Source organism: Ptychodera flava, chromosome 3 (genome assembly GCF_041260155.1).
Source record: "Ptychodera flava strain L36383 chromosome 3, AS_Pfla_20210202, whole genome shotgun sequence".
Lineage (NCBI taxonomy): Eukaryota > Metazoa > Hemichordata > Enteropneusta > Ptychoderidae > Ptychodera > Ptychodera flava.
Genome location: NC_091930.1, coordinates 40537424 through 40598402, shown reverse-complemented (window position 1 = coordinate 40598402; position 60979 = coordinate 40537424). Strand labels below are relative to the sequence as shown.

General features: G+C 38.0%; 5 protein-coding genes and 1 long non-coding RNA gene across 8 annotated transcripts; 5 read left to right on the top strand and 1 right to left on the bottom strand.

The window, feature by feature from the left end:
• The first annotated feature begins 947 nt into the window (after positions 1 to 947).
• On the top strand, positions 948 to 10248 carry LOC139130019 (uncharacterized). 3 transcript variants are annotated; one of them, XR_011551748.1, is made up of 4 exons: positions 948 to 1039; positions 5292 to 5353; positions 6798 to 6884; positions 9394 to 10248. It is a non-coding gene; the product is annotated as an uncharacterized lncRNA (long non-coding RNA). The 3 variants fall into 3 exon arrangements; XR_011551750.1 differs by lacking the exon at positions 948 to 1039 and adding an exon at positions 1137 to 1161; XR_011551749.1 differs by lacking the exon at positions 948 to 1039 and adding an exon at positions 1649 to 1672.
• A 12217-nt stretch (positions 10249 to 22465) lies between these two features.
• LOC139130018 (uncharacterized) lies at positions 22466 to 27253 on the top strand. The gene is made up of 5 exons (XM_070695734.1): positions 22466 to 22793; positions 24287 to 24417; positions 25495 to 25897; positions 26282 to 26469; positions 27018 to 27253. Exons 1-4 carry the CDS (start codon positions 22592 to 22594, stop codon positions 26413 to 26415), a joined length of 870 nt encoding a protein of 289 aa, XP_070551835.1. The 5' UTR covers positions 22466 to 22591; the 3' UTR covers positions 26416 to 26469; positions 27018 to 27253.
• Positions 27243 to 30014, top strand: LOC139129304 (protein mono-ADP-ribosyltransferase PARP14-like). The gene is made up of 3 exons (XM_070694941.1): positions 27243 to 27270; positions 27861 to 28100; positions 28537 to 30014. Exons 1-3 carry the CDS (start codon positions 27243 to 27245, stop codon positions 30012 to 30014), a joined length of 1746 nt encoding a protein of 581 aa, XP_070551042.1.
• A 134-nt stretch (positions 30015 to 30148) lies between these two features.
• LOC139129303 (macro domain-containing protein LIC_13295-like) lies at positions 30149 to 31262 on the top strand. Its single transcript, XM_070694940.1, has 2 exons — positions 30149 to 30251; positions 30763 to 31262. Exons 1-2 carry the CDS (start codon positions 30149 to 30151, stop codon positions 31260 to 31262), a joined length of 603 nt encoding a protein of 200 aa, XP_070551041.1.
• A 298-nt stretch (positions 31263 to 31560) lies between these two features.
• On the top strand, positions 31561 to 46515 carry LOC139130017 (protein mono-ADP-ribosyltransferase PARP14-like). The gene is made up of 14 exons (XM_070695733.1): positions 31561 to 31700; positions 32350 to 32592; positions 33155 to 33376; positions 35149 to 35260; positions 35782 to 35916; positions 36155 to 36220; positions 36612 to 36782; positions 37183 to 37371; positions 37988 to 38175; positions 38343 to 38420; positions 40872 to 41235; positions 41875 to 42023; positions 44356 to 44533; positions 44813 to 46515. Exons 2-14 carry the CDS (start codon positions 32383 to 32385, stop codon positions 45172 to 45174), a joined length of 2424 nt encoding a protein of 807 aa, XP_070551834.1. The 5' UTR covers positions 31561 to 31700; positions 32350 to 32382; the 3' UTR covers positions 45175 to 46515.
• A 3098-nt stretch (positions 46516 to 49613) lies between these two features.
• LOC139129302 (uncharacterized) lies at positions 49614 to 53173 on the bottom strand. Its single transcript, XM_070694939.1, has 5 exons — positions 53102 to 53173; positions 52331 to 52456; positions 51479 to 51592; positions 50680 to 50869; positions 49614 to 49825 (listed from the first exon to the last, which is right to left on the bottom strand). Exons 1-5 carry the CDS (start codon positions 53171 to 53173, stop codon positions 49707 to 49709), a joined length of 621 nt encoding a protein of 206 aa, XP_070551040.1. The 3' UTR covers positions 49614 to 49706.
• Positions 53174 to 60979: the final 7806 nt, after the last annotated feature.

Genomic DNA, 60979 nt, shown 5'->3' with positions numbered 1-60979 from the left:
TGGCAGGTGTCTACACTCGAGAGGACAACGGCTTTTCCGTCACGATTCTTCGCCAACCCGTCCGTATATCGTTGGACAACGCGTTCTGAGTCACCTATACGGTAGTACTGGCTTCTGATCAGTCCCTTTAATTTTTTTTCAGGATTTTTTTCTAACAGCTCTTTTCTATTTCTATGTCTATTTCAGTCGGGGAAATTCCCGTACGTTGTGATTGCGCGGCAGGCAGTATTATAGTTTGGTCCCCTGACCCATTTCTACCGCTGGCTGCGCTGCTCATGAAAATAGAGTCAGGTATTGGCTAATGTAATGATGGCTGCTATTTGTCAATAGTACGAGGGCAGTGATTGCATTGAATTCATTTCAAACTTGGAACTGTAACCTTCAATTTAAGATTTCGTATGCCCATGGACTAATCTGACCCCCATGGTTTCCCGAACCAAGCATCCTATGTCGACATAAAAACGAAAAATCACTTATTTGAGTCACTGTCGTACATGCGAAAAGAGGGATCACTTCTAAGAAAATACCCTAGACGATAATCGTCATTTGACCACTAAATGCCATCATAGGAAATATAAGTCGGAGACATAAAGTGAAAGTCAAGCCGTGCAAATTACTTGTCAACATCCGATGTTTCGTGGTATACTTTCCATACGGCTTGCCACTATACCGATGTGCTGATCGCATGGTCTTGTCAGGGGACTGTGTCCACTAGTATGCTGTCAAATTCTGACGGCTCACGCGCAGCCCATACCGGACCCTTATTTCCTTGGCAGCGCAGCCAGCGGCAGAAATGGGGCAGGGGATCAGACTATAATAATGCCTGCCGCGCAATCGATAGAGGCAGTTCCCGAGATAGGGAGACAGGGCGTTTTCATTGGTCGCAATGATAACGCCCAGGTCGAAAGCGTTGCAGAGCGCATGCGCAGATTATCGCCATGCTGCCTTGCGTTTTGAGAGGGCGTACATATACATGTAGGCCCACGCGCCACGCTCCCTGCGTTTGATTGATTCTTCAGGAATCCTGCCGAATATCACGGTATGTTACAATTTTTCAGTGTACGAAGTGTTACCCAAGCAGCTGCACGTCATGAAATGAAAAACTGTATACGATCTTTAACAGTGGACCGCAAGTGTAATGTAAGCTAGCAAAACCCACAGGTATTAAAGTGGAGTTGCCGTGTACGCATAGAGACACGCGTACGGTCCCCACATTTGTGGAGGGACCGTGATAGAGAAACTACTACACGGCAACTCCACGTACCTGAGGTATAACCAGGGTCCCTCCTCAAATGCCATGGGACCTAGCTATAACGTTGTGCTACATCGATTCTCAGAGTGCTGTTCTGCGCGGTAGGGAGAGAGGCGGTAACATTTGATAATTTTTAACATAATGATGGGGTTGAGTGGATGTCGGACAGTGAAAATTGTCCGTAAACGACAAGAAGTCAACACTGCTGAACAGATTGTGTTGATATTTGGTACAGATGTTTAGACCATGTTCAAGGTTCTGATTCCTCAAAATGGTGCCAAACGAATCAGCGGTTAGATAGATATGAGAAATTGTTGACCCTCTTTTTCACTAATTTATTTTAGGGGCCTTGCATATGTGTATTTTGGAAGGTACACCAATACTGCACTTGGACTGTTTTATGAGTTATGGAACAGAAATGTGTGTACTGTTAGATGAATGCTAGAAACATGGAATGGAAGTATCAGAGATTTCCATGCTCTTATGGGCATCAAAAGCGATAAAAAATAACATATTTCATATTTTAGTTTCTCACATTTGAGACGACCCTAGGCATTTGTTATATTATATCATATCTGCTCTCTTCAGTCTTGAGTAAACATCCTTGAGTCAATATACAGACTTTGACATTCACATTCTAGAGATTAGCCTGGTTCCCTGGAAACAGGTCCAAGATCACCATTCTGATAACAATGGGTTTGGGTAAAACCATTGTGGTGAAAAGGTTAATTATCCAGGACATCACATGTTACAGTCTTTACTCCTACACAATGAAGTTTCAAGTTTTAGGTTAGTTATCAAGCTAGCACCAGCATCTCTCCTGAGCATCTGTCCGTGTGTTCTCAAAGGGACATAGTGATGATTTATCCGTTCATATCCATTTAGTTGAACTTGTCTAGGAAATTTCAGCATATGTTGCCTTTGGAATGTGCCATCTGTCAGACCAGAGTGACCAATGCTGAACCCCTGTGTGCTTTCAAATTCTGATTAAGTTTTCTGATTAACATCAATTATGTGCTTCCGAGACTAATTTTACTGTTTTGAGAGAATGGGTCATTATCCCTTTTCCTGCAAAGTCCATATTTCACCACCAGGTCAAGATGGTTAAAATTAATGAAACACAATATATTCCATATGGTGTATTTTAACATAATACTGTACATTTGAAAGCTGTTCAAAACATAAATACTGTATACTTGATTTTTTACTAAAGATGCTTTAACAGGCCAAGCCAAGTGGGTGAAAATACATCATATTTTGGCTCTATACGGCTTTTAACTGACTTGGCTGATGGGGAAGTGATACTGTCTAGCATGAAAAGGGTTAAACTTGCAAGAGCCATGCTCCTGTCTCTTTTCCAATAAGAGTGTGTTTTTTGGATTTTCTTCAATATATTCATACTTGAAACACTCTAGAACTTAACTAGGATAAAAATTAGAGGAATGTTGACATTACTTCGGAGACTGATTGTATTGTGTTTGAGAGAATGGGCCATTATAGTTGCAAGAGCCATACCCCTGTCTCTTTTCAAATTGAAGTTGTCTCTTTGGATTTTCTTCAATATATTCTTACTTCAACCTCTCTATTAAACTTGTCTATACGATACAAATAAGAGGAATGTTGACAAAAGTGGGCTTCGGAGACATATTCTGTTGTTTTTGAGAGACTGGGCCATTATAGTTGCTGGAGCCATACCTCTTTCTCTTTTCAAATTAAAGTGTTGTTTTTGGAATTTTTTCAATATATTCTAACTTCAAACACTCAATTGAACTTATCCAGGATACAAATGACAGGAATGTAAACAATAATGGGCTTGGGAGACAGATTTTATTGTTTTTGAGAGAATGGGCATTATAGTTGCAAAAGCCATGCCCCTGTCTCCTTTGAAAATAGAGTGTTCTGTTTGGAGTTTATTCAATATATTCTTACTTCAAACACTCTATTGAACTTATCTAGAATATATATGACTGGAATGTACACAAAGGTTGGCTTCGGAGACTGATTTTATTGTTTATGAGAGAATGGGCCATTATAGTTGCTGGAGCCATACCTCTTTCTCTTTTCAAATTAGAGTGTTCTTTTTGGAGTTTATTCAATATATTCTTACTTCAAACACTCTATTGAACTTATCTAGAATATATATGACTGGAATGTACACAAAGGTTGGCTTCGGAGACTGATTTTATTGTTTATGAGAGAATGGGCATTATAGTTGCAAAAGCCATGCCCCTGTCTCCTTTCAAAATAGACTATTCTTTTTGGAGTTTATTCAATATATTCTTACTTCAAACACTCTATTGAACTTATCTAGAATATATATGACTGGAATGTACACAAAGGTTGGCTTCGGAGACTGATTTTATTGTTTTTCAGAGAATGGGTCATTATAGTTGCAAAAGCAATGCCCCTGTCTCCTTTCAAATTACAGTGTTGGTTTTGGATTTTCTTATATATATTCTTACTTCAAACACTCTATTGAACTTATCTAGAATATACATGACTGGAATGTACACAAAGGTTGGCTTCGGAGACTGATTTTATTGTTTATGAGAGAATGGGCATTATAGTTGCAAAAGCCATGCCCCTGTTTCCTTTGAAAATAGAGTGTTCTTTTTGGAGTTTATTCAATATATTCTTACTTCAAACACTCTATTGAACTTATCTAGAATAAGGAGACTGATTTTATTGTTTATGAGAGAATGGGCATTATAGTTGCAAAAGCCATGCCCCTGTTTCCTTTCAAAATAGACTATTCTTTTTGGAGTTTATTCAATATATTCTTACTTCAAACACTCTATTGAACTTATCTAGAATATATATGACTGGAATGTACACAAAGGTTGGCTTCGGAGACTGATTTTATTGTTTTTCAGAGAATGGGTCATTATAGTTGCAAAAGCCATGCCCCTGTGTCCTTTCAAAATAGAGTGTTGTTTTTGGAGTTTATTCAATATATTCTTACTTCAAACACTCTATTGAACTTATCTAGAATATACATGACTGGAATGTACACAAAGGTTGGCTTTGGAGACTGATTTTATTGTTTTTGAGAGAATGGGTCATTATAGTTGCAAAAGCCATGCCCCTGTCTCCTTTCAAAATAGAGTGTTCTGTTTGGAGTTTGCTTCAATATATTCTTACTTCAAACACTCTATTGAACTTATCTAGAATATATATGACTGGAATGTACACAAAGGTTGGCTTCGGAGACTGATTTTATTGTTTTTGAGAGAATGGGTCATTATAGTTGCAAAAGCCATGCCCCTGTCTCCTTTCAAATTAGAGTGTTGGTTTTGGATTTTCTTATATATATTCTTACTTCAAACACTCTATTGAACTTATCTAGAATACATATGACTGGATTGTACACAAAGGTTGGCTTCGGAGACTGAATTTATTGTTTTTCAGAGATTAGGTCATTATAGTTGCAAAAGCCATGCCCCTGTCTCCTTTGAAAATAGAGTGTTCTGTTTGGTGTTTGCTTCAATATATTCTTACTTCAAACACTCTATTGAACTTATCTAGAATATATATGACTGGAATGTACACAAAGGTTGGCTTTTGAGACTGATTTTATTTTTTTGGAGAGAATGGGCATTATAGTTGCAAAAGCCAAGCCCCTGTCTCTTTTCAAATTAAAGTGTTCTTTTTGCCATAACTCTTGATTTGTAGGTCAGATTAGGTTGATATATGTTTCATAGGTTCTTTTTCACATTCCTGTGCAAATGTGTTATTGTTGTTGGGATACTTTTGAATTTTGTATTTTATTATGAATGAATTGTTGTTTCTGACGACCTTATATGACCCAGAGCAATATAAAACATGTTATTAGTGTAAGATAGTCATAATTGGTAGTGGTACAACATGCAATGACTTGCATATTCATGTCACATCGTGTATATATGACCATACTGGAGAAGGTTTTGGTTTAATTGTGTCATACCTGTGCATATGTCTGTAATTGAAAACTATAAAAATGACACATCAAATAAACCTGAGTGGTTAAACTGATGATAACAATAAAAACGTTTTGTTACAGGCAACAGATCAACTTGTGACCTACCTGTACAGTACTTTTACAAAGCTAAAGAAACCAGCAAGGCAAGTGAATCAACACTAAAATATGTAATATAATTAATTTTAAGAATGCCATAACAAAAATTATGAGTCTAGCCAATTTGTGATTTCAAAAAGTCAATTCATATTAGAAGTTAGTCACAACTTTTTATAAAGGCATGTATTCCTATCCGTTGTCCGTATCTAATGAGGATGTTCAGTAAGAATTTTTTTCTTTTGAATATGCTAACAATGTACCTGTGACAGTAAAATATTATTCCTCTGAAAGACGGTATGTTAAAGCTGTAAACTTGTTATTATGTAGAGTCACATGCATGCATGGGTTAATGTCTAATTCTATAATCAGATTTATCTTTTGATATAATTCGACACAGCAACTTTTGGCGCAAGATTTTCTCAGAATGTTTTTAAACATTATGTACTTGTGTTCCAAGTGAAGAGTATGACTAGTGTTGTTTTATTTTCATGTAGAGTAAGGATTTTTGTGTTTTCCTCTGGTTTTATGAGTACGTTCTCGAATTGAAGAATAAATAAATTATGGATATTCTGGCTGCAATAACAGAATTGAAATGTGCACAGTTGCCCACCGACAACCTGTGTTGAGTTTTCAGGGCAAGTTTATCATATAAGATATCCATCCATTACCTCAGTGTGTGTAAAAGGTATAAAACGTGTCAAAAAAGTTACAGTAATTGTATATGTCATATTTCTGTTGCAGTCATGTGAAAAACACAAGACCCTTTAACACATACACCTATGTAGACCGCGCAGTATACAGCAATGTCATCACAGCCCTGAGTTAGCTTGATTTGTTTGACCAATGTGCCATATTTGCTGACATATATGCGGGAGACCTAGTACAGATATGAATTGTAATCTGTGTTAGCTGGGTATTTAGTTTTAGCTATGGAATATTATGGTACCTACTGTATGAATTAATAAACAAATAGTCATAAATATTGACAAAGTAAAACATTGCCCTGCAATAGCTATAAAGGTTGAATCACACAGGTTATAAAATTCATAAAACCGGAATTTAAGGTTGGAGATTTGTTTCAATAAAGAAATGATAATAAATTGATAATAAACCAAGACAACTTCACAAAAGGACTGTAGGTGTGTACCCAAAATTAAGCATGCTTTGGTCAAAAATGAAACTGTTCTATCTTGTCATATAATTGTGGTATGCTTTTGTGTACATGATAAAGACTAAATTATAAAATAAATATTGGCATCCACAAATCAGGAAATTGATGAAGAAATGCATTTACCTGTATGTATGTACAGTTACAACAAACATTTCGGGATCCAAATTACATAGTACCAAGCATGGCGTTTTAAAGCAATCTCACCCAGTCCAAAGGTCAAAGGTGAGAGCCTATCATTTGTACCACACTAAAGTATTTGGTAATGTTAATTGAGTATTTAATTTTCAGTCTGTAAAAGTTTTGCACTTTTTCTATCACAGTCTGTTTTCAGGATGGGAAGTATGCATTACTACAAGTGACAAGAAAACTGTACATAGTATGGAGGAGCAATCCATGAACAACATACTGTGAGTGTTTCATACTGTATTTAATATCATAGAAATATGTTCGCTTTCTGATATTTATTGTACAGTATTTTATAATTTTTCACAAGGAATTTATTTTCACATGTATTTGCTGACTACATGCAAAATAACGGAAATTAAATTTTTCACTTTAGCTTCATTGGACTGGAGGGACTGTTATGTTCTTGTGTAAGAGGGCATTATGTATATTTTCTAATAGCATGACCTTATGTTACACCAGAGAACACCACATTAACCTGTCAAGCCATTTAGCAAAATGCCTAGTGAGACAGGGAGTCATTTGGCCAGATAACAAATAAATTGGCGATCAACTTCACTGGTTGGGTACAGCAATTGCAAACACTAAAATCAGCGGGTAATCTCAATCGGTGTCAATTGTGAATTATTCTTCATTCAATTCAGTTTATTTTCTAAGATACACCATGAGAGAAATGGTTTGTACCACTGTGCGATGTTTACGCAGCCTGTAGTATCAGTATCAATTTTATGGCCAGAGTTGGGCTTCCTGCTGACTTTTGTATTACAATCGCTGTACCAGACCACTGAAGGCCAATTTACTTGTTATCTGGCCAAATGACTCTCTGTTTTACAAGGCATTTTGCTAAATGGCTTGACGGGTTAATGTGGCGTTTTCATCCAAAAAACACTGAGAATAGATTGTGAAGTTCAAATGTTGAAAAACTCATAAGTTGTGCCATGGCCATTCAAATGCCTCTGAAATGGCTCTGGTCCAATAATCGCAATCATACCAATCCATAATCCAATGACACTAGGTCTGAATTCGTAAGACAATAGTTGTAAACGTTGACACAAAACAGCACAGAACAGACAGTAAATAGACGGTACACAAACGAAGTCATAAATGGATAAACACGGGCACAAAAAGTTATGAATGGATGCTCAGAATTGCTTCTGAAACGTTTCAAATGTGAGACAGTTCAGCCGGCCAGACCTGAGCCTGTGTAGGTATTAACTCTATCTGCAACTCATTGTGTGGACGGACTGACCCGCTTCAGAGCCGTTTTAAACACCCATACGCAACAGCTAAATGTAACGTATAACAAACAACAACCAACATTCAATTTCTTTCGTCACGGCTGCCGAACAGAGCACTACATTCCATGGCAATAATTGGTTTTACGATCAGTTTGCTTATCTCAGTCTGGGCAGATGAAAGTATACAGAGAATGCTGGGTGGAACCTGTAGAGACAGCCTTGTTTACAAAAAAATTTGCTGAAAGGGCTGTACAAAAAGATATAAACAGGATAGCTGATCAGTCCAGAGCAAGATAAAATCACTGAAAGTGAATTACAAAGAAAGTTGTTGACAGCAACAGGCAGTATGAAAGTACGACAGCACTCACGTTAGCCATCTTGTTACAATGCTGTATGCTTGGCCATATACACCTTTTGAACTCGAGAGAGCGCGTTAAGGTTCCAAGACAAGAAATTGACCTCGTTAATCTAACAATTCTCTGATAGTTAATAAGCTCAGAACCCCCGTAAATTATACATTTTCTGAAGGCCAAGATATAGGGTAAGATTTTGGTAACCACAGTGTCACCATTGTTTACATAACTATCACATGGCAGGTAATTTGCATAACCTTTCAAAAATCGGTTTTACCCATGTTTTGTCTCAATACTTAAAAATATCTGACTCAAACTTGCTGGAATGCAAGCTGTCACAACGCTACTCCAAATTGTGTCTCAGATTTTTTATATCTTACTTAGTTTTTAGTTGAGCACAATTTAAAGATATCAACCAGGGTTAAATTTACCGCTCTGTAAGTTTTCCTGGCGTAAAAATTGTTTAAAAAGGTTTAAAAAAATTTCTGTCATCTCAGGATGGTGAAAGGCAAATGTTTAATCTTTGTGACAATGTTGCATATTTAGATATAGTAAAAGGCGACTGCGATTTTGCTTTCTTGAAAGTTGAATAATTACACTGACTCAGATCAGGGAATAGAACTAAAGTCACATACAATATCAACTGAAGATTGTGGCTCATTCTATGCAGTACATGTCACAAGTTGTAAACAGTCACTTACAACCACTGGTTAATGACAATGAACTCATTGTTAATGTATCTGAGTAAAGTAAGAGTGAATGCTGAGTAGCATCACACAAATATGCTCTGGCAGGCAAGAATGTGTTAATTCAGAGTTAAGCAAAGGCGAAACAAATGTGTACCCTAGTAACATGACCAACACAAGAAAGAGCTGCAGTCCCTGAATATTTTTCTCACATTTCGAAACAGGTTGTGTGTGGTTTCTCATGCATCTTGAACTGTGGTTTTACAACTTATCCGGACACCAAACTTGCTAATTACCCAGCAACTTCGCTGATGATATTGAAACTTGGGTGTCCGGATAAGTCATAAAACCATGTAAAAATGTGTGGCTTAGATGTAATGATTGATTGATATTTTTCACCAATCCTCAAACGAACACATTAATGATACATCCTGTAAATTTTCTGATTTTTTACAGATTTGTTCCACAGTACATGACGGAAATCCTATATAAAGAAGCCGTTACATTTCTTGTATCAAAAAATAAAAGAATCTCATTGAAAGATGCAGACATGCTCTGCCGACAGACAGAACAATTAAGTGCCTTAAAATAAATAACAAAGTATGGTTTCTCTGTCAGGAGTCTGGTGATGCAGATTAAGAACATTACTACTATCCTCATGGTATGCTTTATGGGGTCACTTGTCAGTTTTGGTCAAGAAAACGTGTTCTCAAAATTACTTGTCTGATAGCTTTGTTATTTTTTACAAAAGTCTGATGCAAAAGCTCCCAAACTGCTGACCTATCTCTGGCCTGATATTTTGTATGAAAGCAGTCAATGTCATGAGCGTCAGTCACATGACCCACATTGGGAGTTCTTCAACTCTTAAAAGTCAGAGCTATCTCTGTCACTACCCATAGGCAGTAGAAATCTTAACTTTGAAAATGTGAACAATACCATTGTTAAGTTAATCAAGTGCGTTCCTATTCTACTGCATATAGCATGTTGAACATTCCAGTATTAAGCTTGCAAACACAGCCTGTGAATGTGTATAGATTTGCATCATTTACAAATGACTTTCATTGTTGACTCCAGTTTAATTATCACCTATATTTTAAAATATACAGGCTTTGTTAACAAACTGATTGAATGTTGTGTGTTTGAACATGACAGCAAGAAACAGTATTTGATATATTGTATGCAAATATTTAAAAAATGTCATCAGTTGCAGCTTGGTGTCCTGTGACGAGGTCTACTTGTTGTTTTGCTTGTGAAAATTCAATGGCATCATGAGATTGGAGATTGTTTTAAATAAAAAGTCATGAAATGAGATGCAATGGTTTTATATTGTGCTTACTTTTACTGACATTAGAATGGGAAGAGTATGTAAAAATGTTCTTATTTAATTACCTGCGTACCAAACTATACAAAAAGTATGTAAAAAAGTACTTTAAGTAGCCCCTCCCTTAGACTCAGAGTAAACCCTTCATGTCCCCATTCAAGCTCTTCTGAACTGAAATTTTCAGATTCCCCCTCCCCTGAATGCATGCCTCTAGCCTCGATCCCTGCAGTATTCATGAATATAACCAAAAGCATGTTGAAATGCATAGTATTTAGCTCACCAACAAAACATGTATATGTATAACATGCAATCTTATTTTATAAAATTTAAGTCTGAATAGAGGGTGTAAAGGTGGTAGACATAATACTATCTGAAACTCATGGATACTCTGTAAGCAGTGACATGCATGAAAGTGGGAGTAAAATCAAGCAAACTGAAATCACATCTGGTTCAGTGTTTTTGAGATGGGGATACAAATTGAATGGTGTTTTCAGGTAATTGGCACTTATAACAAAATTGAAGGAAGTTGCATATTTTCATTGCAGCAGCTATACAACTATCAAGGCTATACTTCTCCCTGCCCTTTTTAAAGTAAATTAACAGTAAAAAATTTAGGTATAAATACTGAGTGATAGACCATGACATGCATTTTTCAATACGTTTAGTCGCAATGACTGACTAAATTAAGGTCATAGTCTTACTGATATGTTAAAGGGTTAATTTATGTTTAAGACTACTGGAAAACTTGTGCTATGTAGATAAAACTATAGGAAAGTATCATTATTGAAGTTGCTTTCTGTGGCACTCTTGATATATTCATGACAGTTTATTAACTATGAAAGTCTCTGACTGTTTTAATATTGCTTGACAAAACTAAAACAACATATAAAAGTTCCCATTTTGCATTACTTTTGAAATCCCATCCTCCCTCACGAAACAAGAAATATTGTCCCAAAATTTATTTTATTACATCACAGGACAGAGGAAGGGTAGTCTGTAGAAAGAAATTTGAGTACGTGATGTGCGCTGCCCAAAAAAGCGAAAATGTTTAAGCCCCCGCACCCCTTAAGTCGCCTCCTGTAGAAGAAGTATTCAACTGCAACTTTTTACATCCCCTTTCATCTCATCACACGTACTCGGATAAATATTCACACACTCCCCGTTTTTTACTCTCGCACCATCTTTGACCCACGATCACACAACTTTGACCCATATAATGTATACATGGTTAACGAGCGTAAATTCAAGTGTCATTTTCCCGATCTCAGAATCCTGCTGGTTTTCTAGTGGACACTAAAATTGAAAATATCTTACCTGACTGTATAGTAGGCGAAATTACTTTCGAATGGGTTCCGAAAAAGAACAATTGTAAATTGTTAAGTTTGTTCGCAAGTCACATTTATCTGTAAAATATCTCACTGAATCAAAGATTTGTTTTTATGCAGTGATCGTAAGCTATAAACCATGATCTCATTGCCGTGTTGTTGATATTATTGTAATTCATGACATTAGAATGGAGCAGAAAGTCTCGATGAATGAAATATGCTAAAATCGTCATCATTAAATACAATAAAACTCTCTCTCTCTCTCTCTCTCTCTCTCTCTCTCTCTCTCTCTCTCTCTCTCTCTGTATATATATATATATATATATATATATATATATATATATATATATATATATATATATATAGCGGATGAATAAAATTGCACACGTCTACTGATCTGCTTGTATATTTTCTGTTTATTCTGTTGGTAATTTTGATACAACGTTTCGTCCTAAAAGTAGGACTTCATCAGGTTGAAGATGCAGATCAGTAGATGTGTGCAATTTTATTCATCCGCTATTACCAAACCACGCTACGAACAACACTGGGAGCTATCTGTACATCTCAAGTATACATGTGTATATATATATATATATATATATATATATATATATATATATATATATATATATATATATATATATATATATATATATACTCTGAATTCAGTAAATATCTCGCTATGATTTATCCTCCAGAATTGGAGATTAAAGAAACTACAGAAACGGCCTCTTCTGCTTCATATCTGGACATTTTACTTGAATTTGACTCTAATGGTCACCTTTCTACTAGGCTATATGACAAGAGAGATGATTTCAACTTTAGTATAATTAATTTTCCACACCTCATCAGTAATATTCCACTCTCACTGCTTATGGGGTATACATTTCCCAGCTTATACGATATGCAAGAGCATGCAGTTCATATGGTGATTTTGTAGAGAGACATGGCCATCTCTCTTTCAAACTGTTAAATCAAGGTTACACCAGAGCAAGACTTGTCTCTACATTCAAACGCTTTTTTGGCAGGTATCGCAAGCTGGTAGATAAATACAATATCTCTCTTCGACAAATGATCACTGATGGCATCGGTGACATTGGGCCTTAGTTAGTGACCACTACCTATCTGACTTACAGATTGATATATGGCGGGTGCCACATGTGGGGCAGGATGCGCTTACTATTTTTGAAACACCTGACATCACTTCTTGGTCTTTTGGCCAGAGGTCCATATATCTTTCTTTCATGAATTTGACTTTGTTTGTACCGTCTATTTACTGTCTGTTCTGTGCTGTTTTGTGTCTATGTTTACAACTATTGTCTTACAAATTTTGACCTAGTGTTATTGGATTATGGATTGGTATGATTGCGATTATATATTAATATATTTATATATATATATATATATATATATATATATATAATATAATATATATATATATATATATATATTATATATATTATATATATTATATTATATATATTATATATATATATATATATATATGATGTATAGACATTAAATTTCAGAAGGTAAATAATTAATATAAGTATTATATAGAAATAATAATGCGAATAATAATAGGTTTAATTTCCATGAAAACTTCAGCATAGGGGTATTTTGGGTCGAAAAGACCAAATATGATATCGATTTCACTGCCCCATGTTTCCATGGTAACCATTTTAGGGGTTGAAAATTCCTGTTTTTCTAATATCCCATGAAAAGTTACTTTGATTGTTATGAAAATTATCTAATGGGGGAGTTCGAGTCAGACAACACAAAAAAACAGACTTATTTTAATGTTTCGAGTTGCCATGGTAACCAATTTGGGATTGAAAATGTTACTTTTTCCCTAATTCGTATTAAAGAACTATTGATTGATGTAAAAAATTGATAATAAGGGTTTTTAGTCCCCACGGACACCGTCCGGGGGACTTATAGGTTTGGTCGTGTCCGTGCGTGTGTGCGTGCGTGCGTGCGTGCGTGCGTCCGTCCGTCCGTTCACGCAGATATCTCAGAGATGCCCGAAGCGATTTCATTCAAACTTGGTACAAGGATTACTTCATATGTCATACAGATGCATGTCGATTTGTTTTGTGATACGATCCAATATGGCTGCCAGGCGGCCATTTTATTACGATTTTTTCATGTACAGAGCCATAATTCAGGCATGTTTCAACTGATTTATTCAAAGTTGGTACAAGGACATTGACCAATGTCATAGATATGCACATCAATTCTTTTTGTGATACGATCCAATATGGCCGCTGTGCGGCCATTTTGTTACGATTTTTTCATGTACAGAGCCATAACTCAGGCATATCTCAACCGATTATATTCAAACTTGGTACAAGGACATTGACCTATCTCATACATATGCACATCAATTTGTTTTGTGATATGATCCAATATGGCCGCCAGGCGGCCATTTTATTACGATTTTTCATGTACAGAGCCATAACTCAGGCATGTTTCTACAGATTTTATTCAAAGTTGGTACAAAGACATTGACTAATGTCATAGCTATGCACATCAATTTTTTTTGTGATACGATCCAATATGGCCGCCGTGTGGCCATTTTGTTACGATTTTTTCATATACAGAGCCATAACTCAGGCATATCTCAACCAATTTTATTCAAAGTTGGTACAAGGACATCAACCTATGTCATACAGCATGCACATTGACTTGTTTTGTGATACGATCCAATATGGCCGCCGTGTGGCCATTTTATTACGTTTTTTCATGTCCAGAACCATAACTCAGACATGTATCAAGCAAATTTATTCAAAGTTGGTACAAGGAGATTGATCAATGTCATACATATGCATGTTAATTTGTTTTGTGATACGATCCAATATGGCTGCTGTGCGGCCATTTTGTTATGATTTTTTCATGTACAAAGCCATAACTCAGGCATATTTCAACCAATTTTAATCAAAGTTGGTACAAGGACATTGACCTACCGTATGTCATACATATGCACATGATTTGTTTTGTGATTCGATCCATTATGGCCACCATGTGGCCATTTTATTACGATATTTTCATGTCCTGAACTACAACTCAGACATGTATCAGCGAATTTATTCAAAAGTATTTTTATCAAAGACCTAATGAAGAGGACTCTATCCTCTCTGAGGACCTGTAATCAAAGCACCCATTAACAAGTGGGGACTGTGTCATCAACGATGACTTGTTCTGGTTAGCACACCAAAAAAATCACACTCATTTTAACTCATTTTCCATGGCAACCATTCAGGATTAAAAATTACTGGTGTTTTAAAGATTCCACCTAAAATCCAGTAATCAACGGAATGTGTTATATCAAAGGGATATTTTGGGTTAGAAAGACCAAATATCCAGTGTAAAAATCCATTAAATCAACAGAAATATTATACCAAAGGGTTATTTTAGGTTAGAAAGACAAAATATGATATCCATTTTTACCTCTCCTGTGTTTCCATAGTAACCTATTTGCGTTTTAACATTTCATTTTTTTTTCAAAATTCCATTAAAAGTAATCCTAGTAACTATGCAAATGCTCTCCTAAGTGTATTTATCATAGCATGAACTCAATGTTCATTTTTGTTTTATGTTGCCATGGTAACCTATTTGGGAACCACAACTTTTTTTTATTTAAAACAATAGACCCTTGAGTGGGTCTATGTTAAAACATAATTCACTGTTTTTTATTTATTTTATGGATTTCTAAGTAACAACTTTTAACGTTTGTTCTATAATAATAATAATAATTGTAATTTCTTTGCCTTCATTCTAGGAAGAATATAAAGATAATGTACATTGAGGCTTGTCAAAATTGTTTTCCGTTTATTTTTTGTGTGTTTGAATTAATTTTATATAGTTCAGAAAAAATTTTTCAAGCATTTTTAATTTTGTTTCATACAGTCATCCCAAATAAGTGTTATAGAGTATAGTACCAACTTATTATGCATTCATCGAATTAATTTTATGCCTTCAAATTAATTTTATGTGCTAAAATTAATTCTACTTGTATCTCAAATTAATTTTATGAACCCAATTCCCCTTATCACCCAATGTACCATTATTTATCAGAAGCAATAACAGTTTTTTTTTGTTTTATTTAAAACATAATTCACTGGTACTTATTTATTTTATGGATTTATAATTAACGACGTATAACAATGTTCATTTTATAATAATTTATTTTGATTTCTTTGCCTCTTTCTAGGAAGACTAATGAAGACAAATTATTTCTGATTCTTTAACTAAAGTAAAATTATGGCCATGTAGTGGTGCATTATTTTTTGTGTGACCTGGCGTGACCCCATAAACTCTATGATTCTGATGATTAGCTAGATCTCCCCTTTCCATGGTAGCAATGGCTAAATTTGAACATGGTCCCTGTATACCTTTAAACATTTTTTTTAAACCCAGCAGGAAATATTACAAGTTAAATGTTTCATGTTTAATATTGCCCAGGGCTCGAAATAAACTTTTTTCCCTGGTAGTCCACTTGGGCAATCATGTTCTGAATGTGGTAGGCCGGTGACACTGGCTGGTAGCCCATGCATATTTTAGATCAGGGGTATCTTTTTTCGTTAACCAGACAAGAAAGGGCTATTTTACAAGGTTCTGCCCATGAAGTGAATTTTCTAGTCTTTTGATGTGTATACTTGCATACCTTTAATGCCCAAGGAAACAGGTGTAATGGACGACAGTGGGACTCAAAAGTTTTGTGACCTATAAACAACCCGTTTCACTCTCACAGTTGTATGCAAATTTTAAAAGTCGCCATGACAACATGACAACAATATGGCATTTTCAGCACTGAGATATACTGTAGCAGGGCTAAAAATAGACCTTGGCCCTTCTGTTGGGAGGAGGCATAATTTCCGTGTCATTGTGATTGATACATTATTATCAAAATGCAACGAGAATGCATTTTTATTGGCCATCGTTTCCTGTGCCTGTCATTCAAGTACGTCAGTTCAGATATGGAAACTTTGTTGCAAAGTTCCACCGCACGGCCGGTCGTCTCTAGAACAAAGTCATACTATGGCAAATTTCTACGCCCAGCTGGGTTTGACTGCATTTATCTAGCTCGCCCAAAGTGACGGACGCATCTTTCAACCTTTCAGCTTGGTGAAAAACGCATTTATTGATTCGCCAAAGGCCAGTGGACTCGCTTATTTTTGCACAAGTGCTACATGGACATAGGAAAAAGTTGTTGAATACTCACTGTTTCAGTGAATCCGTCATGATCAGAGTTCTCAAATCAAAAATGTTGCCGAGCTCGAATACAAAGGTCTTCTCATTAAATTACGTCATTGTTATACAAGAGTTAGCCAAAGTCTGTCACCCTGATATTTTCAAAGTTTGGAGAAGGCCGGCATTTCCATCTGAATGACTGAACGACGTGAAACGCAAAATTCCATCGCATATTATCTGGCAATATTTACAGTAGAAATACCGTATACCGTCGCTCCAGTCCAGGTTCGTATAAGCTTATACTCCACAAAATGGCCACAGGCGGCGTGAACTTTCTGAAAGGATTTCCTAAATGTCCTACTTGTTACCTTAGGGACTCACTTGTGATCTCCTGAAAAGTATTCTCCGCAGTAATTCCAGTTTCTGTCAACATGCAAAGCTCAACCACAAGATTATAGCACGAGACGTAGTGTACAGACGACACATTCACGCGCAAACGAGTGCGCATGCGTGAAGTTATATTTGCAGCACAGATTTCGCGGAAAAACTCATGCTTTTGCTCTATTTCCATCCCAAAACTTCCTCGATCGCTTACAGTAAATGCACATGAACAAAATAAAACCCAACAACGTCAGCACAGGGAGAGGGTTTATGGTTTTCGCCACAACTACAAATGCCACGCTGAAGATACATTTAACATTCCACTGGCATACTCTCCACAGTCGCTGTGCCTTGTTTGTGGGCGCCCACGATCGCACGACTGCCACGATGGGCCTGCGATCAAAGGCTACATTGTGCAGCTCAGCAGCTGTGAGCACGCGCTGCCAGAGACAACGACTGTTGGTTTTTGCAAGTATATGAATATTCATAAGGGTAGTGATGTCAAAAGAAACACCTATAAACTGGGCGGAGAGAATATACGTACGATATACCCCTATTGACAAAATTAAAATAAACAACACCTTTTTCCTTTTTTTCAGAAGTCCCACAGCTTCAATGAATTGTTTTTTAGATTTCTATATAATACTTATAGCCCCTAAACTTGTAATAATAATAATAATAATAATAATAATAATAATAATAATAATAATGATGATGATATTCTTAAAAACACTCCACAAACGTCTCAGTGCGCTGAATACAACTTTTTAAAGGATTCAGAAACATGACAGCTAAAACTATAATTACGAATAAAATTTAATAAAAACATGTGTCTTCAACAACGTTTAAAAGATGTAAAGATTGCACGTCGAGCCTTCAAAGGGTGTGCATCGTGTTGACTGAATTCCATAACTCGTGAGAAGTACAGGCCTCCCCTTGGTACTTTCTGAACAAAATTGCCTCAAGTTTGTGTCTAAGGAAAAGGAAATTACATAGGATTGGAATAACGCTAACTGCCTGGCGTTACCGTATCGGTTGATTTTCTCAACCAATAAGCTCATCATGGAAACTGGTAACTCTACCGTCTGCGTATAACCCTATGGTCAAGTGATCTGCAACAATGGAATTGGGCTATCGATTTGCCTGTACAACGATAGTTGTCTCGACCCTGCTCGTCATTGGTGCTGCTCTTTCAGACGGTACGGTTCATAATTTTCTCAGTTTGCCTGTTTATGTACCATGTATATTTGTCAGATAATTTTGTTTAACAGTCATGTCCATAGTACAAGATCCGGACCTATTTATTATTATTCCAGGTGGGGCTCGGTGTTTATCAGAATAGTTTTGTATATACAGCTATAGTGTTGAATGGAACAAATTTCCAAAAAATATACTGAGTATTACTTCAAATTCTCTCTTTAAAATAAAGTTAAAGAAGTATTTTTATGAAGCAATGAATCAATGATTTTGTTTTTTATTAATTGTTGTCTTGCCGATTTGCAATTGCTTGTGAATTTGCTTTTCGTGGGACCACAGTGGAAATAAGTTTTTAACTTTTCTGTGTTATCCCAAAACTTTCTTCTTTGTCCTTTTCCTTGTTTGTATTGTGTGGTTATTATTTTTAAATAAATCAAATCAAAATCAAATGTTCTGGCCTAGCAAGAGCGTTACAAGACAAACTGGCGTTTGAAGCTTTGTTGCGGTCAGAATATAGTTGATGATGTGTGACGGCTTGTCTGGTCATTTCAAACGTGAACTGAGCCACTGCCTGACGCCCTCACGTGTGCCTTATATGTGTTGTCTCCGATAATTACTTATTCTAAGTGGCGATATAGAATCTAATCCCGGGCCATAGTCAACTAAGCCAAAACAGCCTAAAATTACAGAGACAATGTCTACCAGGGTGCGAGTACTGTGCGGTCGCTCGATATCGCTTGAAGAATTGAACACTGACAGCGGCAAAACCGGAGAAAATGATGATACAATAAAAGATATTATGGATGAACTTGGTACTATGAAATTGACTATCTCCGGTCAAATAGAATCCCTTTCTCATGAAATAAATAACAAAATAGGACAAATTGAAGCTGAAATGAGAGAGGTCAGGTCAGAGCTACAGCGGGAATGTGAACATGTTAAATTACTCAGGAATGAAACTGAACAACTACGAACACGAATGTTTAAACTCGAATCTGAAGCCGACTGTACTACATCGCAATTAAAACGCAATGATTTCATTATTATGGAGTTCCTGAGCCGGCAAACGGTAAAGAAAGCTGGGATGATAGTGAGGAGAAAGTGAAAGCCCCAGCTATTTTTCTGTATCCATATTTGCCTTTTGCCTATTTTCAGTTTTTGTAATAATGAACTTGTCAAGATTTAAAAAAAGGTAATAAAATGAATTGAATTGAATTGAATTGAATTGAATTGAATTGAATTTGAACGTCCTCATCGGCTTAATACCCCTTCCCTTCCGCGACCAATCATTGCCAAGTGTACAAGTTTTAAGCAGAAGGAACAGGTGTTAACAGCTGCACGGAAATGCGAATACTCTGAAACACAATACCGTGTTGCTGAAGATTTCTCTATCCGTGTTCGTAACATTAGAAAGAACATCGAAATTTGTTAGACAAGCCCGGCAAAACAACCAACGATGTAGGCTTTCTTTATATGATAGAATTATTATAGAAGGTAGAGTGTTTGTGTATGATACAATGTTAACGATGATATCAAACCAAAAGGTATATCAAAATAGGGTCTAGGCCAAGGTCTAAAGTGTAATAAAATAAAAAATGATAAGGATGTCTACTTTAAAACTTGTATCTGTGAAAACCATTCTAATACTGCTGTTGATATTTCTGACACTTAAAATAAGAGGGCTAAGGTTTTCACAGATGAGTTTCAATCAACAATTGCAAATCACAATATCCTTGGATTTGTAGAGACCTGGCTTAGTGGATCTGATGAAATGCCATGTATTCCTGGTTACGTTGGTTTTAATATGCCAAGAGTAAAACGTTGTAAACGAGGGCGCAGGGCGGGGGAGTTGCTCTCTATGTTAGTAATAATATTGTAGACGGTGTCACTCAATTGAAATGCAATTTGCAAGATGTAATTGTACTACTGTTTCACAATGATTTCATTTTAAATCATCTAGAGTTATTGTTTACTTTGTGTTTACACTGCACCAGAATACTCGACTATATACCATAGTTTACTTGACGTAAACGGAATAGTGCTCCTCGAAGAGTGAATGTCAGATTGTCTGATTATCCTGATGTAAATGAAATTTTAACAGGAGATTTAATGCAAGAACCTCTTCTGAGGATTGCAATATTTTAGATGATTCTATTGATTATTTACCGTTGGAATCATATTCCTGTGATACGTTTACCTTTCAACGCAAATCAAAAGACAAATTAAGTCATCAATATCTTTGGTAAGTCTTTTTTATCACTTTGTAAAATATTTGATATTCATATCGTCAACGGAAGTTTCGAACCAGACATTCCTGGAGAGTGTACATGTATCTCAAATAATGGGTGCAGCACTGTTGATTATTTAATCATCTCTACTGATTTATTTAGACCTGTAACATATTTTTCAGTTATTGATATTGATCTGTCTGATCATTTTACCGATTGTATCAAACATTGAAGTGAGTATGTGTATTCCTAGTCTTCAAAAGCCCTCTGTAAATGAATATGAGGGTACACGAAAGGCTGTCAAATTTAAATGAAAATTAACTGGAATATATTTTTATTGAGCGCATGAGTGCCTCAGAAATGTGGGATAATGTACGTTTTGCATTTGATATTTCTGATATTTCTAGCTGTATACGTATATATGTGATATTTTTGAATCTGCTGCTGAAGAAATGAAACGAAATTCACCAATATTCATCAGTACACATGCCCCATGGCCGGTTTGACCTGTGGTGTCAACAGCTGAAGTCTGTGAAAACAAAAAATCTTCGTAACTTCGAAAATTCAAAGCTTTGTGTATGCAAAAGAAACAAGAGTATCACGATAACATTAAATTATCATTACTGAAGGAATGTAGATATAGCAAAACATTGTCGGATACACTATAGGAAAACATTGCGAGACTGAAGAGAGAAAATGACGCTTTCTCGCAATTGGTGAGAATCTCTTGTTATTCTCACCGCAGTCAGTGAGAACTTGAGCTGCGAGAAATACACTCCTTGGTGAGAATAAAGTATGATAACAGATTCTTACCGGTGAGACTGGAAATTCTCACCAAGCATGCGTGGTGAGAATGTATCATACTCATCATACTACCTTATGAGCTGCTAACGAGTTATTTGGTCAGGGCGATAAGCCCTCGCGTCAGTGATCGGCAGAACAAATTAATGAAGGGGATTAGGGAGGGCAATTAACAGATATAGACTGTTTTCTTTGAAATACTATACAGGGATAGCTAGCGTAAAGTAATAGGCACACACTAGACACAGGTAAGGCTTGTATAAGGAAAAATAGTTTAATACAAGACATTTATTGATCATATTCATAACTGCTACACTAATAATTCTCGCCAGGCCCTGTGCTAATACGCGCTTTCACAGGTAACCAGTGTAAATCAATTAAAACAGGAGTGATGTGGTCATATTTACGTGTACCTGTGACTAGACGGGCTGCTGCATTATGAAGAGACTGCAGACGATTTAGTTGGTCATTTGAAATACCATAGAACAGACTGATACAATAGTCCAGTCTGGAGGTAACGAATGCATGGATGAGTTTTTCAGTAGTGGGCTTGTCCACTAATTTTAATACGAATTTTACCTAAAAGATAAACTACAACGTTTGATTAACATTCAAAGTGATATAAACCGTTGAGTATAGGGCCTTCATTTTACATTTAAACAGTGATTTTACTAATTTGTAATGAAGCCATGGCAAAAATAATTTAATTGTCATGACCATTAATTCATTGTCACCATGGTTTCATGTATCGTGTCTAAAACCGGGGTCAAATATATGCATGGTCACCCATTCATTCAGCATCTTTCAACATGTCAAACAATATAAGTAGTATCTTGCATTAAACAAACTTCATGGAGAAATGGCCGACTTTGTCCCTTTAACATTATATGGATACGTTCATATTCAGGCTTATGTAGCAAGAGACTGACAAGAGCAGAAGTAAAAACGGAAGTGAGAGCGCCGCCACTGTTTGAAGTGTGGCAACGATGTCGGCCGGGCCGACATCGTTACAGCGATGAAAACGCCCTGTCTCCTTATCTCGCGAACTGGTGTTCTGGCGCAATCATCATGTGCGGGGATTTCCCCGACTGAAATAGACATTGCATCAGTAGATGGTCTCATTAGTCAACAAGTTTTATACCTTACTTTGAGTACGAAGGACCCAGAAAACGGTGAAAGTACAGTTTTAGATTAGTTAATCTGTTGCCATGGCTTCTTCGAAGACGGCCTACCTCGTCCGAGGCATACCAGGCCATATTGACGACGAGACGGCAAGTACGAAGATCGAGCTCTTCTTTCAAAATCGACTGAAAAACACGGAAGTGGAGGTTGAGTCTGTGAAGCCCCTTGTCTCACCTGACGATACGACTTACCCACGGGTGTTTCTCGCTGAGTTCGATGGTTCAGTAGGTGAGAGAAGTCTGGATACTGAACGCTAATTGTCATGTGGATCTTTTAGACTCATTTAGATCATTGGAGCGGCAGTTATGATAATTACGGATTCATTTGTGCCCACAGTCAGGCCAAACATAAATATTTTGTGGTTTCGGGTACATTGTTTTCAAAAACAGAATAGGAAGTTCTTTTTTTTTCATTTTCGCCGTTTCTAATCCCTAATTCTTAGGTCCTTCAGTTGTCTAAAACAATGTAGCCGTGAATTGTCCCTTCATTACAAATTTTCTCATTTGACAGTGTTGTTATAGAGCAACAGGGACATGTGTTTTTATTTGTTTTGTGTGCGTTTAACTGCACCCAAACCACACTGACTCACTGTGTTTCTCGTACAGGAAACGTAAGTGTTTGTCATCGATCGATGTCAAAATTTTAGCAGATGTCATTATGATTCGCTCATTTTAATTTAATCACATTCCTATAGATAGGAATGAAAGGTGGCATTTGCTGTCATTAAGTTCTCTATTCGTCCGAACATCATTAGCCCCTTCCCAACTTTCAAATGATTTCTTAAAATGCAGTAAATCCATGTATCTACTACTCAAGTTCAGCAATGGCCGCACGGTATTGTGAGGTCATGAGAATATCCAGTGACACGGTCAGTGATCATGAGTGAAATACGCTAACATGGAGCAGATCTTTCGCTATCGTTTCATTGAATGGCAATACAATTTCACTGGCACTTGTAAAAGTCTGTACTTTCACTGCCAACGTATCATTGGTGCAAGTGAGTGCATGGAGATAACACATTCGCCTCGATTTCGTTGTCTCGTGACTTCTTTCACGACGTTTTCAAAAAGAGGGTCGCATTTATTTAATTTACATTATGGCTTTATCACTACCAGTGAAGTTTATGACGTCACCAACCCCATCACTGATAATGTATCCGATTATACGGTTTTGTGGCCCAAGATGTTTACTACATCTACTCATAGCCACAGTGGAATCAAGCAAACTTTTAACACCTATAGTAGGCCTAATTGTCTCGCATATTGTGTCGTGCAAAGTTAGCTTTCATCCGCTATGGGCTGGGAGGAGTATATTATTGCGTAGGTAATACCTTTAAGATTATTCAGCTGATTTATTTAATATTCAGTGTTCTGTGTTTTCGTAATTTAAGCTTTACTAGAGCTATGTTTTGGGGCTGGTATGGTTGCTAATCGTGCAAATTAATCTTAGTCTTTCAAATGTTCCGCTTATCAGAATTCAAATGACATAATCTTGCGACAAACTTTTTGCATCGCTCTTATCCAGGCAAAATAGCAAGTTAAAAACTATTGTTGAACGCTTCTCGTGTGGATTTAGGGATAATTATGATCTTATCGCAAGAAGAAAGTGAATCCACTCATCATTTGGATTAAAAGTTGCAAATGATATAAAGACTTGACAAGTCTGTTTCTTGATATGCAAGTATAATTTGATACATAGATATTTCAATGTCAATTTCACAGATGCCATTCACTCAACATTGTCATCGGACAACAATGACTATGAGATATCAATCAAGGACGAGACGGTGAGGCTACTGCTAGAGATTTGCCCCCAAGACGCTGAACACGGAACCACGCAGCATGGCGAGCTGGTGAGTGACACCATTTATCCTAAACTAAGAACACGACGTGTTTGAGATCGGTTTGTTACCGAGGGAAAGTCAATGAAACTGGAGCGCCTTTGTGCCTGAAATTTGAATTTTTCGGAAAGGTAGATAGTGATAGTAAGAACGAGGTCAACTGCTTGGCATATATACTGTCTTAGGAACGACATGACACAGGAATTTACGGGATGAACAACATTCTAATAATATGCGTTTGGTGATAAAGTTTCGATGAGCGGAAATACCTAAGGTTAAAGTTCAACCCAGCGACAGGAACTGTGTAGAATGTTACAGGGCATTAAAGTGGTCGTTTATTTTAAGCAATGATACAGTCGCGTTATTGCTCTCGCGAGACAAGGTGCGTTCCCTGTACGTCGCTCGGTTATAAAACTGTTTGCAAGGGGTAGAAGAATCCTAGGTATTCTATCGTCAACCCAATGGCAGCTTTATAGCAAGGGGGTCAACGCTTTAAGTACAATTTATTTTTCGCATGTTTATATGTGAAGAGCTATTATGGAGAACTTTGTACCTCCTGTTGCAAACGTCACCATGTTTATAAATACAAAGACAGCCTAGTCATTTTGACAAACATGAGATCACCGGTCAGTTTTTGAACATATGTCAGCAGCTATGGTTGATTTGTATATGATGTCAGCAGAAATGTAAACTTTAACCCAATGACATCACCGAAAACTAGCCGGCATTGTTTTTATTTTGAAAGCGTTTTAATGACTTATCTTATGAGATACAGTTTGCGCTGTTTTCACCATTGCATGCAACTATTGTAATAATAAAGGTATACAGCCACCTGTAATCTAATTTATGCCAACATATAGTAAAAGGGGCGTTCCTTGGTATTCAACATGCCCATGTGAGGGTGCTGTTTTTCTGTGATTGGTTAGATAAAATTTTCTCTTTCCCGGTAACTGTGGCATAATTGGAACAGGTGACAATATACCTTTAAAGTTCGATATTTGATGAGCGGAGAAAGTTCACTATAATCTTCAGTTATCTGTAGCAATATAATATGATTCTCAACATTTCCGTATTTCAAACTTTACTTAGGATGATTTAATGTCTAGTGCAACGAAGACTGAAGATGGTGGGCTATCTCAACAGCGACGTGTCCGTGGAAACTCCACAAGCAGGCAAGAAGACGAAGCCACAGGTGACCAGACGGATATCTCGCTTGACACGTCGTATGGGTCCTTTTCGACACTTAACGGAATTGAGAGCTACACGACTGACACAATGTCGACGACTTCCGAGTACAGCCATCTGTCGCGGAGTTTAAATGAAGACAGGCGGGACGGACGATGTCACGACTCGCAGCATGCTCTCTCCGTCGGAAAGAAATCTACGAACCGAAGACCCCAGTGCAAGCGAACCCTGTCTTGCCCGCAGTCGCGTTCATCTTCAAACCAGGGAGATAAAGGATTGTTTCGTTCAGACCTGAACGACAGCGAAGGTATGTTGGGGTTCGGTTGTAAACGTCTTCCCAACACAAAATTCCTAAACATTAATATTATCGATATTTGAATTTCAAAATTGCCGCCATCCATGTGTTGACTCTGTGGGCAAAAATCAAATTTTCGATTTTTGAACAAATAAGAGGTTGAACAATTTAATTAGTCCACGGGATTCAAAATTATCACTCATCAGCGGGAGATCGGAACAGTATTTTTAAATTCAAGAGTCCGAGTGCTTTTCGCCGAGGCGTATTCAAGCTTAAACAGTTTTCCGCACACATCTTATCTAATCCAAGCCTCGTCCATGTTTACCGTCACTGTCATTTTTTTTTTACAATTCCTTCCATGGTCATTTCCCATAATTCATTTCCATGTAAACGCAGGGACCGAAACAACCTTTGGCAGGGATATTCCCGATGAAACCACCATAGAGGTCACCGGATTCGACGCACAGACAAGCATGGAGCACTTAAAACTCTACTTCTCCAACAAAGAAATCTCTGGTGGCGGTAAATAGTGGATGGTCAAATGATGGACGGCCGCGCGCACATAACTTTTAAACATCAGCGTCGTGAGTATGCCTGACTTTGTTGCGCGATTGATGTAGTTCAATCGTCAACGAGGTCTCTGTATTATGACTTTACCTGGTAAATTTTCACTATTCAGTACCTAAGAGCATCGTTACGTCTAGCAGAAAATTCCTATGAATGCCTTCTTACTCACTGACAAATATATCAAAAAAAATCATATATCAGATTGTCATAGCAACTCATAAAAAGATATTATAAGTTAATCTTCTTCTTCGGAATGCCAAGGACAACAAATATTGAAAGCTGTTTTCATTGGTAAATTCATCGGTATATTCATGAGCTTGCCGCTGGTGTTGAACTTTGACCCGTCACCAAAATGTAAATACCCGACAAGGAAAAGGTGTCTAGCTTCTTGTATTATGCAAAGACAGGTTACATGGGGTTCATCATGCGATCCTTGTTTACGTCGTCAAAGTAACAGCACTTATCATCGATCTATGGACCCTGCCGGTGATGTCCTTTCTAGTAACTAATTTTAAAGGTATGAAGTTGCTAAGATTTCTGTCTATTCCCTCTTCTATGAATGCAGATGCCGATAGGGTCCTGATGGGCGAGTCCACAAGATAGAGGGCGCTACATTATCTGTGAGAAAGGTAACGCCATCCCACAGAGCGCCAATCGACAAGACCAGTTTACTCCTAACTGGCTTGCCACCCGGAACTGATAAGGCAAAGTTTGAACTGAATTTGTACCTGGAGATTGCACTGGCAAACAAGACCCAATTTTACGATACGCGGAAGGATTCGATAAAGTAATGGTGACTTACCCAACAGAGATCGACGGTAGGTTTTAGAATTCTTCAGTCGTATAAAGTAGTTCCCTGGGACAGTTTGCTAGACAGATGACTAGTTCTACAGAAATAAATATTACAATGAAAGCACGGCATTGAAAAATCGGAGCCATAGTTCCGGAGACCTGTTTAGTCGATGACATGACATGATGGGGTCTAGAAGAAGTTGTTAGCTTTTGATACGACATGGTCGAAAATATTACTGAGAAAAAAAGCACTTTTTTTTAATTAAGACAAATAGCTGAATTCTTGAATCTCGCTGACATAACACAAGTTTGCGATCTCAAAATATCGACGCAATGGGTCGTCGCAAGTACCGGTAAAAGGTAGCAGACAGAAATACAACAATATGCATTTTCAGACTAAGTATGGAACACCCGCGCCATCTTCTCGCCCTTTTTATTTGTTTGTTCTATAGTTCTAGTTGACTTCGTGTAGGTATGTTTCGATTGTTGACATTATTGGCAACTTGATATGATTAGTTGTGTTTTTCCTATTTCTGCTAAATTATTTCTTTGACAACATTCTGATTATACTGCTACAGTGATTTTTATTACAACATCCATCATCTTTCGTTCCTAGAATTCGACAAACTAAAGCAGACCATCGATCAAAAGCCGTTTCTGAAAGCGAGGCTGACATGCGAGACTGTCCGTCAACCGAACTGTGTGATTGTGAGCAAGCTGCAGGAAGATACGACGGAGACACTGCTGACTTTGTACTTTGAGAATAAACGGAGCGGCGCATCCGAAGGTGATGTAGAACGTGTAGTATTTGACAAGCAGAACGCCTACGCCTTGGTGTACTTCAGAAACTATATAGGTGAGTGACTGACTATCATTGCAATTACAAACGCTGATACACTAAAGACACACGTCGGATTCAGGGAAACACGAATTTCGATTGGCCTTTGTTAGAGATAGGAAGTCAATTATTCTTTGCAGAGTGCCATTACGAACAAAGTTGCAACTGTTGTGTACTCGGCTCATATAGATTATCGATCAACTTTCGTTTTTGCTGGTTGTTTGTTTGTTTGTATTTTTTGAAGTTGAGAAACCTTTTATTGAACTTAATTGCTCAAATGTTCACTTTAGTGAAACTTGTACTACTGGAATATTTTTTGTCTGATTTAGAACGTTTTGTTATAAAATGTACGTTCATGATCACGATGCAAAGATGTTTTGCAACATATATTCTCTAACCTTGCCATAGAAAGATAACGTCATATTCATTTCTGAACATTTTTTGTCTGCTTCAGATGTAAGCAAAGTTTTGAACAAAAACATACCTGATGATGAAACAGTCACTGTGCAACCTTTCTACGACGTTCTTGGACGGGTTGCAACAGACTCACACACCACTGATGTCGGGCAAGCTGAAACTGCGACTGTTCTCGACGTAAATCCATCGATCATGGAATACATCATGGAGAATGAGCCGCTGAAGAAAGCGTTGGTGCAGAAACTACGTGACGTCAATGCAGAGATCCGATGGCCGTTCGACCGAAAGGAGAAAGCTCAACTCCATCCCATTAATAACTTGGCTACCAACAACGCAAAGACATGGGAGAGGGCAGCGGTCACTGCCTTTCACGCTTACCGCAATGAGTTCAGAAGTGTCGAGGTCAAAGCGTCACAGGCAGTGTTCGATAAGGTACTCCAGCAAACTACTGCGGCTGCAGTTGGCCGTGGCGTCAAGGTTACACCGAGGGCAGCCACTTCTGAGATGGTTCTCTGCGGAAAGGCCAAGCAAGTGAGTGAAGTAAAGAAAGATACGGAGACTTTCATTCGGGAAGTCGAACTGTGGCTGGAAAAGGAGAGGAGACAGACGAGTGAAGAAATAACATTGTCATCGTTGCAGGTCAAGCAGCTCAACATCTTAGAGTTTCCCAACTTAGCGCAGAGGGACTTTCCCAATGTCAAAGTCATCATTGATCACGAAAAGAAGCAAGTGAGAATCGATGGCGAACTGGAAGACACGAAGAATGTTACAACAATGATGTATAAGTTCCTTGCTGAGTTGAAAGTCAAAACGCTCTCATCGTCTCCACTTGCCAAGTTTTTGGGTTCGGAGAATGCGCGGGGTCTCATAACGTGTATTCTCAATGACAGAGGCGTTCTCGCTGTATATGACGTCCAGGGCGAGGATATCATAATCTCTGCATCAAACCAAACTGATCTAGATAAAGCTGCAGAAGTTTTAAACAGCAGTGTCAAGCAGAGTGTCTTAAACATAGCTCCCGAGTCGCGTTCTTGTCTGCATGGAGATGGTTGGCAGGGTCATGTAAACGAAGTAGAAGTGAAGTTCGCGGCTGTCGTCGGATATTTTGCTAACCAGCCTGGCAGAGTCAGTGTCACTGGACTTGTCGACAACGTCGATAGTGCTGTGTCAGAGCTGCAGGGATACATAGACGACAACACCGCCATCGATAGGTTCATCAGTGTGGCCAGTGGAAAGGTTAAATTCATGTTTAAACATTCAAAATCCGCTCTTGATGATCTAGCTGAAACTGGTGTTGCCGTTGAGGAGAAGAAAAACAAGGACACTGGTACTAATGGAGTGATTATACACGGACGAAGAAAAATATTGGAAACGGTGAAGAAAGACTCAAGGTGTACCTGGACGCCATTTGCCACGACAGGCGCAGCATGGAACAGCCGGGACTGGCCAAACTTTTCCAGCAGGAAAGAGGTCAAGCATATGTCAAGCTCGTTGAAGAAGAGCACAGATGCGTGATAGATTTTTCAATCGCTCAGTCAAGAGATGACCAGACTGGTCCTGAGGAGGAAATAGAGCCATCTCAAAGATCGCACTCCAGGCTTACCACTGTCTGCCAGGTGCAACTGCGCGCTGGACCAAGGGTACTCGTCATGAAAGGAGACATCACTCAGCTGTGGGTCGATGCTATCGTAAACCCGGCCAATGACAAGCTGGATCATGGCGGCGGACTCGCCAAAGCGATAGTGGATGCAGGTATGCGACCAGACAAAACATCATAGGAATTAGAAACAGCTTATCAAAAACCACCACATTTCAATCGCCGCGCTCTTGAATCGAGTACATTTGATGATGTCAGATAAATGCAGTATTCTGAAGTTATCAAACATGATAAAAAAATCATAGACAAACAGACAGACAGCGAGCATCGAAAGGACGGTCAGATAAAGGGCAGAGGTAAAGACAGAGCAAAGAATAAACAGTGAGAGGTAGAGAGAGGTACAGAGAGAGAGAGAGAGAGAGAGAGAGAGAGAGAGAGAGAGAGAGAGAGAGAGGTGGCTCACTGAGGAAGACAGGCGTGCATTCACAGACGAAGGGACAGATTCAAAGTGAACCATATGCCAGTGACGGAAATAGTAAGCCAGAATTACAAAAGTGGAGATTTGAGCGGAAACGCAAAATCGGATCGATGGAAATCATGTTTCTTGCTCCATGTGATGTTACTAAATTTCGACACTTATTCATCGATATCAACATTTCCTTTCAGGAGGAAAAGTCATCCAGGAAGAAAGCAACAAGATCGTCAGAAAACGGGGAAAATTATTGGATGGCCAGGCAGTGTCAACGGCTCCAGGCCGCCTGCACTGTAAACGAGTCATCCACGCCGTAGGCCCAAGATGGGACATTGGCAAGGATAAAGACATAGAAAAGCAGTGCATGGGAAAGAAATTACTTCTCGCCGATGCTGTCTCACAGAGCCTCAGGGAGGCAGAGAAATGGGCCTGTAAGTCGATTGCCATTCCCGCAATCAGCTCCGGAATTTTCGGCTTCCCGGTTGACGTGTGCACGGATGTTATCGTTGAAGCAGTGCAGGTGTACAACTTCCAGAATCGAACCGAGCTGCTTGATGTGTACCTGGTTGATGTCAGTGATGGCGTTTGTAGCATGTTCAGAAAAGCACTGGAGAGGTATTGCGGACACAGCAATGTCTTCACCCAGGGTAAGTTTTCGCATTTAACAGAATTCCAGCAAAGAGTAGCCTTGTGAAATGATTAGTCTCTCACATGCAACAGAAATGTTTTCTTCCACTCAAAGCTGTGGCAATCGCGTTATGCGTCAGTAACTCATGTCATATCCCTTATGACTCCATACAAATATCTCAGCTAGGTTCGAACATTTTCCTCTGATGACAAATCTCTGCGAAAGACGTTCGCGCAAATTAAAACCAATCGGCCCCATCCCTGACTCAAATTCGAGCCAGAGTGCTGTAACTTTGATCGCAATCGCTTAGCACAGTCCAGGACGACTTTCTTATCGCCCTCTTTACTTCGCAGGTCAGCAACAAAACAGGAAAGAACGTGCAGACTGGCCTACAAATAATTGCAGTCCACCACAAATGGTAAAGTGGACCTAGGTAGATGTGAAATAGCCACACCAGAAGGAAAGATCATTCGCTTGGTTAAGGGCAGTATTACCAAGCAGGTGGTAAGTCAAGCTACATTTACCTACCTTGGTGGACTAGGTCGTGTCGTGTTGGTGGACGTCGGGGTTTTTTGTTGTCATTTCTTGGTATTTTAGGCATTTTCAGAATATTTGAGTCATTATCAGGGTAGCTCTTATATACTATTAACCTGGGACGTCGGCTAAAAATGGCCAAATGGTTACCTCCAAGCTATTCCACTCCTTCATGTATGCGTCGGCAACTAAATTCTTCAGTGCGAAGCATACTGTTTAGATAACTGAAGACTGTACTCACTTTAGCATCTTCGAGATTTTTCACGAAAATGTTACTGGTTTCTCAGCCCTAATTATCAGAACAAGACTGCTTCCCAAGCCATCGACACAGCTACACCAAACCAACGTCTGATTTGATTCCGTCGAATCTCTTTCAGTCAGGTGGAATAAAACATCATTCAAAGTTAAAGATAACAAGGAATAAATTGTCCACACGATTAAATGTCAAGTGTTTCAAACGTTAAGAGGTAGATTAGAATCGAATAGGGATCGCACAGACGTCTTTCTGGTCACCTTCTATCATGTTACTCGTCGTTTGATTTGCTTTACATGAAAAAGGTTATTAAAGATATCTTAGGTGGTGAAAATCTCTCGTCTTAAATTTCTGTTATGTATCTAGACTGACGTCATCGTTAACACCACTGGAAGGGACATGGATTTGCGAATTGGCGGCGGAGTGTCACAAGCTATCTTACGAGACGGTGGCGTAGTGATACAGCGAGAAATAGACGAAATGAAAAGGCGAAGAGGGAATCCTGACGTCGGGCAAATTCTTGTCACTGGAGGGGGTGCTTTGAAGTGCAAGTCAATTTATCACGTATTCTGCGGCCCATGGACTACAGGAAGGAATGGCTCTGAAAAGGTAAGATGGGGAAGGGATTGCCTTCCACTCATATTTTCAGGAGAGAGAGAGAGAGAGAGAGAGAGAGAGAGAGAGAGAGAGAGAGTAGTTTTGCATGGTAGAACATGCAATGTGCGCATCGCCTGAATTTTCGATGAAATTTCAAAAATGTTGCTTTCCCTCTAGTGTTACAAACATCCGAGACTGACATTGACCGTTTCTACTTTGAATTTAATATACTTTCCAGCATTCAACATGCCACTTTTTATACTTACTACAAGTGTTTTTGTCTTTTACTACGATTCTTTGCTCTTTCAGTTCAGACTAGCAGTCGTTAATCAACGATAACAGTGTCTACTTTACACAATACTTTGTTTTTCAGTTTAATATCAGCTTACAGCTAGGATAAGTACAAGGGAAAATTGACTTGTTTTCTTTCAATAAATTTGTCCAATTCTCTTAAAAGTTGAAATTGTGCTCCTTTTACCACACGAGGTTTTTATTTCTACCTATTTCGCAGGAGTTACATTACGAAACTGTAGATGTAGATATAACATTTTGCACTTATTCCGCTTTATTATAGGTTGTGAGTGATATATTGAGGGAGGCGTTCAAAGTTGCTTGCAAGACTGGTATGAAATCTATCGTATTCCCAGCCATCGGCACCGGTGGACACGCGTACCCCAGGGACCGAGTAGCCGATATTATGATAGAGGAAAGTCTTCACTTCAGCAAGAGGAATCCAAACAGTTCTCTGACCGACATACGCATAGTTGTATATGACAAGGACCACCCTACCATTCAGGTAAGGACTCAGTTTTCAGTTGACTATCATTTTGTTTCGCGAGGTTTTGTGTCGTTGGTCGATTTCTCCGACTTTGTTCCTGTTACCGATTACATAAGGCCATGGTTATTAAATTCTTTGTTTTGCGTCCCCACACGCTTAGGTTTTTAAGGTTTTCATGAAAAACACACACAGTGTATTTGAATAGGAAATTTTAGGACATAACCGCTTAGCTTTTCTGAACTAAAAATTTTGTTACAAATTTTTATTTGCTGCAATCAAATTACATTGTTTAATTTTCTTGTGTGTGTTTTTCAGCCGCTTAGACGCGTACCTTTTCCCATTTTGAGTGGACGCAAAACAAAGAATTTAATTACTTTAGCCTAAACCTATTGAACAAGGAAGTCACAACCTTCTAACGCGGCGGGGAAGGCCCTTTGTATCCCAGTGGTGGTAAATAAAGTTAACATGAATTCTGTCTTGATTTGAGAAAGATTTTACCCAGAGAGTGAATTCTCTTTTGGTATGAATTTGTTCAACACTATATACAATAAAATATAGTATGTGATACACACATACAAGGGTGCGTATATGCACATGATAAGGTCACGAATGGGTGCTACTAATTGTGATCACTTGTTCTTGTGTCGAATGAGTGTCATTTGTGCTGCATCCGAAACCAGGCGAAGTCGAGTTTCTGACGCAGCACGAATGCTCATACGACGCAAGGAAAGGGCGAGATTGTGTAATAACCGATTTATCATATACCCATGTATAGAATGTTACAATTGTTAGTAAGAACCTTGAGTTTTGAGAATTTTTTTTCGTATTGCCATGCGCATAATTATGAAAATATTTATATGCGAAACATATCATTCATAAACAAAATGGTGTACCCATAGAAGTCAACACCACGAGCAACAATTCCTCTATATCTCTATGAACGTCACAAGAAAAGATAGCGGGACTCAAACCTCTAGTTACACGGGAAGAACTTTTCATGGTGCAATATGTTATTACAATCATTACTGATCAAAAACTCTCCTCTGCTTAAAAACTCTCCTCATTTCGATTGCCGCGATTTTCCTACGGAGCGAAGAGTTGTGGTCAGTTGGTCTGCAACACTGATAGGTGCCATGCCAGCAGGTGTCGTGTGTGCGGAGTCACTTTCACGCCAAGGAGGTACATGTTAACCGATACATGGCTATGATTACCGCTAAGGGTTACGGTTAGCGGCCAAAGCACAAATACCCCTACACGAGTCTTGAACTTTAACCTTAACCCTAATCCTATCCACTAACCTTAACTCTAAGCTCTGACCCTCACCGAAATAAAGAATGGCCCTGGGATATATGACCATGGGGCATTCTTCAGTCGACAAATTAGTCCATGAAGTGCTATTCGTTTTGTCAAAATGTTTGCCACAAGACAACATCAGAACATTCAAATTATTATTCCCTTTTAAACTACCGGAAATATTCTTGTTCTTCAAAACCCTTCAAACTATGATCGGCAACAACCACATTGTAAGGGGAGAGCGGCAGTCATCTTGTTTGTTCAGTGTGTTTACTATCAAATAGCAGGTGTAGTTCAGGAGCACACAAAAACTGATGACGTTTATCGCGCATATATCGACGTTCATAGAAAAATATAACAAACTGATATAACAAGGATGGGTCGATATGGGCATTGGCATATGACAACGAGTAATATGCAGGAATTATAGAAATCCTTCAGACATTGAAAAGCAAATGAAGAGACTATTTTATCATTTTGTCCTTTGTTCTTTACAGGCTTTTCAACAGAAGTTTACAAAACGCCAGTCCGTACCAAAAGTTCAGTCAAAGTCAAGGGTAGACGAAAGTCATGGAACTCCCTCTTATTCGAGAGACACCCCAAGAAATCGTAGGTTTATTCATTCATTCATTTTGTACTGGATTAGGTGTAAACAAATCCATTCATCCTCTCAATAGTTTCCCCGTTCGTTCGTTTATTTGCTTGAGTTCATTACTCACGACAATGCGTTTTATGTCAACCAAGTTCGATTAACGATTATCTTTGTGAAGTGTTGGGGACACTGTCTTCGATTACATATAAAAAGACGATTGGTATCTTTTCAAAGCGAAGTTTCAGAACAAATGATTGTTTTATATGGCTATTTTACTTTCCATCAAATAATCAATATAGACTAAAATATCACACCTAAATATGTCTTTTATCTCGCATTCGTTGGGAGTTTATTTTTGGCGCATTATGGATTGGTACAGTTGCCACCGTTCAATTTTCATTTTCTCACTGTTCGTATCGTAATACAATTCATGCGTTCATTCTAGCTGCTTCTATGTAAAAGTCATATTTAGGGAATCATGGTAAAATTTTAAATACCCATATCATGACAATTGGCGGTCGCCATTATTTCTCGGCAGAATTAAACCAAATTTCCTATGATGACGTCAGCTTGACGATAGGAAATGTACATGTTGAACTCGTTCAAGGGGATATTTGCGAGCAATCAGCTGATGTAATGGTGAACTGCACAAATAGCAATTTGGAATATTACAGTAGGTATTTCCCAACCTGTTTTCACACTTGCATTTCTTTTTGTTCTTCCATCATACAAGTTGAATAACTGACTCTTTTGTCGATTTCTCATTTGCACACAGGGCAGTGCATAGCTGCAATATGAAATTATTCCTTACTAATGAATGAAACCTGAAACTTTAATTATTCTTAAATGTAACAACATTAAGTAGATCACTTTAAATTTACATTAAATTCTTCACATCGTCATCTCTTCAGGAGGGGTATCTCAAGCAATCGTTAGAGCAGCGGGACCTGATGTGAAAGCGGAACTCAAAACATTTGGTAGGCAATGTTCTTCAACTTCTCACCTAATTGCAAATCTTATAATTGCTTTTTTGTTCCTATGTAGACTTATTTTACTTCACAATTGTTGATTTGTGATACTATTCTCCACGTTACATCAATGCTGGCTTGATTGACGGACTGACCGATTCACTGACGGATTATTTGCACTAATAAACTGAGGTTATTTTGCTGTCAGACATTGTCGACCATTGTGTTCCAACAGTGGTGCTACTGGGAATATTTTCGGCCTCTTTGTGACTCATTGCAGTGAAATTTTGGAATCCATAACTTATATGATCTATTTCTCTGCTCCTATGAATATAATATGAATGAAAAAATAATGCAAATATTTGCCTGTCATCCTTCTATCTTCGATTTCATATTTCAGAAAGGCAACGGATGGGCAGAGTTGTGTTGACCAGTGCTGGTAATCTGAAATGCAAGAAAATAATACACCTTGTGCCGGATCACGACAACATGAAAGACAGTGTACATGAAGTTTTAAAACTAGCTGACATGTGCCAGTTCTCTACAATTGTCATGCCAACGATAGGTGCAGGTAAGGCCAGCTACAATGCTTGTGCTATTGTTCAACATGAAACATATTCAATCATATGATGTGAGGGTGTTAAAAAGTTTCAAAAGTTGACGTGATATGTTGCTGTTGACCATGAACACCTTTAGTCACGCCACAGTGGTCAGGCGGTCAGGCTAACATATCGTTAGCATATCGTTATTCTTGTCCCATATCAAGTTTTGATATCTTGAATTGAAATACAACAGACCGTACAACAGACTAGATCTTGAGTAGCCCGAAGTAGGTTCTCGCATTGTATCGAGAACATGTACGGCTTAATTAGTTACAATCTCTCCTAAAAGACACGGCAATGCTGTCATAGATATTATCATTGCAAGGGAATGTGATTTCAAATTAAGTAATGCTTTGAACAACAATACAGGGTTACTTGGCAAGGATCCCAAGGAAATTTCAAGGAAAATATTTGAAAGTATTGAGGCCTCTCCGAAATTGGAGACAGTCAACAGAGTTCGGATCGTGATTTACGAAAATGCTATGATGGGTGTATTCAAGAAGGCAATGGAGGATTTCTGTAAACCATCAGTTTCGAGATCAGTGAAGAGGAAGATCAGTAAGTATTTAAGCGAAATCTTAGAAGGTTATTATTTGTGGAAAATATCCCATACGGTCAATTAAACGACTTAAGGCAGAATGTGCCTCGGGGACGCATATTCTGACTCTCAATACTTTTTACAATTTTTTTCTGATCTATCACTTGTGGCGGCTGATTTGAAAGCTGTCGGGGTTACCGTAAGAAAAATTGTCAGCGTCCTAGTTTTTTCGAAAATCGAAAATTGTATTTTCCCAAAAGTGTTAATACAGGGATTTCGTTAATTTGTGTCGGTTGTACCGAACTTTGCAAGGTGACCACTGATTTTCATCCTGATTTGGTGAGAGAATGGTGGAAAAAGGTTGGCCAAAAATTTGAGTCTCACTTTCACTTTTGAGGCGCTTTCTACATTTTACTCTACCTATATATTCGATCAACTTTTTCATAGCATCATTGCTTGTGTGAAACATTGCTACCTCGAAGCACACTAAAACAAGCATGCTAAAATCAGCCAATATTTTTCAAAAAGGGTAAACTGCATATATGTTATGTGTCCCCTACCTTAATCGAATCACTTTTAGATTATTTGAAAGGTCCAGAAATGAATGTCTAATTTCTGATGTTGTACATAATACAGGGAAATTTACCACATCCAAAGGGAGAGATATGGCTCCAAAACTCCACCGAAAGAACACTCAGGCTCCAGAAAGAAAACTACAGCCCTTGCCCGTGGTCTGGTTTGACATTTACGCTGGCTCGACAAATGATGTCAAGTCTGCCTTTGATAAGCTGCAAAAGTGTTTCGAAAAGGAAGTCTATGAAAAGGTAAAAAGAATTTTCAATCCTTGACATTTAGTAGGGTATCATGACATCATGTTACTTAAAACTTTATTCACTGCTAATAAAACCATTTACTTTACTTTGGCCTGTTTGGCCTTACTTCCATGTTGAATTTCCACTGAGTAAAGTCCGTCTTTGTCAAAATCACATAGGTTGTTGAAGACGGTGATGTTGGTAGTCTGACAGATGAAGAAATCACTAAAATAAGTGAACTGGCGTTATCTGTACAGGTAAGGTTTGAGTATGTGTAATAAATATATGATTTACTCGCTGGTGTGTTGTAGGGTGGTGTGCCATGGGAGGGGGAAGGAATTACTGGCTGTTTAATTCATGGTTTTGGAGTAATGGTATACAACATTATGCCATTCTCTGAAGATTTTCACTGAAGCCATGCTTCACTTTCCGTAAATTTATAAAACGACACCAATTTCAATTTTCCTTCTAGCGATATTTCACCAACGAGCGAAAACCTTTTGAGTCGTTATTCAAAAACACAACATCTGTCATTTTTCGTAACGTTTGCAAATTTTGACTCATCAATAGATCATTCATTGATTCTTCTTGTTGTCGTCACTCGCCATCACTTCTCTCTGAATCGTTATCTACTTCGGGTTCTGATTTGTGTTGACGGTACTGCGATACTTCGCGGAAGGGGTATTGTTCACCATCACTGCTGCACTATGCAGTAGTTGTGTCTGAACATACCAAAACGCTACAATTGCGGGAACGTCAAAATGTAGATACAGCAGTGATATTTGTACAAAGACCGTAGAGCTTATATGAATGATTTATCATTTTAAGCTTCTATGGACTATAGACTATAGAAGCTATTGGGATGGATATGCGTCCGGCGTCCGGCGTCAGTATGTATGTCAGTATGTATGTCAGTATGTCAGTATGTCAGTATGTATGTATGTATGTATGTATGTATGTATGTGTGCATGCATGCATGTATGTATGTATGTATTTCCGTTTGTGAAGATGTCCGTCCACTCAAATATCTTCAGAACCATAGTACTTACAGACTTGATATTTGTTGTGTAGATGCAACATATGATTATGACCTACCATTTTTTTGTTTTTTGATATTGTCGAAAAATGCAAATTAGCTCAAAAAAGCTGTTTTTGTAAAAAATTTTCTTCATAACCGCTAGTCAGACAGTTTTCATATTTGGTATACAGGTCCCTAGGTTAACCACTTAGATTTGTTCGAACTGAGATGAAATATGCAAATTTGTATTTTTAAAGCAATTATTGTCATTTTTGGTCAAAAAATCTTCAAAACTACTGGTCAGAAAGCTTTGGTATTTGGGATATAGGTCTCTAGGAATGACATATTTCAATTTGTACAAATTGTGCAGAAGAACGCAAATTTGTATTCTTATGGCAATTTTTGTCATTTTTGGTCATTTGTTTCATCTGAACTGCTTATCTTATAGCTTTGATATTTGTTTCATAAGAATGTCAAAATATGATATATTCAAATGATGATGAAAACTGCCATTTTGAAATTTTGGGCAATTTTTGCCTTTTTGGTAAAAAAAATTATTCTCAAAAACTACTCATCTGATAGCTTTGATATTGGTATACAGGTTCCTAGGGGTTATCTTAGTGTGATATATTGAAATTGTGATGGAATATTCAATTTTGTATTTTGGAGGCAATTTTTGCCATTTTGGTCAAAACATTGTTTCTCAAAAACTACTTGTTTGATAGCTATGATATTTTGTATACAGATACTTCGGGGTTATCCTTGTGTGAAGTATTGAAATTATGATGAAATCTTCAATTTTGTATTTTTGGGGCAATTTTTACCATTTTTGGTCAAAAACTGTGTTTCTCAAAAGTTACTCATCTGATAGCAATTTTGTCAATCTGCCTGTATAAGTGTCCACCAGGTGTAAAAGACAGATGGCAAAGACACTATGTGTATAAATGGCAGTTTTCTATGCTGGCTAAAGATTAATGTCTGTGTACATAGGGGTCAATATGAGCCATACTGAAACAATTCTTCTGCCATAAGAATACACTGTTGTATTGCAAAAGGACCTCTGCACTCAGTATATATCTGGTATTATGCTATGTACATCCTCTACACTCTCCACGTCTTTAGTAGCTTATAGGGAATTGGCCCTATGTTCTTTTAAATATTACACATTTTATAAAGGTTGAAGAATTTGTACACTGCACATTTGAAGGTAGTTCGCGCCTTGAAATGAATGACTTACTTTTGCTCAAACTCCCCCCCCAGAAAACTTTCAAGGATTTACTTCCATAATTAAACGTCCACAAAGAATGATATGAAAAAAGGGTTGAATAATTAGTCACTGACAGTTGACATGTCAATTATGTCTACAGCCAAAAACTGTCGCAAGATATACAAACGTGAAAAAACTGACCAGTGGTATGTTTTGAAACACGACGAAAAAAAATTGCTCGAGATCGTTCTTTGAGAACATCGCTTATAGACATTGTAATGAATATTTCAATTACGCATAATATATATATATATATATATATATATATATATATATATATATATATATATATATATATATATATGTGTGTGTGTGTGTGTGTGTGTGTGTATGTATGTATGTATGTATGTATGTATGTATGTATGTATGTATGTATGTATGTATGTATGTATGTTTACTACCCATTCTGTTTCCCAAATTCAGGCACAGGTTGAAAAAATAGACACAGGTCGCGTTTGTCGACTCAAATTGAAAGGAACTCCCGAAGCCGTAATGACACTCAATGACAAAGTAACTGAGTTTCTCAAACGAGTACAAGAAGACCACAGGCGTGAGGCTGCAGCAACGGCGCTGGCAAAGAACGTAGCGTGGTTGTACTGGAACGAGGATGGCTTTGAAGAGTACGAGGATGAAGTTGCTGGTTACATCGAGCAAGAGTATCAGGCCAAAAGTCCGGATGTATGTTTTGAATTGGATGGCTCTTCGTACCTTGTCTGTTTCGACTCCATGACAGAGATCGACTTGACGGACGAGTCCAAGGTTCCTGTCAGAAGAGATTTAAAAGAAGGTAGGTTTTTTGAAGTGAAATTGGTATCAAAATCATAACCTCTAATGTCAAGGTAGGACGCATCTCATAATTGAATGAGTTTAACTTTTGTTCAAAATTATGATAAGGGAAATTTAAACCTCAGTCTTCTTTCTTTAAATCAAGAATACAAATTAGGGTTCACCATGTAAAATTTTGGAGGGAACAAATTATTCAACATTACTCGAAACACTGAAATCCGAAATGAACGCCATCCCTGCGTTAACTCTTGGAAAAATTAATTAACTTTTTGATTTTCACGAAATGTGAAAGGTGTACTTTATTTACACTAGGAGCTTCAAAATGAGCTCTGACAAGTGGTATACCAAAATGTTTCGTAGAGTCCTAATATTGAATCCCGAAGTGAGTTCTACCAGATATAAACAACCCCAAATATGTGTTTTGAAACTCAGCTACTTATCAGCATGTTATTTCAACAGGCATCTCGTAGAACCTGAAAGGACATCCTTGTTTCGATAAGGCGTATCTGTTTACAGCCCACCAAGTGCTTTGAGTTAACATTTCATTAGCGTTTTGTAGGTTACGGGCTGTTTATCGTCAGAATATAACATCGGACTGTAGGCTGTTGAGTCATAAAATTAATTTAAGTTGTCTTTACAGGTGGTATTTCACTGCCGAAGCATTGGGCTACCATGTATGATTCTGAGGGAGTGAAGCAAGTCCCCCTCATCAGGTCGAGTCAGGAATACGCCAGAATAGCAGATGGATTCAAGAAATCGATGCTGCCAACAGTTACAGAAATTGTGGAGGTAATATAGAAGCACACACACACATATACAATTGAACACACATGTATGTATGTATGTATGTATGTATGTATGTTTATCACATGAACTGGCCCGAATCTCCACCTGTGTGACGTAGAACAGGACGGATAAGAAATCCGAATTACCCCTGTTGTACGTCATCAACCGGAACTTTTTTTGTACATAGTACCGTTCATACATTCATGAGAATTCAGGCGTCGCGACACGAACAGATTTGTTGTGAGCGATGCCGTGCTAGCTCGCACGTTATTTTTACAAAAAGGTGACCCGATAAATCCAGACATGGAAACATAGAAGGCATATTTGTCCAACGAAATTTCGAGTCGCTAAAACAATAGTTTTTCCCGAGAATCGAATGGAGATACCGACGATCGTTATTTTAATGGCTCAGTAACGTCGCGGCTCCAGTCGAGTCGTGTGGACGTCGTACCTGGCGATCGATCCCGGTTGGCGATAAAACCGAAACCTACACCTCACACTGAATAAATGAGTATAGTATAATCTTCGGGAAAGCGACATAGGAGGCACAAGCCTAAAGTCATTCGACTAACAACGATCAATTTCCTTAATCACACAAAAACTCCGTAAATTCTCGCTCGGAATCAAACTTCCAGCGCGGCATAATGCTGTAGTGAAGACATAAGCTGTCGAGCTGTGTGCAGCGCTGTGGAATCCCATGTACTTCGAAAGTTGACTCAGACAACACTCAAAACAGAGTCCGTCAACAAAATTAGGATGTATCCATGGACGAGATATGTGTCAATGCAAACATCAAAGTTCGTAAGACGAAAACATTGATGACCGAGATCGGGATTGACGAGTTGACACCGGCAGAGACCGGTGCGGTGACGGCAACGTTGTGGTTGTGGGCACAACATGCAATAAGTGTGTCATCGAACGGAATCTTTCGCGCTCGCAAAGGTCGTAAACTTGTGTGATATTTTGAAAGCCACGGCATATCTGAGAATGAGAATTACTGTTTCGATCGTGTCGTCTCATTTACTTCATAAATATAATTGTAAATATTCTAAGTAACTCTGAATACTATGGTTATCCGTCGCTAGCACGGTGAAAGCTATGTCCGCCGATGGCCAACTTGCCTTGGCATCGGTACAGCGCGAGACAATGATTGACACGTTCACGTGACCGAATCCGTACGTCTGGTTGGTGGAGATACCCTTTCATGTAGCAAATTTCAGCTTGATGGGATTTATGAATGAAAGTATCTTCTGGGTGACGGGCCGCTTTACCCTTTAAATGAAAGTAATCCGCGTAAGTAAAACACAAATCGCGACGAAATTCATGCAATTTGTTACGATAATTTTGATCCATCTACGTCAAAAGAAAATAAGAAGACTGTTCATGTGATAAATATATAATCCCATTGTATTTTTCTCTGTTTGACGTCATCTTATACTCGTTTTTTTCGCGGAGCCGCACAACTTCTCGCCTTCGGCTCGAAGTTGTACGGCTCCGAGAAAAACACTCGTATACGATGACGTCAAACAGAGAAAAATACCATGGGATTATATATAAATGTATGTATGTATGTATGTATGTATGTATGTATGTATGTATGTATGTATGTTTGTATGTATGTATGTATGTATGTATGTATGTATGTATGTATGTATGTACGTACGTATGTATGTATGTATGTATGTATGTATGTATGTATGTATGGATTGATGGATGGATGGATGGATGGATGGATGGATGTGCGTACGTGGCTTGGTATGTGTGTATAGATAGGTTGGTAGATAGCTATATGTATATCCGGATGCATATGTGTACTTAATGCAAGTACGTATAATTTTACGACGATTTTTATAAGATTTGCTCATGATGAAAATTCGCTTTATATCTCCGTACTCACTCTGTAAATTAATTTATTCTTTCATTCAGGTCATTTGGAGTTATGTTTGAGCAAACGTTAGATATCTTCGGCTCAAAATATTTCACTTGGTAAATAAGTCATGCTTTCCCTTCTGAATGCTAAATAGAATGCTTAATAACAGATGAAATAATTTGATCTACATAGATCAGACTGTAAAAGTTTTCAACTCAGTTGTAATCGGTTCTGAAGGGGTAGTTAGACGTATCATTTTGTCTTAGGCATGTTCATATATTGAAATAAAATAACATTAATGTCATAGGAAATTGTAGCATAAATCTATTCTCGTAAGTAACCTGATGGATTAATATTTTTATTGTTTGTACTTATTACTAATACAGTTTTGTAATAATGTAGGCCTGTGAGCTTTTCTCTATTGATTCGATCACTGAGAACAATTCATTTACTTTACCCTGACAGATACAACGAATCCAGAATAAGCAACTGTATCGACAAGTGATGCTGAAGAGACAGGCCATGGAACATAAAAGCAAACCTGGAATCACAATAGAGAGAAATCTCTACCATGGTACATCCTTCGACACATGTGCTAAAATCAACGCGCAGGGTTTTAACAGAAGCTTCGCGGGAAAACATGGTAGGTGTAGACACTACAAAATGATATATGGGTGCGCACAAAGAATGCAGTCCTTTTAGTCCGCGTCGAGCCCTTTGTTTGTATGCGAGAAATAATTTTCCTCAGTGTTACCATTTTGACTGTGTACATTTTAAATAACCTTCGACCGATTGCACGAATTAGAAGACTGTGACATCTTGCATAAACGACCTTTGCATGAATAAATCGGACACAATATATGCATTTGTGAATGATGTCAACTTTCGTGGTTCACTGATTTTCACTGTTCTCCGCCTCCAGCCGCTGCGTACGGACGAGGATGTTACTTCGCCCTCAACGCCAACTACTCCTCTTCGGACACTTTCTCACCGCGCGACGCCAACGGTCACAAGCACATGTACCTCTGCAAAGTGCTGACTGGTGAATACACCCGGGGTAGAAGCGAGATGCTGGTTCCTCCATCCAAGAATCCAAACAATCCTACTGATTATTACGACAGTGTCGTGGATAACACTGCAAACCCGACCATATTTGTCATTTTCAACGATGCTATGGCCTATCCAGAGTATCTGATCACTTTAAATGATTCATTTAATAATGTCAGCATTTACATAACAAACAAGAGTTACCGGTTTATTGTTTTTCGTTTTACATATATTTAAACTCGTGTAACTTTCTTCAGAACTTTCTGTTTATGTTTTAGACAAAATTATTTTGCCAAAATGTGATGAAAATACGACTGCGAACCACATTGATCACATACGTAGTCGATAGATTTGCTATCAAATACACATGTTTACGTCATTCACGTTTCAGTCCATAATAAATCGAAACAAGCAAATACCGAACGATATTCTTAACAGAAAAACAAGTGAAAAAATGAAGGCGACGTCAATCTGGAACCATAAACACAACTAAATATTGTATTTTAAGTTTCTCAAACTCAAACTCAAAGTCTCATGACATTTTGTTACAATAGCTGCACTGGCTTCCGATCACCTACACGATCCATTTTAAAATCCACACGGCGCTACATTGCTTGACCTCATCACACATTTCAGACCTCATCACAAAAAGATAATCCAAATATAACTCTACATATTCCAGCAACAAACAACAAGTCAGTGTGTCGTCATTGAAATTGATTCCGTACATCATACGAGGTGAATATCATCAAATCAAGATTCAAAACTCATCGATTTTGATGAGCATTACTCAGGTGAGCTGAGAGCGACAGCTGGCATATTCTCGGTGGATTTAGGCTTTAGATAAACAAACTAACTAAATGTACTAAACTACTTCCTTTTAGAGGGATTATTACAGCGATGTGATCATATGTTACAATAGCATATCTTTTGCTAGCTTTCATCATGATAAAATCGCAGCTCTCCTTTGCTTTAATGTTCGTAACTCACTTAATTGATGATCTGTTTGCAACCGTTATATCACATATTACTTGCAACAGGCTTAAAATACCGTTCATGAAATTAAAATGCTGTTTGAGCCACTCGGATCTATTCTTAAGAATTTTAGATAAGAAGTCAACTACAGAAATATATTCATTGCTTAACAGTACACCATACCACTTTACCATTGCAATTAATGCTAATATCATGCTTGTCTTCCTTTCTTGTAGACGTGTCCCGATTGAGGGCGTTCTGTTGATCAATCAAAATAGTATAATAGTTGAAGAACTTTTATGTCAAAATTAAAGGTCACATGTTAGTTGCCTTACATTGTTTACTGCATTCAAACATTGAGATTTCAAAGTTAACCTAGATCAGTTAAGTACCATATTTATAGTTTATTCATTCATCCTTGCATCACAATCAATGGTTGCACGTCACAAAGGCTATTCATATGAGGTATACACACCTCACGTTATGTGTATTAACTCACAAAAGTAAATGCAACAGAAAATATCTCAGTGAATAAATTAATAGATAAATCAACATATATGTAAATCAATAAGTCAATAAATGAATGCTGGTACAAAAACACAATCGTTATGAGGAATTTGTTTTCTTCATGGAAGAGGAATGAATATGAATAGGAGCTATAAAATAGCTAATGCAAAGCTAATGAGTGTCTAGCTCCTGATGTGTGCTGACTGAGAATTCAATAGACAAAATATCTGAACTAAAGGGTATTTACGTTGGAAAAAAGTTAACGGGGGCATTGCCTGGTACTTAGGTAGTTCGCCTCTCGAAAATGAACGACAAACGTTTGTTGTAAACACAATTGGATCTATTTTGTGATTATAAGATGAACAGTAAAAGTCACAGAATGTGCTCTCGAAGAGAGGGTTCACTCAAAGCATTTAGTAATTATCAATTTTTCTAGTGAAAACATCAAAACTGTAATTATTGAATTAAATGTTAAAGTAGTATTTAAAAAATTGTAGTATTTAAAGCCATCTGCTTTTCAAAATTGTAAATTTATCCTTTTTGACAATTTTTTAAGGATCATTCATCTCATTCATACACATTCTTGAAAATGTCAAGATTAAAGGTCAAAACTTGATGATTGCTGTATGCTTTTCTCTAGCAAACTGTCAACTATTCTAGACTTCCAAAATCAAGAATCCAAATCGAGGTTAACCTTGGAAATGTTGGTTTAGACAAACAACTTACCTATGTTTACCTATCTGGATATTTGAAATTCAAAATAGCACCCCTGACTGTGTTATCTCTACGGGAAAATAAAATTACCGGTCTTCACAAAACTAAAACAATAAGCCGATAAATATTTAATTTACCCAATAAGCTTCAAAATAAGTCCTCCCAATTGGTAGTGTGCGTAGGCGGTAGCCAAGAAAACATGTCCCGATTTCAGCTGCAGCCATAGTCACCGGAGATACTGTATGCGTTGACGGCTACCTACCCTCAGCTATATTTTGCTTTGTTTGAGTTTTAACCATAGTGAGGCTTACAGACATAAAATTACACAATTGCACTATTTCGAAATGAAGGAAGGCAACTTGCATCTTGTTATGATTTTTTGACGCTTAGAGAGTCGACAGAGGCCTGTTATAGCTTCTAGCTGATACGCCGGTGAAAAATGACAATTTTGAACACGTCCATATTTAAGTAAATCGATAGAATGTCCCTTTAACAGATTTTTCGAGATATCAATGTAAATATCTTGACTTGAATAGATGACTTGAATATTTGGACAGAGCTTAGCTGGTAAACAGTATAGAAGAATTAACGGAAAGATAGGGTTCCTGCATGGCTGAAGTGATCTTAAGGTAATATGCACCTCGAAAGTGAAAGACTTAAACTTTTGCTGAAGTGATCTTAAGTACATTGAGCTGAGTATACAAAAGTAAACTAATCTATAAAGATTAAAACCCAACAAATAAAAAAGGAAAGAAATGTCACTTTGAGGATAGAAGACAGTAATTCCGTGGATTACAACATGTCGGGGCTGCATGTCAACGCGTATAGCATCTCATTATAGCGGCAGCTGATATTTCATGAATCGCTCAATAGATTTGAATCAAATCTGGTTTGTAGATTCTGTTTGGCAATGGCAAGTACTGAATAGTTTTTAAGTGGGTGCGGCTGACAAAATTTACTCTAATTTGCCTAATAAGTGCTTTCAGAAAAAAATGACGTACGTCAAAGATCTCGATCAAACTTGCTTCATCCTAATGTCCGAACTTCGGAAAAACGAATAGTCATTGAATCTCTGTAGTATCTTCAAAGTCGGGTACAGATTTTATCTCAAACAGAAGTTCGTCTTCCGTACTAAATAGGTTAACCCATTGTGATATTTGCGAAGAAGACTTAATTTCGGCATCAGTTTTCATTGGCCAAAGTTTCAGCAATGATCTGAAGCTCCGTCGTATTTCACCATGGGTAGGGAATTGAAAAGGGCCAGCTTTATTTATCGAGCAGGGAAGGCAAAATGCAACGGGAAAATGAGAGAAATAACCCTTATCGCTGTTATTATGTTAATCGTATTTGTGATTTACCTTTAAGGAACATTAATTGTATTTCTTGTTGCCAAACCATTAATGTATAAAATTATTTCCGCATATGACTTCCAATACTTCCTAATCTATAAACAACTGAGATAAACGAGAAAACGTCGAAAGAATAGTCGCGACAGAGGCTTTGTGCATGTCGGTCGGTCTGTTTCATTTTTGAGGAGTCAGGGAAATACCATATCTGTAAATGTTTGCATAGAAGCAAGGCAATATCAGTTGTAGAAATTATTATATTTGATTCTTCATCAATGCTACAAGTAACATCGAATTCAAATGTTAACAACGCGTTGGCAAACATGTTAGTTATAGCGTCTTTTAAATTATTCTGAAAAGTCTATTAGACACCACAAATAAAATTACTTGCTTTCTGTTAACTTGAAGGCAGGTTTTCGCACCAAATAAGGAAAAGAAACAAAAGTGTTTGTGGTTATGAAGGCAGGATCACTTTGCACCTTAACTCCATGTAGGACATTCTTTATAAAATTAGTGTATTTCACTTTTGTTGTTTTTTATTTTATTTTTCTTGTCGTTGGGATTGGTTATAGCTTAACGGAGGACGGCATAGGAAGATTACAAACGATTACGAACGCAGTTTTGTAGAGTTTGATAAAAATGTCCTGAGAGAGAGAGAGAGAGAGAGAGAGGAGAGAGAGAGAGAGAGTGAGGAGAGAGAGAGAGAGAGAGAGAGAGAGAGCGAGAGAGAGAGAGAGAGAGAGAGAGAGAGAGAGAGAGAGAGAGACAGACAGACAGACAGACAGACAGACAGACAGATAGACAGGAGGTGGAACAGGCAGAGAGAGACAGACAGACAGACAGACAGACAGACAGACAGATAGACAGGGAGGTGGAACAGGCAGACAGACAGACTGACAGACAGACAGACAGACAGACAGACAGACAGACAGACAGACAGACAGACAGACAGACAGACAGACATAAAGAGAGAAAGAGAAGAGAGACAGACAGACAGACAGAAAGAGACAGAAGGGGATGGGAAGTTTCCGAAATATTTTAGTAGACTTAGAGAAATCTATTGCATACTATACAACGTCATTGTTCATCCAGGTAAGAACAACTCTAATTTACATCAAAGTACCATTACTCAAATTAAGAAATAAGACTAGTGTGAAGTCCAATGCCAAGGCATTTCGCAAACCTAATCAACAGAAGGTCGATTGCAGAACATAAACAGCGATAATGTTAACATCTCGTTATATGTCTTGTATAACCTTCTCTCTCTTCCCAGAAGAAAATTATTAAGAAACATCTCCTGACATATTTGTAGCCGGTGATCGTCGAAATGATGCGACACTGCTTTACTAAATGTACAAAACATACAAATCATATGATTAATATATATACATATGATATATATATATATATATATATATATATATATATATATATATATATATATATATATATATATATATATATATATATATATATATATATATACTCACACAGCTGTGCATTTTAACGTATTTTCCTGACACTCTTTATCTCTGATCGCTGATAATATATTTTTTGGGGTTAGCTTGAGTAATTTAATTAAAGGCACACGAGCTGCAACCTTTTACATTATTGTCATTATTTTATATTTACATTAAATTTACTTAACAGAAATATTCTTATTCAAAACCGTTTACTCAAGTATAATTTTCCACTGAATGGGACTGCATCGGTAGGTTTCAGTATGGCAAATAATAAAGTGGTGCCGCTCCCAAATATGGCCGCGCCCATGCAACTGAGTGATAAACAGCATAAAATGGTGCATGTACACATTTGAATCTTTACAATTACAAAACGGTGTAACTCATTGAAAGTACGGGAAAGGAATTCACTCCACTTTGACAAAACATTATCCGTTTTTTTACATAATTTGTTAAGATTTTGAAAACGGCCGGAAATTTAAGATTAATAAAAATCTGTTCAATTTTTTTTGCCTATTCTGCCACAAGCAAATATTGTTGAGGTATAGATAATGACTATATTGTTCAATTTTAGATTGCGATGACTATCTAAGGAAATTTGAGGTACCTTGAGTTCAGACAAATTTCGCCTTTAAGTCGTGAGAAGACATTGGTATCTCAAAGCATTGCCCGATTGATGGTTTTCATTCACGTCACAAGTTGGCAGTTTCGGAAGCTGTATCAAAGAAACCATGACGTACCGTTTCTAGACCTTGCGGCCCGTGAATTCTCCTCGTTTACCTCGTCGACAGGTACGGTCCAATAGGTTGTTTTGTCTTTACAGTGTGGCCCTATAACGACAGACATTGCCGTAACGTCTTCGAGCGGTCGTCCAGAGATCTGATCGGTTTCATTGTTGATTTCCATGTCCTCAAGTTGTTCATCTGTTTCCTGTTTGGATGAGGAAAATTGGCAGATATTTTCCTCGGTCACATCCCATAATATTATTTGATTATTTTTTTCCCCGGCGTGTCGAAAAAGTGTTTAGACCATTGGATTATTTAAAACGATCATGCTCCGCCGACCTTACCAAACCGACTGCTATATCCTCATAAATTAAGTGGTAGTGACCCAGCCCTCCCCCGCGTAATTTACCAGGTAGGTCAGGTACCGCTTTTGTACTCTCCAGGCTTCACCAAAATTGCAGAGCAGTTGAGTGAAGCAGCAATCTGAATTGCTTAAACACATCTGATGATATTGAAGGAAACAACAAACAAGCAAACGAACGCCAACGAAACTAAACGAATGGAAAAAAAGACGGTCTTGCGGATTTTGCTCGCATGTTCTTCATCATTTTTTGTGATTTAAGTAAGCAAGTGCCTCTCATTTAAGGACGTATGCTTTTCCTCACTCTTTTTCAATTTTTATACAAATAAACCGGCGAAATCATTAGTTATATAAAAATGAGGCCCCACAAATGGTAGAACAAAACATATTGATGAAGTTCTACGTATGCCCCAGACCCTAACGCAAATTCCACCTTATTGCGATATTACTTACTTCTTCACCGGCCTCCATGATTGCCTTTAGATCCACCGGACTAACCTCTGTATTTGCATCGTATCCTGAAAGGTAACACACTCCATTGGCTTCATCGACTAAGGCGTCCAATTTCTGTTCCAATTATTACAGAATAAGTACATTTTCTAATCATAAACAATATTATGACGTCGTGATTGTTTTGTCAATATTTCAGTCGGACATACGACTACTTCCAAGATTAAAAAGTAAAAGTGGTACCACGAAGATTTGCAGGTGGTGAATTATCGTTGTTTTCACTAGTAAGATTACAGCATTAAGTAAGACACGACTGTTACCTTCCACTGAGTGTGGATTAAAGGAGAATGAAACAGATGCATCACAAAGAAGACTAGAAAAATAACCAAAAAAAGTAAAACTGAAGGAAAAATTAAATGAGAAATTATATGCCAGTCAGTCAGTCAGATAGTCAGCAAGTCTACCTGTCTGTCCGTCCGTCTCCCTTTGTCTATTTCTCTCTGTGTGTCTGTTTGTTTGCCCGCCCACTCGTCTGTCTGTCTGCCTGTCTCTCTCTATATCTCTCTGTCTCTGTCCCTCTGTTTTTCACTCTGTCTGTCTGTCTGTCTCTGTCTCTCTGTCTGTCTGTCTGTGTCTGTGTCTGTGTCTGTCTGTCTGTCTGTCTGTCTGTCTCTGTCTCTGTCTGTCTGTCTGTCTGTCTGTCTGTCTGTCTGTCTGTCTCTCTCTCTCTCTCTCTCTCTCTCTCTCTCTCTCTCTCTCTCTCTCTCTCTCTCTCTCTCTCTCTCTCTCTCTCTCTCTCTCTCTCTCTCTGAGGCTCTCCATGGTATTACAGTGCATTCATAAGTTAAAACAAACCTTATTGACATCGCGCACGGTGTACGGGGCATCGGGTCCAGCTCTAACCTCCGAACCATCATTTGAAACAGCAAAGACAGTCTTGTAGATCTCCTCACCTTTGTCGACGTTAACTTCGATAGAACCCTTGTAAGATTCGTTGCCATGTTTCAACGTTACGGGATATTTCCGGGAAGTACATCAATTTCAGATACTTAGTGAGACAATATTGTTTACCTTAATGGAAGTGTTTTTGTAAGTTTGTATCTTCCACACTTTGCTGCCTGTAAATCGACTGCTCATGTGTTTTGAAGCCATCATATTTGTCTGAAATTGTTGGAAAGACATCTAAAAATTAACACACCATTTTTAGTCAATGTAGTTTGTGTTTTAATCTTTAAAAATGGTTTAATGAAAAAGCACCTGTAGGATATATTGGATAATCTGCCAAACAAAACAATCCGTGCATTAAAAAGTAAAAACTCAAGTCCATCGTATTGAGGTTTCATCGACAGGGGGCTTCTCAGATATTTACAAATTGAATAGATTACTCAGTCATGGTGCGTGCCTGCTTGAAAGAATCATAATATAGCATCAATCATCGCGAACCAGACTTTCAACTAAGCTCCGCCACGCCTTACCTCATGTCATGCACTAATGCTGCAAAGAAGCAAGTGGTTTATGTCGACGGGGCTTTTAGGGCACTATATGGTAACTTCAACATCACTCGTGTGAATACAACTTAATGAAAAACAAGACCATACAGTGCCATAGGAAGTAGACGCTACTTACCCGTGCAATACATGACGTCAGTGCAAGGACCAGCAATGCCACAATTCGATGATTGTTCCTTCGGGATACCATTATGTGCGCTTTCAAGTTTCGTTCGAAATTTACGTCCACAAGATGCTCAGTAGGATAATATACTAACAGAATTAATTTAGAAACTAAATATAACTTTTTATACGTCTTGTCCGGTTTTAATAAAGTTTCCCCCTCCTTATCGTACAGCGGGCGTGATATCTTGCATAATCTTCTCGTGCAAGCTGTTGTAAACTAATCTTGGTCCGAGGTAGTCTTTGGAAAATTGGAATTAATCGTAGCTAGTGATCAAAAACGTTACTATAGAGGGTGACATAAGCCTCGAAACCGAACATTTTAAGTATTTTAATCTTTTACTCGAACTTTCTCAGAGGAATCGAAAAAAATCATCTTTGACATATAGTTAGTAATTAAAATCTTGTTTCATCGTTCACAGTTGTTCTGGATTAGAAAAACTAGTTACCTAAAGTATTAATTTTTAGACAATATATTAAGCTGTCTTATCTTTGTTAACTCACAAAGACAGGAAAAGAACTTTGGTTTTTTTCAAAAAAACAATACTGAGAAAAAATTACATTTACTCAATGAGTCACCAAAAGATGGAACATAAAATCAATGTAAAAATTTGAGCGTCAAAAACATTATTTCATACAGAATAATTATTTTAACAAAGAACACGTTCCTACCTGGTTACATTTGCGAAGTCAATCGAACGTTTGGTGAAAACTGTGTTTACTGGGATAATATAACATTTTTTCGGTATCCAGCGGCGAGAAATAAAAGTGCCGCCATTGAATATGGGTGATTTCACATGCTAGCACACTACCGGATGCAATCATATGCACGATTGCGGGGAATCCAGGCGTGGTATTACAATCCGGGTATGTTTTACGCCTACACGTACAGAAGGGATATTTCATGTAAAGTATTCAGAAGATGTTTTGAATTTTTGAAATCATGGGATACTAGCTAATACTAATTTTGAAAAATAAATTAATCCGGCAAAATATCGATGTCACATAATCGCGTTACCATGGAACATAATGCATCAGTGTTTATTACACAGTTTGTGACAGACTATGTTGTTACAGGTGGTCACGTTTACAGGAGATCTGTCGACCGGCATTTTCGTTAGCTGCATTCTCTCTCTGTCTCTGTCTCTCTGTCTCTCTCTGTCTCTCTCTGTCTCTCTCTCTCTCTCCTGTGCAATGCGTAGCCATGTTTCAATGTCGACAAGTCAGCACATGGTGCACCACAGGGGTGAGACACGGAGACTGTGACACACGTAAACCGCACACCCACATCCGTCATGAATGACATGTTGCATCATCTTGACTTTAAATCGACCGCACCTAGCGACTACGACTGGGTATAGCAGTACATTGAATGTACAAGCGGAACCGTAAAAAGTTACGCTGTTAACTGTGAGATGTCTCTAAAGTTTACTAATCGGTATGAAATCAACGGCTAACAAGTAAATATATCAGCGCACCGGGTAACAATTTGAACTATTCGCTTAAGGACTCGAAAACAGGACGGGTCTTATGTAGGAACACTGCGAATTTTGTGCGCTTACAGGAGAAATGTGAGTAATTATTCAATGAAAAAAAGTTCCAAACTTTGAACTGCTCCCAGACTTTGTGAACCCAGCCCGGAGACTAGAAACTCGTAACTATTTTACTAGATAACTGATCTTTATTTTGTCTTCTTAACATTTTCCCACCCCCTCGGCTCATCTTTTGCCTCGATCTTCCAAACTCTCACACAAATAATGAGTTGTAGTGTCCATACAAGGAAACATAGCTGAGTGTTTCCGTCTCCCTTCAATGGTATAAAATAAACTTGCAACAAGTTGCAAACGAAAACGCCGCAGGCCGACAACTGTTTTCTGCAAAACACCGCTCCGTAACAACAAGGCTTGTCACAAACTGCAAATGCCAACGCGATCATGCGACGTCGATACACCGGTAATTAATATTTTTGCCGGGTTATTTTTATTCACATGTGTACGAAAGGCTGGAAGAAAGTTTTTGCTTCGGTGCGTATCGTAGATGTTGTTCGGGCTAAAAAAATAGCGACATTTCATTTTCCGCCAAGATGCGTATTCCAATTAGGCTTACCTACGGGAGATTATATCGTGAACAAACAAGGATTTGCCAAGTCACTACTTTCTCAAACAGGTACACGTAAGCTCACGTTAAAGTGTTACTGGGTACGTTACTGGCTGGCATTTGTCCCTTTATTTCAGCCGGATGTGGTCAATGAAAATGATTAAAACTATGGAACGGGGATATAAGTGACTGATTTAGAAAACAAGACCTGTCAGGCTGAAAGTCAGTACTGAGAAAACGACTTGACTCTTTCTTCCTACGGGTAAGATGTGGCTGCGAGATGGATATTGCAATAATTGCTGAATTGAAATGTTATGTTCATACTTGAGTGACTGTAAATATATTAAAGTGTTGTGAAGAAAGCGAGACGAAAACACTTGTGATGAAAAATAATAAAAGTTCAATTGTAAAGATGACAGACTGATTTCGTGACGATTGTTTCCACAACAAAGGTGGAGTGACACAGTCGTGTACTTTCTACAGGTAATTATGTATTCATGGTTTTAACACAACGTTGCCTTATTGCTACATTGCTATTACCTCACAATATGCAAATATTTTCACATAATGATTCAAAATGATGACACACGGTAGCTCAGGCAAAACCTTTCCAGATTACCATAACGGGATTATTGATTTTTACAACAGAAACGAAACCTCTCTGAAATGTTTTTGATGCAGTAGCGGACTACCAACTTCGTCAAGTAAAAGGTCAAGGTCAACGGTGATAAAATGCGTCATGCATGCAGTGTTTGCAGCCTACAAAGCAAAATTGACAAACTTAAAGATACTTCATTAAGCTTTTGCCTTAATTTTGTTTAAACATTGCTTAAAGGTATACAGTCACCTGTAATCTAGATATGCCCATATATCAAAGGGCGTTCTTCGGTATTCAAAATGCCCATGTGAGGGCGCTGTTTTTAAAAAGCGGCCACCCGCTTAATATCTGTGATTAAAATCTGAGATTTTCTCTTTCCATGGTAACTTTGGCAAAATTGGAACAGGTGGTAGTTTAAAGCTCTTTAAATCATCATGTCGTCAATATAGCTTCGTAGGCGAAGAGCGCAAGGGCCGCAATTTGTATATTTTTTACTTTCATGTATTTCGTCAATACTCAAAAACTGATGACGTTTACTGTCCACATCTCGACATCTCGGTCGATATTCTACGCGAAACATCAACAGGATGAATGACTAGCGTGAATGGTAATGTTTCGTATGAGGTTCTTGAAGTAGAACACTGAATATCGATGCACAATATGAAATCTCAAGAAAAAATAAATATAATTGAAGATTCAGGCTATCGATGCAATGAGTTTAGGTCCCTTTCTCCTATTTCTGCCGTTGGGTGCGCTTTGTTCCTCACCAGCGCGCAGGCAGCGGCAGATTACCGGCAAGGAACAAACCATCGCTACAATACCTTTAAGTAAAAATTGTTCAGAGCTGTATCCAAAATCATTCATTCTTTACATTATGTATCGGATGTGGAGACTTCTAAGTGTGCATTTTCTAGAAGTGGAAGTGATCGGTCGGGAGCACACTATAAGTCGTCACCGTTGCTGTAATAAAGATGTAAAAGAGGTGCTTACAATCAACAACTTGTTGGTCAGCTTCAGTTTCTTGAAGCATTAGGGAGCGTTCAGTTAGTATGGCTGGGGATAGGCCCGCAAAAATAAATTCCTTTTGTGCATCAGTTAAAATAAGTTAACTCCCACCCATTACTAGAAAAATTGATGATCCGCCTTTTACGTTTCTTGACCCCCCCCCCCCCCCACCGCCTCCGCACATGGCTTGAGGAAATATTGATTCAAGTTTGAATGATAACACTGACCATTACCGGTACATAGATACGCTATGACATCATGGAAAAGATACCTTTTTTTCAAGATCCTGCTCTTCTTCCAGAATTCGTTTACTCTGTATACTGTGTCTCAGAAGGTGAAAAAAGTTCTCCATCACTTGTTCTGCTGCCAATTTCAACATCATCATCCTCAATCGGCAAAAAGGTCAGAGTCTGATATGTCACTGTCACAACGCCATAATGCTACATCCAGGATACTTTACTATAGTATTTTATGTTTATTTATTTATTTTAAGAGTAATAATACGAAAAGATATATTTATATATTTCTTCCTTTCCTTATTGCTAATTGGAATAAAAAAAAGTCATTGAAACTTTGCGTTTATATTCCAACCTTATATTTATCTAGATAAGTTTTGTACACCTCCTTCCTTAAAATTGGTCAGGTAGTATCAACAGTGTGTTATGCAACAGCACCAGGGGAACCTTTCAATGTAAGCCAGGTTTCAGTTTAACATACTGCTTGCACCTAATCATTGCCCAACCTCGGTTAAAGGCTGATAATAATTGTTCGTTGCCCTCAGTGTGCTCAATTTACAAGAAGACAAGGCTGTACCAAGGCAAGATCTATATTTAACAGATAATAAGTATACTTTTATTCAGATTTACAGTGAAATGACTTCAGAGAATAAAATCATGCAGAGAATCGTTCTTATTTCCCTGAAACTGCCTTTTGACGGGAGGGATACTTACCTCCCCCCCTCCTCTGTGCTGTTTGAAAATTACATGATCCTCCCTTTGCAATTTTTCAAATTTAAAGTGACCCCGGTATTTTGTCGGCCCAACCCCGGCCGTAATAACTGAAGGCGCCCTTAGAATCCGAGACCGCTACCTCATGGCTAAGTTTGTCTTGGCATTCTCTCTCTCTCTCTCTCTCTCTCTCTCTCTCTCTCTCTCTCTCTCTCTCTCTCTCTCTCTCTCTCCATGTGTTTTACACCATATGGAGGTTATTCTCGCATATGGTATCATGTGTCATTGCTACCAAAATTGTCGATTACGTGTCGCTTTTTACCTTGACTGCTTCGTACACTTTTGGCCATGGTTTCCTAAAACTACACGTTCACACACATCTCTGGTCAAATTATAAAAACTAGGACGGTATGGCCACAGTTTCATCGATAATAAAAATGACCCAAAATGTGCAATTTGTAAGATACTGACTGCATTCTGCTTTCTTAACTCTTTGACTTCGATGTTGTTCAGTGGTATCAATGAATGAAACAGAAACTTGAAACGATGACATTGCTTAAAGGTCAATTAGTGTTTAGGCCGTTTACGTCGAAAATAATTTACGAGAACTATGCCTGGTATTTAGGTCTTTCGCGCCAAGCCAAACCTTTGCTCAAGCTTTTCTTATGCAAGTGTTCAACTTTTCTTTTTCTTAGTCAAGAATGAATATCAGGGGTGAAGTCACCTAAGGTTGCAAATGTTGATACTAGAGAAACACATTTCCCAATTTTTACCGCTATTTAAAAAATGAATGTAATCACCGCCTTAGTCTGTATGGGAAAATTTTCTACGTTCACAAGTTGAAACTAACCGGTGTAAACTTTATTTACCCCGTAAGCGTCAAAATGATCCCGATAATTAGTAGGCCAATCTTATATTATAAAAAGTTTCAGAGTCAGAATATCTTACTCCGAGACGAATTGTACATTCAAGGCAAACGTAGCAGACGTGAGGTCGCAGGCTCTTGTCATCATGACGCCCGATCATAATATCCGCGTGACCTACAACTCGGCATACTATACATGTTGGCACTTACCGTTTGACCTATTCGGAAGCTACCATATCAGGCTAATTAGCTTAAATCTAATAAGCAACTTTAATGGAAGACTTAACCCTCTGCCCTTCATCCAATCCAAACTAGTCAGAGTATTCGAACACGGTCACTTCACACGTATTTCTAATGATGATTAATGATATGGCTGCAGTTCTACAATCATTGCCAACAAGTCCAAACTTCACGGATCTCAATCGACAAAAGTAATATGACCTGTGTCCTTACCTAACTCACTCAGTAGGAGAACAGACAGTTGAAATAAAACCAGTATCTTGGAGCCTATGCCTCGTGCAATAAATGGAAGTATGTGAACGAAGCAAGGCCATTGGCATGACTGATTAAGTGATTAACATAAAGGGGCGCGAGTGACAATTGATTTCTTTGCGGGAATCCTTTCACAGTCAAAGGTGCTATTTTATGAATTAACCTAACACGATACTGCTTCCGTGTTTCAGTATATATTGCAGTTACACCGTTTTCTCCGACAGTATTTCCTTTAAATTTGCAATTTTATTATTGCATTAAGTGATTAGTGACATGAAACTGTGAAATGTATTTGAATGTGACGATTATTTGCTATATAATTACCAGTAGCGAACTAGTCGAATTTGAAACGGACATTATAATGACAAAGAAAAGCAAATTATACTCTGTCTAGTAACTATACGAATTGTTAATGGGCATGTAACTGTACAATACGTCTAATTAAATTGTGATGAGCAATATATTTACAGTTTCATCAAATTTAATGCAATCGCCTTTGAAACCATGAAGACTGGAAGAATGGCGAGGGTGAACTATCACTTTGGCGTTAAATGGTACCAATAGGATTTTTGGTACAGTTACGTTGTCGGACCGGGCTTGTTGTCAGGGTATTTTAATGCGTTTTAAGTACTGTGTACAAGAGAATCGAAGAATTGCGGTCAATGGAACACATTGAAATCAGGGTTATGTACACACCTGAGCAAATAAAGTACTATGTGTAATTACAACTGTCCAACATTGACATGCGACTAGGGATCGACAGCAAAGTTCGAATCACGTTTTCTCTACTTGCCCCTCATTTCATAGTTAATCAATTCATGTCAAAGATTTTAGCACTTCAAAAATACAAGAGTTGTATGATAAGAAGTATTCAATGAAGAACATAGCGTTTAGTAGCAATATAACTGTAGAAAGTACCACAGTATACAAACCTGGGTTGTTCTTAGTGGATGTCACATCATTAATTCTTGGGCTTGAATTGATGGCATCTTAAGTGTAAAAGCGTGAGCAGAAGAGTGGGTGTTTGTGATAAAATCGAGCTTGGCCAGGGGGAGAACTCGGCCAATTACGAGCAATAGGAAAATACGTAGTGATAATAATGTAATATTATTTAAGGTAGTGACGTACCGCACGGACACTTTCAGATTTTTTCCTTGGAAAGCACCTTAGTCTAACACCTTCAATAGTGCATAGCAAAGAAACACACACACAAAAGTACCAAAGGCATATAAAGGATCGGCAATACCAGACACGGATTTGAAGGATATTATCAAGGTTTGTCAATGCACAAAATTCAACCGGAAATCTTGGACTAAAACTTGAGCATAATTAATGTTGGAGTATGTCATTTTGTATGTTGTATATTAAAGCGCAGTGGTCGTCGCGCTGCGCATGCTCCTGAGGGGGGTCTCCCCTTGTGACAACATATCAGAGAATGCCGCATGAGGTTACGGGGTGATTATTATGTTTGCGATATTGCCGCTGATATGGTTGCTGATCTGTCACAAGCATACCAACTAACCAAATCTAACACACAATAAAAGGTCAATTAATCTAAGTTAAATATCTGCTGAATATTGAACAGTAATTGAGAGATCACATTTGATCATGATTTTCTTGAATCAGTTAAATGGGGCTCGCTCGAGCCATGGAGCTAAACACTTACCCGTGTATATGCCAACAGACTATCAATGACCGGGCTCTGGTCTACGACATCACTAGCAAGGACTAGAACTTTCATTTCAAGAAGCCCAACAGGAGTACATTTAACAAAAATGCAAGCTACAGAGCAATGCCCGCTGCAGCAAGAAACATCTGTTCCGTGGTCTG

Excerpts from the sequence above, each read along its gene's own strand:
- LOC139130018 (XM_070695734.1), top strand. The coding sequence starts at position 22,592 with ATGGCTTCTTCGAAGACGGCCTACCTCGTCCGAGGCATACCAGGCCAT. Across the intron at positions 24,418-25,494 it reads CCACGCAGCATGGCGAGCTG|GATGATTTAATGTCTAGTGC; the intron begins GTGAGTGACACC and ends AACTTTACTTAG. Across the intron at positions 25,898-26,281 it reads AGACCTGAACGACAGCGAAG|GGACCGAAACAACCTTTGGC; the intron begins GTATGTTGGGGT and ends ATGTAAACGCAG.
- LOC139129304 (XM_070694941.1), top strand. The coding sequence starts at position 27,243 with ATGGTGACTTACCCAACAGAGATCGACG. Across the intron at positions 27,271-27,860 it reads TTACCCAACAGAGATCGACG|AATTCGACAAACTAAAGCAG; the intron begins GTAGGTTTTAGA and ends TTTCGTTCCTAG. Across the intron at positions 28,101-28,536 it reads GTACTTCAGAAACTATATAG|ATGTAAGCAAAGTTTTGAAC; the intron begins GTGAGTGACTGA and ends TGTCTGCTTCAG.
- LOC139129303 (XM_070694940.1), top strand. The coding sequence starts at position 30,149 with ATGAAAGGAGACATCACTCAGCTGTGGGTCGATGCTATCGTAAACCCG. Across the intron at positions 30,252-30,762 it reads CAAAGCGATAGTGGATGCAG|GAGGAAAAGTCATCCAGGAA; the intron begins GTATGCGACCAG and ends ATTTCCTTTCAG.
- LOC139130017 (XM_070695733.1), top strand. The coding sequence starts at position 32,383 with ATGGATTTGCGAATTGGCGGCGGAGTGTCACAAGCTATCTTACGAGAC. Across the intron at positions 35,917-36,154 it reads TAGCAATTTGGAATATTACA|GAGGGGTATCTCAAGCAATC; the intron begins GTAGGTATTTCC and ends TCATCTCTTCAG. Across the intron at positions 36,783-37,182 it reads CATGCCAACGATAGGTGCAG|GGTTACTTGGCAAGGATCCC; the intron begins GTAAGGCCAGCT and ends ACAACAATACAG.
- LOC139129302 (XM_070694939.1), bottom strand. The coding sequence starts at position 53,173 with ATGGTATCCCGAAGGAACAATCATCGAATTGTGGCATTGCTGGTCCTT. Across the intron at positions 52,457-53,101 it reads TGACGTCATGTATTGCACGG|GGTTCTATCGAAGTTAACGT; the intron begins GTAAGTAGCGTC and ends GAATCTTACAAG. Across the intron at positions 49,826-50,679 it reads GGCCGCAAGGTCTAGAAACG|TAAAGCAGTGTCGCATCATT; the intron begins GTACGTCATGGT and ends TTGTACATTTAG.